The 72089-nt window shown below is 40.9% G+C and overlaps 3 protein-coding genes across 3 annotated transcripts; 2 read left to right on the top strand and 1 right to left on the bottom strand.

Annotated features, from left to right (window-relative positions):
* Positions 1-22794: 22794 nt before the first annotated feature.
* On the bottom strand, positions 22795-23715 carry LOC128733994 (uncharacterized). The gene is made up of 3 exons (XM_053827986.1): positions 23677-23715; positions 23307-23615; positions 22795-23253 (listed from the first exon to the last, which is right to left on the bottom strand). Exons 1-3 carry the CDS (start codon positions 23713-23715, stop codon positions 22795-22797), a joined length of 807 nt encoding a protein of 268 aa, XP_053683961.1.
* Positions 23716-27173: 3458 nt separating this feature from the next.
* LOC128746189 (protein obstructor-E-like) lies at positions 27174-29411 on the top strand. Its single transcript, XM_053843233.1, has 3 exons — positions 27174-27180; positions 27249-27416; positions 29005-29411. Exons 1-3 carry the CDS (start codon positions 27174-27176, stop codon positions 29409-29411), a joined length of 582 nt encoding a protein of 193 aa, XP_053699208.1.
* Positions 29412-30416: 1005 nt separating this feature from the next.
* Positions 30417-30886, top strand: LOC128746188 (peritrophin-1-like). The gene is made up of 2 exons (XM_053843231.1): positions 30417-30423; positions 30480-30886. The coding sequence occupies exons 1-2, from the start codon at positions 30417-30419 to the stop codon at positions 30884-30886; spliced, it is 414 nt and encodes a 137-aa protein (XP_053699206.1).
* Positions 30887-72089: the final 41203 nt, after the last annotated feature.

The following is a 72089-nucleotide window of genomic DNA, read 5'->3' as shown; positions in this document are numbered from 1 at the left end:
GTAGGATGTTGAATCTATTGGACCTAAATTTTTGAAGTAATTTGAACTTTGTAGACATGACAGAATTTAAAATTTTTATTTGAAATTGGACGGGAAATTTTACATTAAATTGGAATTGAATTTGAAACTGAAGTTGCAATATGACATGAAATTGGATTTAAATTGGACTATAGATTAGACTTGGAATTACATTAGATATTAGACTTGACAGTGGAATTTAAATTGAACTTGAAATCAGACTTTGATTTGGACACGGACACGAAATTAGATACGCAGTTTTACTAGAAATTAAGACTGACCTATTTCGTCTTACTCTCCCACATGTTTTACCTCTTATCTATTCCCTTTTATCGCTTTTCCAGTCCCGTTTTTCCACTTTTTGTTCCTTTTTTTTGCATTTTGCTTATCATCTTTCGTTTTTCCTCTTTTCCTCTTTTTTCTTTTTTTTGATCCGTGTTTTCTGCTTTATTTTTCCGTTTTTCTTCGTTTCTTATCACATCTAACCGGGACATCACAGTCGGAACGAATACTAACTTGGCAACGACAGTCGTCACTATTCCGGTAGCGGAAAAGAAATTTTGGATTTACTTATCCAGAATCCATCCGGACGTATCAGTTCAGAACGTCCACGATATGGTTAAAGAATGCCTACAGTGTGACGAACCGCTCGAAGTTGTTAAGCTGGTTAAAAGAGATGTTGATACGAAATTGCTGCGCTTTGTTTCCTTTAAAGTGGGTATCGATCCAAAGCTCAAAACTGCCGCACTAGCTGCAAGCACTTGGCCTGCTGGGATCTACTTCAGAGAATTCGAAGAATATGGAACAAAAAACGGACAGGGGTTGACGCCAGCCGTGGTAACTACACCGATTGTTCCCTAGTCGAAGATCCTCTTTCTTTGGAGGATGCGGGGGGCCAACGGGCCCCCCATCCAGTTAAGTATATGTATTTCAATTGTTTACCAAAAAGTCAGAGATTGTGTGTATTTTCTAGTCTGCCTGCACGAGCCGAAAGCGGGAACGAATTGGTGGAGGATGCATCTCGCATTAATTTCTCGCAAGGCACCGAATGCGACACTCCTGGCATTGACAGTGATATCAATCACCGAGCAAATTTCATTATCGAAGGCAATACCGATACCTTTCAATCTCATCTGACGATGCCAATGACTCCTGCTCTGGTTCCCGAAACGGCTACGGACGATCAAACTAAACTTCGAGTTTTCTACCAGAACACAAGAGGACTCCGGACCAAAATCGACGATGTCTATCTGGCTGTTTTGGAAAACGACTACGACGTATACGTATTAACGGAGACTTGGCTAGATAGTCGCTTCAATTCGTTACAATTATTCGGCGATGACTACACCGTCTTCCGGAATGATCGCAACTCAAACAACAGCATACATTTGCGTGGAGGTGGCGTGCTAATTGCTGTCTCGACTTCTCTCGTTAGTTGTCAAATCGTCGAATTAGTTCCAGTAAGACTCGAAACGATTTTGGTTAAAATAGTTACAGGAACCAAAAATTTGTTTATTGCGGCTGTCTATGTCCCACCCGAAAAACGGGCCGATTGCAGTATTATACAGGATCAGCTGAGTGTGTTTGAGTCCGCTTTCGCCAGAATGCGAACGTGTGATACTTTGTTGGTATTGGGTGACTTCAACCAGTCTGGTCTAGCATGGAAAAGCTGTGTGCAAGGCTATGCTACTGCTGACCAAATTGAATCGTCATTTACTTCTGCTAGTCGTATGTTGCTTGACGGTATTGCGTTTTTGGGACTCCGGCAATTAAACGCTATTTGTAACCACCAGTCACGCTGTTTGGATCTTGTTTTCGTGAATGAGGATTGCTGCCCTAGTTGCTGCGTTTCCGAAGCACCGGAAACTATTGTTGCTCCTGACCCATTTCACCCTGCCCTCTGCGTGGAATTAACTACTCGTCGGCCAACACAATTCATCGACATACATGATCCAAATCAACTTGACTATCGTAAAGCAAACGTTGAATTGTTACGGGATCTTTTATCGCAAATTGACTGGGGTTCTCTTGAGCACTTTGCTGAAGTCGATGACGCCGTGAATTTTTACGACCAGATGATGAGCGAATGCATAAACATTGCTGTACCCCCTCGGCTGCCCCCGCGGAATCCCCCTTGGTCTAACGCAAAACACCGTAGAATGAAAAGAGCTAGAGCGAAGGCTCTCCGTGCCTACACCTCACGTCGTTGCCCGATTCTGAAGCGCAGTTTTACCAGTGCCAGCAATAAATATCGGTCTTACAATAGGTTTCTTTATAATCGCCATGTTCGCCGGGCTCAGCAAAACTTGCGTCGGAATCCGAATCAGTTTTGGAGCTTTGTTAACACCAAGAGGAAAGAAAGTGGTCTTCCTTCGACTTTGTCGCTCAACGATGATAATGCTTCCTCGGTTGCTGAGAAGTGCAACTTATTTGCGCAACACTTTTCAAGCGTTTTTAACTGGAACTTGACCACTGCTTCGCAAGTAGAGCAGGCTCTGTCAAACGTACCATCTGCTGTGCTGGAAATGGACATTTTCAGCATATGCGAGCAGACAGTCATTTCTGCTGCTAGTAACCTGAAGTCATCCTTTTCGCCCGGACCTGGTATGCTTCCACCAGCGTTAATGAAAAAATGTTTAGATGTCTTGGCAGTTCCGTTAACATCCTTATTCAACTTGTCGCTTCAACAACAAAAGTTCCCTACTTCTTGGAAGAAATCTTGCATGTTTCCGGTTTTTAAAAAAGGTGACAAATGTAATGTAACAAATTACAGAGGAATAACTTCTTTGTGTGCGGAGTCTAAGGTTTTCGAGACTATCGTGAACAACACATTATTTGCTGCCTGCCGAAACTATATCAGTATAATGCAACACGGATTTTTTCGCGGACGTTCTGTGGAAACAAACTTTGTTGATTTCGTGTCGTTTTGCATCAAAAATATCAGTTCCAAAGCACAGATTGATACAATATACACTGATCTAAAAGCTGCGTTTGACACAGTGAACCACAAACTACTTCTGTGCAAGCTGAAGAGGCTTGGCTGTACCGAGAGGATTTGCAATTGGCTGGAATCATATCTCGTTGATAGGCAACTCTACGTACGGATTGGAAATTGCCAGTCTGCTACATTTACGAATCATTCAGGTGTACCGCAGGGTAGAAATCTTGGTCCCTTACTATTCTCAATATTTGTAAACGATGCAGCACTGATCCTTGACCAAGGCGGACGACAATTCTTTGCTGATGATTTGAAAATATACCTTGCATTTCGGCAAATCGGAGACTGTATGGAACTGCAGACTTTGTTAAAATGATTTACTGATTGGTGTAATAGAAACCAATTGTTATTGAGCGTGGAAAAATGTTGCGTGATCAGTTATCATCGTACGAACAATGTAATCCGATTTGATTACAATATTGCCGGAACTAAACTTAGCAGAGTCGAGCAGGTAAAGGATTTGGGAGTAATACTAGACGAAAAACTGTCCTTCGGACCTCACATCGCAACGATTATTGAGAAAGCTAGCCGTCAACTTGGGTTCATTTTCAAAATAGCTCGTGAGTTTGATGATCCATTATGCTTTAAAGCTCTATATTGTTCGCTAGTCCGTTCAAGACTAGAGTTTGCCAGTGTTGTTTGGTGCCCGTATCAGGCAATATGGATTAATAGACTAGAGAGCATTCAACGCAAATTCGTCCGTTACGCCCTGAGGAATCTACCTTGGAATGATCCGCATAACTTGCCTTCCTACGAAGATCGCTGTCGTCTGTTGGGCATCAAAACACTAGATCAGCGTCGAAGAGCATCGCAAGCTGTTTTCATCGTAAAACTGATTACTGCAGAGTACGATGCTCCGGATCTGTTATCGCAAATCGGTTTTTACGCACCTTCTAGAGTCCTGCGACCAAGAACTATGCTTCAGGTGGAATTCCAGACCACCCAATATGCTGCCTTCTCACCAATCTCAGCAATGGCCCGTCAGTTTAACCAATATGCTGATTTGTACAGTTTCAATGAAACTTCATCCGTGTATCGTCGTAGATTATTAGAGAGTGGTTTACTATAGTTTGTCTTTTCATGTTAATTTTTTTTAAAAATGACAATGTAATGCTATAATAATGTAATATGTATCAAATGTATTGTGACGCACATTAAAAGACGGTGGGGTTTTTATGCACATTTGAGGAAGATCTTTTGGGACCACCTCAAGTGAGCTTTTCCCCACCCTACACTTCATGTAGACCATTAAAGGTCAGATGAATAGCAAAATAAAAAATAAAATAAAATAAAATAAAATAAAATTTTGCCTTATTTTCAGTCCCGTTTTTCTCTTATGACTCTTCTGTTGTTTTTTCACTCGTTTTTATTTTATTTTCATTCCCGTTTTTCATCAATGCTCTTCGCTTCCTTTGTCGTTTCCTCTATTGGTTTTCCTTTTCTATTACTGTTCTTCTTTTCCCTCTTGGTTTGTCTTATTTTCTGTTCCATTTTTTCTTTCCAGTCCCGTTTTGACTCTTTTCTTTTCCACAATTTCTTTCTCGATTTTTTCTTTCTCCATCCCGTCTTCCTTCTATTTGTCTGGTTTTCCATTTTTTTTCTCCCGTTTTTCCTTTTCTTCTTCCCACAGGCCAGTTTTTCCTCTTTTCCAACCTGGTTTTATTGTCCCGTTATTTTTTGTTTTCGTCTGTTACTCATACCTCATATCATTATGTCCTACTTTTTTCCGGTCACTTTCTGTTCCATATTTTTATTCCGTTTGACTTTCGTTAATTTTTTCTTCTTCTATTGTTTAATTTTTCAGTTTTCCTACACCGAAAAGATATCTTAAAGGTCCTACATCGTCAGTTTTTCCTCTTTTTCTATTCCGTTTGTCCAGTTTTTGTCACGTTTTCATACGTGATTTTTGCTGTTTTTTTCTCCAGGGGTAGCAATAGACAGACTACCTCTAAATCCATCGGTAATCAATTAGCGAATTTGTGATTTGGCAAAAATATACTTACTTTATTTTGGGTGTCGGGAGCGAACAATGTGCAATCCGTCAGGTAATGCTAAAAGTATGGGCTGAGGACGAACTATCTATGGACTGGTTTAAATGTCTCAGGCCCTATTTACAAAAAGGGCCATCTACTCAAATACAGCAAATATCTGCATACAAAATTCCCTCCCTCCGGTTTTTTCAGATTGAAGCTGCTGCAGGAAACCTTTGTTGGGGAATACCTGTGCGGTTGGCGCTCCACGACGAACCAAATGTTCCCCTTTTGACAAATCCAAAACTTGCACACTCACCATTTGTTTATAGATTTTAAGGCGGCGTACGATTCAGTTAAACGCAATGAGCTGCGACAGATTATACTTGCACATGGTTTTCGGACAAAACTGATAGATCCAGTTAGCTTCGAGGTGCGTTGCTGGTCTAACAAGTCAGTAGTCGTATGTTCGAATCTCGGTTGGGTGGTGCTGCTAGAGTTAGTAGGATCGTTACACTAGCACCGTAATTGTACTCTAATAACCGGCTGCGAAGTTTGTCGATAAAAAAGGGTCAAACCTTAAAGACGTTTATACACAATGCTTTGCTTTTTTGGTGAATTTATCCTGGGAACTGGAAATGTTTTCATACAATTAATTTATCTATTGTGCCCCAATGTAGCCGAGCCTCGATACGCCAATGATCCCAGTCCCAGTCTCAGTCCCAGTCCCAGTCCCAGTCCCAGTCCCAGTCCCAGTCCCAGTCCCAGTCCCAGTCCCAGTCCCAGTCCCAGTCCCAGTCCCAGTCCCAGTCCCAGTCCCAGTCCCAGTCCCAGTCCCAGTCCCAGTCCCAGTCCCAGTCCCAGTCCCAGTCCCAGTCCCAGTCCCAGTCCCAGTCCCAGTCCCAGTCCCAGTCCCAGTCCCAGTCCCAGTCCCAGTCCCAGTCCCAGTCCCAGTCCCAGTCCCAGTCCCAGTCCCAGTCCCAGTCCCAGTCCCAGTCCCAGTCCCAGTCCCAGTCCCAGTCCCAGTCCCAGTCCCAGTCCCAGTCCCAGTCCCAGTCCCAGTCCCAGTCCCAGTCCCAGTCCCAGTCCCAGTCCCAGTCCCAGTCCCAGTCCCAGTCCCAGTCCCAGTCCCAGTCCCAGTCCCAGTCCCAGTCCCAGTCCCAGTCCCAGTCCCAGTCCCAGTCCCAGTCCCAGTCCCAGTCCCAGTCCCAGTTCCAGTCCCAGTCCCAGTCCCAGTCCCAGTCCCAGTACCAGTCCCAGTACCAGTCCCAGTCTCAGTCGCAAGGATTATAAAGTGACAGTGAACAAACGTCAGCTCTTGCCATTTTTCAAAGTGTGATATCGCATATATACTTGCAGATAGTTTAGCGTTTTCTTAGATGATATGAAGACTACCGGTCTTGAGGATGAAACCGAAACGGGCGGGCGGGCGGAGGGATTGGACTTCGGATGAAAACGCGGACGATGAACGACGAGCGGAAGGAGACTAAAGCCGGTATTGAGCGAGCGCAAACCAGAGCGGTTAATACAGCAAACACATCTGGGGGGCAATTACGCCTAGATGAATTCCAGTCTTTCCAGATAAGCTAGTCCATCTTATCGAGTCTCAATATGAGGCGTTCTCGTGGTAGGTGTTGCACAATGGCAACTCTATATGGGTTACTGCTGGTGCGGGACGGGGCTGCTTATTATCACCGCTTTTCTTTCTCATCGTTATGTTGGTTGGAGTGTCCGACAGTAGATGTCCGACAGTTGGGGCTGCTGAATGACCTTGACCTAGTCATCGATATGCAGAGCAAGTTAGATGACCTCTCCGAGAGCTCCCAAGAAGCAGGTCTCACAGTCAATGTAGCAAAGACCAAGTCTATGCTAGTGTACACCGACAATCTCAACAACTTCACGGTAGTGGGACAACAGGTTGAGCAGCCTTTCAATTTCTTGGTAGCCAGACAACATACCAAGAATGATATAGCCACCCGGATCAGGAATTGGCAGGTTTGCGAAACATTTTGTGTACAAACCAGGTCACTCTCGATACGAAACTTCGAATTTTCAATTCTGACGTTAAGTCCGTATTGCTGTACACCTGCGAAACTTGGTGCGTCCCAGCGGAGACAACGCAAACACTGCAGGTATTTATTAATCGGTGCCTGCGATATATCATTCGTGCTTGGTAGTCTGACAGCTGGATTTCCAATGAGGAATTCGATCGTCGATGACATCAACGGCCGATAGCAACAGAAATTCGTGAACGTAGGTGGAAGGTATAACCATGAGGTAAGGAACGAGCGAGGTCTACAGAGAAGCACTCGACTGCAATCCGCATGGATAGCGTAGAAGAGGCAGATTCAGAGGCTCATGGCGACAGAGCTTAGCCAACGACATCCGGGCTATTGACGAGAGAATGGCAAAAACGTACATCGGACTGAAAGCTGAAGCCAAACGGATTGGACTTTTCAATAATGTTTCGAAAATAAAGGAAGAGAATGAAAGGAAGAGGTTCTAGAAAAGTGAATGCTGACCCGGATTCATTTAGACGGTGATGAAATCGAGGAGGTAGAAGAGTTCGTGTATCTGAGCTCACTGGTTGCCGCAGACAACGACCCCAGCAGAGAAATACAAAGACGCATTATGGCAAGAAATCGTGCCTACTTTGGACTCCGTAGGACGCTGCGGTCGAACGAAATTCGCCACCATACGAAGTTAACAGTCTACAAGACGCTGATTAGACCGGTAGTCCTTTACGGTCAAGAGGCATGGACTATGCTCGTGGAGAACCAACGCGCCCTTAGTGTTTTCGAACGGAAGGTGTTGCGCACCATCTACGGCGGAGTGCAGATGGAAGCCGGAACGTGGAGGAGGCGAACGAACCATGAATTGCATCAGCTCCCATCGCTCACACCGTAAAAATCGGTCGCCTGCGATGGGCTGGGCACGTCGTGAGGATTTTGGATGACAGCCCGGTTAAAAAAGTTCTCAATGACGATCCGACTGGAACGAGACGGCGGGGCGCGCAGCGAGCAAGATGGATCGATCAAGTGGAAGGCGACCTGCGGATCCTACGCAGACAACGTGGCTGGCGAATTGCGGCCATGGACCGAATGGAATGGAGACGACACTTCTTCGTACAGCAGAGGAAACCACGGCCTGGAGCTGATTAGGTAAGTAAGTAAGAGTTACCAAAGAACTGCGTTAAAAATCCAGTGAAGGTGCCTGAACGCTGTTGGGAACATCCGATGGGACCATTTAGAGGATTCCCGTCAATTACTCTGGAGCACTGCTTGGTCACTTAGTCATCATCGATGCTTTTACAAACTGACCAGAAATGAAAGTTACTCAAGATATGACAATAGACACAACATATAGTACAGTTTTTATCGTTTCATTTCCTAGTATTCCTGAAACCGAACACAAAATGGGAGCTCCGTATCATTCCGCCACAAACGGACAGGCTGAAAGATTTGAACAAATGTTCAAAGTTTGGGCGTAGCGACGGGGGGGATTTTGGGAATTCAACCCCCAAAATTTGGGGAAAATTTGTTCTACATTTTGAAGCTTGAAATTTCTGCTACCCTCTGCTTAGAGCACAGGAAAATTTACAGGACTAGTTGTACGGTCCTCGTTGTAGTCGTCAGTAGCATAGACCTGGGGTGGCTAGTGCTGTTTCAACTAGTCGGCTGCATTCAACTCAATCTTGGATTACTCGTCACCTATTTGCCAGGCGTCTCAGAAGGTGCAAATCGCAAGACCAAGTTGAGACATCCCGCACGTTGGCCCCTCTGATTTAAGTGTACGTGTGGTTGTTAAATAGAACCGTTTTCCTTATGACTATCTGGTCTACCGTTGCTTACCGACTTTCACCAGATGTCCGATGGAAATTTCCCCAAGTAGTGTCTGCTGCTCGTGATTCATATACACTCAAGTCTCGTTTTCCGTCCACTATTGGGGGACGTAAAAAAACCAATCGTGAAAAGAGAAGACGTTATTTCAAATTTTAGACGTAAAACGAGACGACGTTAATTCAAATTTCGGACGTAAAAATGTTGTCGGAAAAGCAAATCACGTAAAATGAACCTCCGCCGCTCTCCGCTTCCAGCTTTTGCTCCATCAAATATCGTCCGTAATTCATCAAAACTACCGGTCTAATAAGGGATGCGATGCGTCAGCATCGTACGGTGGCTTTCATTTGCTAGCGCATGGTAGCGTTTTGAAAAGGGCAAAGTAGACTCGATTTCCTGCTTAAATGCACCGCAAGATCTCCTTATTTGTGTTATCCACGGCCACCAGCGATTCCAAAAACACAAACTCATCTTCCACTTCTGGTTCGTCACCGTCAACGATTATCGTCCGCGAAAAGTGCATGTTCGTCTCTTTGAGCCTCTACCAATACTGTTTTTTGTCTGCGACTTATTTACTTTTAGCCCAATCCTACTAGCCTACGTGTTCAGTCTAACGCAGATGGCCTCTGCCGTTGCGAACTAACAATATCAATTTTTCGGCTAACAATATCAAAGTCATCTGCGTGGCCATGAAGTTTGCTACCTTCACTGAAAATTGACCTCGAAGGAACTCGCCCCTGTTGACTCTAATAGTCTCTCCCAATCAATCAATCAATCTAATGTATATCCAGCCAGATTGATCATGGTGTTTGTTAGAGCTTATCTTAAACGTGAGAATAATTCTCCTTTCCCGTTGTATGAGTCACCGTGCGATTATAATTGAGGATTCGGTAAACTCACCGAAAAATATCAAGAAAATCCTCAATTATAATTCTCCATTTCCTGAATAAACTCCTTAAGGTCTTTTTTTTTGTAAACCCCCCTCCCTAAGAAAAATTTCTGGCTACGCCCCTGGTCCAAAGATATACTTAAAACTTTAAAATGTGAACGAAAGATGTACTTTTTATCAGCGAAAAAGTGGCTGCGAGAGTACTTCGGAATGACGTTTTGGCACCATCACCGAAAAGCTTGGAAATCTGCATTATGCAGTGGAACTGGCAGCTTCTCTGTACTGCAGGAGAATCAACAAAACAAAATGTAATTGAAATTTGCATTGTCAGCAGCATTCTTATTTGACGACCAACATTTCAATAGGGCTCAAGTTCAATTTGTAAACAAATCGAGTGAGGCCTCTTTTTGTAAGTTGGTTCAGCAAAAAAAAACACTCACTCGGATTGTTTACAAGTTACATTCGGGCCCTAATGAAATGTTGGTCGTCATTTCATACCGTTGCACACAATGCAGGATTGCGAGATTTAAATAACTTGAAAATATCTTGCACCTACTGAAAACTGGTGTACTTTTGAAATTGAATTTTGTGTTTAAAGATTTACTTCCTGTTAGGATGGATAACACTCGTGTCTTTTCAGTTGGAGATCACATAACTAATTAACCAGTATCCATAATATATCTAAAGACAGCATCACATCCTTCGACGGTATGTTTATAGTTGTAAAGTGCACGGCATGATGCAGCGGACCAAAAATCATACGGACACTTTCCTCAAGTACCATTACTGCTAGCTAAGTACGTGTTCTCCCAGTTTCGTTTTGAATGAAGTTAATTGTTTCGGTCTTATGGATAGGAAACAAAAAAACTTACGGTTGCTGTTGACAGTATGGCGTCAATCAAGTTGATCAGTTGAACGCAGCAAATGTAGGCCTAGGTATCTCTTGAAAGAGTGCACCGCCGCGCCGCTAGCATTGTGCGCGATTGTGTCTAGTTCAGGTAGGTTAACAGGTTTCCGCTGAGGATGATTGATACGACTGAGTGGTTTGGTAACAATTATTACTTTTGAATGGGATTGGAATGGAACTAGATTCATTTGTTGAAGAGAAGTTGTTTCGAATAATAGATGCATGCAATGTCCGCTGCTTAATTGTACAAAAAATGTTTACGACTCATGGCGAATTGGTAACGAATTAACCAACGTGTCATTTAATGAGGGAAATTACTCTTCACATGGTGCAACTTGCAATACGTAAAAATCGAACCAAAGGTAATAAATTCATTTCCAATGCTAGTCCGTTAGAAAATCATCTCTTACGCGGCCTGTGTTCGAACGTGGCTTCAATCAGCAGACGGGCATTTACGAACCACGTGCCGCGTAACAGGGCACGTCATTTGCGTTCATCAGTTTTGATCAATAGACATTATTTACTTATGATGGTTCTAAAATGCCGGAAGATACGTGACTCTAGCATCGAGTGAGCTTTCTAAATAGTAAACCACATTGCTTTAGACTGGATGTTGTCGCTTTTTAATTTTGAAGAATGGTTTATAATAATAGCAATTATTCCTTTAGCATCATATTACAACTGAGGCATTAAAACCAAAAGTTGTAATTCTAGATCACGAACAATTTCACTCTGATATATATGCAGGAAAATCTTTAAAACACTACATATCTGAATATTTGATCCAGCATCGTTAGGACAAGCAGTTCCAATTTCTGCCACGCGGTTTGCATGCCGCCCGATAAAGGTGAATTATTTCGTGAAATATTTCTACTCAATGTTTTCATCGCTACTTTGGGTTGCAGTCTTGGGAACATGAATTCAGCTAAGTATAGGTTGTAGAACTGACTTAAGGCTATCAAAGCTGAAAGTAAATACCAAAAACAACCCACTGAGAAGACTGGTGCCTCTTTTTTAGCACGTAGAAATAATTCAGTTTTGTCAAGAGAATATGTTGAAACGAAATTAATAAACCCAAAAATACTTATTTTTGGTACTACAATTGTTTTTATAGAAGCCGGCTGTTTTTAGAAATAACAAACCTTATTGTTAAATAACAAGGTCAATGATGGCTCATACACAAACAAACAGTTGCCACCGTCGTCCGTCGAGGGCGTTCTAACCCCGTCCGTGGAGATTTGACAGAATGGCCGGTCTTGAGTTCTGTATTCTTCGGCTTTAGCGAAATTGACAAAAAGATCAGCTGCAACCTGGGGTGGCATCAGGGATACCAGACTTGCAGATTTGTCTGCAAATTCCAGATTTTTGGAGCGGTCTTGCAGATCATTATAAATTTGCAGATCTTTGCAGTTTTTCTGACTTTTATTGTTTTGGTGCAGATTTTTGTTCGAAGCTCTTTAAACTTTCACGGACTTCCTAAAAAAGTGTGCAGATTTTCGCAGATTATTTTTAAACCAGAAAATTCGAGCCGGAAAACTGCTCGATTTTTGCGGTTTTCGAGCAGTTGCAGACATTTTTTTTAGAAAATATGGCATCACTGGGTGGCATTGCGATTCTCGTTTCGAGCGATTTTGGTTCGAAACGCCCATTTGTTTAACGTGGTCGAAACGAACCAAAATCACTCGAAACGAGATGCGCAATGTCACACCTGGAACACTGGATCAAAAGTACGGCTTCACTCAAATTGTACGCAGATGACAGTCTTGCCATCCAGTCTTGTTCGGTACCCGTATAGACTACAGACGGTAGATAATCTACAGACGCGCAAAGAAAAAAATTACCAAACCGGCAACACTTTGTTTTGTTTAGGCGACATGCGACATCCATTTAGTACGACAAGCAAATTTTGACCAAAATCGACCCCCTCCCCCCTATGATCACGTGATTCTCTGCGCCTTGCATTCGACCGCACTGATTATGGACAAAACGAACCTCTTAGGGCGATATGTGACGTCTTCAATAACGCTTTCGAATTATTTGACTTTGATTTACCAAGTGTTACTTTTAAGAATAGACTAAGGCAAATACTGTAAGACGCTAAGTTAAGAATGTGTTAATGTTTTAAATTTGTACTATAATAATACTATAATAGTATGTAGTGTGTATATCTGATAACGATTTTAAATAGTGTCAAAGTATTGTAAGATAGTGGGGTTTTTACGCGCACTTGAGGGTTGACCTGAAGTGGGCTTTTCCCCACTCCTAAGTTTCATTGACCAATTTATAACGTAGGGTAACCAACTCGATTTGGACCCCTACATGAATTGGACCCTTTCAACTTATTTAGCCACATTACTACACTCAAAAAAATCCGCACGTCAAGTTTACGTGAAAACATTGGTAATTCTCATCCATCAAACTTTTCATGCAACATTCACGTGAATTGTTGGTAACGCGCACTCATACTAACGTAGACTGGTCTGGTGCGATCCCGGTAAATTTTATCAATTTTCCCATTAACTAGTACATGAAGTTCACGTAAGTTGCTGTGCAGAAGTTTATATGAATTTTCACGTGGATGCGATGTGTCGATTTTTTGAGTGTACGTAGCAGCTCCAAATTCGGTTGGTTTGATACCGTAATAATATTCTTTGGATTCTTTTTTAAGCCTGAATATTTTCGGATCACTTTAAATTACTTTTATTTGGCTAAAATTTACAATCATAAAGTGTATTGCCATCAACCGCTCACAATCCGACGTAGGTGAAGAGGAAACGATGTTTGCAACACATTTTCAATTTGGTTTTAATAGCTGAATTCAATGAATTCGTTTGATGAAATCAGTTAGTTTTATTCTGTAAGACGTATTTTACGTGGTTTTGAAGGTTTCTTGTCAAGATTTTAATTGAAAACCACAAAAACATAGTGTCCAAATTGTATCGTGAAAATGTTCTTACCATCAGATTTTGGACACTCCTGAATTTGAATTTTTGACAGCAGTTTTTTTACCTAATAAGTTTCAGTGGAAATGAAAAATTGAATATACCCGTAAATCGTCTATGCTATTTAATCGATTTCTGGTTGAATTGGTAAGTATTTTAAGCAAATTATAACATTTTATTATTCAAATTTTTGTGTTTATCATGGAATACATCATGCAAAATACAACAGAACCGTGTAGAGTGGCCCGCTCGTAGGAGGCAATTGATGAGTGCTTGCCGGAAATCAGAAATGGTGTGGTAATTAAAACAGCATGTCGCCAGATCGGTATTCCAGGACCGACGAACGAGTTTCGGCAAAGCAATCAATACAAAAACCAGTCAAGACCTGGAGCTGCATTAGCACTTGATCATGCCGACGAACTCGAATTTGATAAATAAGTGAAGAAAATGGCTTGGAAGGGATACCATGTTACTAAATAGCGTATCATGAACGGAATGATTCGCAAATCGAGACTGCAAATTACAGCTCAAACCTCAAACTCCCCTGATAGCGTTTCCAGTAATTCAATCGGACACAGAAGAAATACTGCACTTGATGCGATTTTCTCGACGAACCCGATACCGAGAATATAACAATTTGGACTTTACTTACATTAAATATTTGATCCCTCTGCCTGAGGATATTTTCTAACGTTTCAGCTATATTAAATCGTATATTTTAATTTTACGTCAGATCAATAAACATGACGACTGATTACTGTTATGTTATGTGGTATACGAAGGGTTTTTTTTTATTTACAGTAACCCAATTGTGCTGAAAACATAAAACAAGCGTAATTAAAAAACGGATTTAAACCATATAAAGTCGTGATTGACTTTATATTCAAATTTACTTGATCCCATCCCATCATAAATTTTTGATTTAAATTGAATTTAAATACTAAAAATAAACTGCACTACTATTCTGGTTGAATGCATCTTAGAGTGTCCAAAATATATTCGTTGATATTTGCCGTGTCCAAAATGCATTTTGGATCCCGGGTCTAAATTAAAGTGAGAGGGTCCAAAATATGAAAACTACATACTAAATAAAAATGTCTATAGCACATTTTTATCGACAAATAGATGACCCTATAACACTTTGGCTTTTAGGCAAGTTGTTCTAAAAGAGAGTCTTGTATGATTTGCATAGCAAAACAAGGTTAATATACATTTTATTCCAATAAATGTAAGATTACTTCCTCTAGGGTCCAAATTCGGTTGGTTACCCTATACACCAATCGAATTGAGCGGGTACAGAAAAAATTTGTGCAGCCAGGTGACGAACTACGAAGGTAGAACCAACCTAAGAAGTGTTAGGCCGGTCGCAGAATTACGCCCGGAACGAGCCCATGTATCGGATAATGACTGTTTACAATAATCTTCATCCCGCCATTTCTGTTAATATGTCTAGTGATCGATTAAAATCTAGTCTTAGGAAATATTTTAACAATTCTATGTAATGTTGATAAGTCATTTTTTGTATGTATTTATATTTTTTAAAGTCTGATAACGGACAAAGCCTACACATCAATAAAGACAAATCAAATCAAATTGAGACCCAAACAAGTCAGATGAACTAATGTACAATAAACAATAAACAATAAACTCATTTTTTTAAATTTTGCGACTTGGTCTGGTCTGTTTTAACACTGACCACATGATATCGCGACAAGCAAACGAGTTGAGCTGGCGAGTCGAGCAGTTGAATCAAACAATCGAGTCAAGCCGTTGGGCCGAGCAGTCGAGTCGAACAATCAAGTCGAGCAGTCAAATCGAGCAGTCTAGTCGAGAAGTTGAATCGAGTGGTCGAGTCGAGCACTCAAGTCGGGCAGTGACATCGAGCAGTTTAATTGAGCAGTTAAGTCGAGTAGTCCAGTCGAGCAGTTGAATCGAGTAGTCTAGTCGCGCACTTGAGTCGAGAAGTCAAATCGAATGATTTAGTCAAGCAGGCGGTTAAGTCGAGCAGTTCGTTCGAGCAGTCGAGTCGAGCATTTGAGTCGAGTAGTCCAGTAACCGTTTATTCGAGCAGTTGAGTCAAGTAGTCCAATTGAGCAGCTGAATCAAGCAGCTCATTCGAGCAGTCGAGTCGAACAATTGAGTTGAGAAGTCAAGTCGAGCAGTGAAATCAAACAGTTGAATCGAGCAGTTGAGTCGAGCGTCGAATCGAACAGTTGAGTCGAGCAGTCTAGTCGAGCAGATGAATCATGCTGTCCAGTCTAGCAGTCCAATCGAGCAGTCGAATCGAACAGTCCAGTCGATCAGTTCAATCCTGCGGTTAGGTCGAGCAGTCGGGTCGAGTAGTAAGTCAAGCAAATGTGTCAAGCAGTCGAATCGAGTAGTTAAGTCGAGTAGTCCACTACAGCAGGTAAATCGAACTGTTCAGTCAAGCAGTCAAGTCGATCTGTCCAATCAAGCAGTTAAATTGAGCAGTCGAATCGAACAGTTCAGTCAAGCAGTTCAGTTAAGCAGTCCAATCGAGCAATTAAATCGACCAGTCTAATCGACCTGTCCAGTTGAGCAGTCCAGCAGTCGACCAGTGAGGTGAGTGAGACTACAATCGATTGCTACGAAAGCATGACGTCCTGTCAGGGACCTGTTTTGACGTAGGACTACGTCTTACGGCAAGATTTGAGATAGGGTGTCATTCCAAAAAATCGAAAAATGCGAGCGTCACGAAAAATGAAAGGTTTTGAGCGCTAATAGCTCAGCGGTTTTCCTATCGATTTTCAATATTCTTACACCAATCAATCGGAAAACCTTCTAAGAATTGACCCAAATGAAGAAAAGTATGGATTATTGATGTTAAACTATTGAAAAATTGAAAATAATGAACCTGTGTTTTACCAGAATTCTCGTTTCGTGATTGGTTGGAAGATTCTTTACGATGATCTAAACCTATACCAATTTGATATCTGTGCTTGGGAAGTAAGCCAAAACAAGTGACCAAGTTTCCTCATTTCAACAAGATTTCTTAAACCGCGATTAAACCTAGACTATTTTGATGTCCTTGCTTGGGAAGTACGCCAGAAAGAGTGACAAAGCCCCCTCGTGCCAACAGATTTCTTACGAACGCGATTAATGCTAGTAAAATTTGATGTCTGTGTTAGGGAAGTGTGCCAGAAAAAATGACACAAGTTCGTTGTCTCAACAGATCGCAAATTCTTTACTGCGAGACGATTAAACCTAGGCGAATTTGATATCTGTGTTGGAAAAATGTGCTACAGCTATAGTTTTCGGTTATAATATGACTCTGTATGAATACGCATGCTTGCCGTTTCATTAGAAGTGTAGAGAAAAGATGTGCTGTTGATAAAATAGGAATTTAATCCTATTTAGTAAAAGCCCTTCAACGTGGGGAACTATGGGTAATAAAAAAATCTTTAATTTCTGTAAGGTAGCAGGAAAGCAATAGTTTATGTTCTTGATTATGTTAAATTGTTTCCAAATGCCCAGAGAAATAACTCTGAAATCTTCTGAGGATTGAACGTATGCAATGTTACTACTTTGATAAATGTTGCATACAACGCATGTAGCATGTATATATGTTGCATATAGCATGTATACATGAAGAATCGAATGATCACAAATATGGATACATGCTACTATCACTACAAAGAGACTTACGTAGTCCTGCGTCACCTATATATGCGGTCGTGTCTTGTACACAACCCCTCTGATTTGTCTTTAGTTACCGCTAAGCCTCTTATGACGACCTGTCAGAGACCTGGTTTTCTGTACAGACATAAGCCTCTTATATAAATAGATAACAAGCAACAAGGTAACGTCCCAAGTAACAATTTCTGTGCTATAAAGCCGTAGGCATATTTTATAAGAGTTTTATAGTGGTAGTATTGAAGCTAATTTGTTTTTATAAAGCAACATACTGCATTAAATAAATTTATCTTCAAGATATCCTGAAATGGTTTGGGACGACCTTTTAAAACTCTTTCAATAGGCTATAATGGCGAATAAAGTACAATTAAGTTTGATAGGGATATATGAGTGTCAAATAAAACTCATTCATTAAAACCAAATGAAGCCCCCCAACAAAGGATTCAACTATGTCCTAAATACGTATTAAAAGACTCTTAGCCTTTTGGTTATCAGTTTGAGTCAATGTTAAAGCAATTATTGGTTTATCCCAAGCAGCAATATTAGCTTTTTGAAAATCTCAATGCTGTTTTTACGACCATACTCTTAAATCTTCTTTTAAAGCTCGTAAACATGAAAAGTAATAACAAATCAATGAATAGCCTTACTTAGAACCAGAGAGGGCAACGATAGAGGAGAGAGTTGGAACCAAGCTTTAAAATCATCTACAGATATCTAAGTTTTACTGCACAATATCCTATCGTAGTTTTATAGCGGTTGTTTCGACTTGAATGAGAACTATATATTTCAAAGCAGCAATTTGATTTTTATTGTATTCTTTGAACGGTTTTTATGGCCAAATAAAAAGCATCTGCCTAATAACATCTGTAAAACCATTTTAATGACTAGTGCTTTTCAGAAAAATTTTAAAACAATTTTCAGGCAAACTATAATGCTGTTTTAAACCGATTTGGATGTAGCCTCTATATTCTACAGGATTTTTTTCGAACTCTATAAGAGTAATGTTAAGTGCAAGTAGCTTTATTACACTGACTGAAAGCAGCAATAAAGTCAACTGGATTTTTCGATACTTGACAGCAGCCACCATAAACTGATATAGCTTTTCGTTCCGCTCTCCAAAACTATAAGGCATGAAACTATGCTAAATATGTTTAACTAGCCTGTTGTTGTTTAAACAACGCAAATAAATTTGATTAGGTAAGGGTAAACGGGGTAACAACGCCCGCCGGGGTAATACCGCCCACCATGTTTTTACAGGGCCTTGCTCAAATTGGTGTTAAATGTTGATGACAGTCATATTACTGAATGCGTTCGCAATATTTTACAATACCTTGTACAGCAATATCGTATAAACTATCGGAGAAATAAATAAAAACAGATTTTTCGTTATAATTGTTTCGTTTTTTATAACTTTGTTCCCGCAGAACCTAGGGTCTATTTTATTCAAAACGTTAAAACTTTTAGTAAATCCAACCCATATCGCATCTCTGATCCTGTCTTCATCCGACAGTACCTAAATTAGGTAACTGTTCATGCAGTTTTGTTGAAATAAATAGTGAAATGTGTAACTCGGTCATTTGGGGGTAAAACCGCCCACAACGAACGGCGCATGACCGTTGTACAGAATGCTAGTGCGCTAAGGAGATTTTTAAAATAATTGCATAGTTTGGACCAAAGAATCTCAGATTTACATAAAGCAATATAAATGTGCTTAGTTTGTAGCTGGTAGACTGTTTGGAAAAATCTAAATCGCCAATTTTCCCGCGGGCTCTATGGACATTTTCTTGTTTTCTCAGTTATAGCTTTTTTTCAATAATTCCTCCCTCTTGGAACAAATATCATGGAATAAACATATTTTTTATGAAAATATAGCAAATTATCTTAGCAATGGAAAAATAATATGCATCTGCTTTATCAATCAGAACAATTTGAAATGTCAAAAAATGACCCACCCGATAAATTGTAGGAACTTTAATACCCATATTGTTATATTTTATCTTAGATCCTCTCTAGTCCTTAAAGATTGACTCCAGGATGCCTAACCCGATCCATCTTGTTGTCTAAAGAAACTATACGGTATCAATTTCAAGACTGTTGGTACCTATATTACTGATATTCTTCCAATACGAGTGGTTGCCGGACACTCTTTCGAATTTGCGAATCTCGGGGAACTATGTATTGTTTGATAGCAAACTGGTTCAATTTGTTTAAATTAGATAAATTCACGAATCCAATGCCACCAGTTTCATTCAAATCGGTTGAATATTGTTAAAGTTATACGCTATGGCGGTTTTACCCCGTTAGTGGGCATGTTTCACCCCGCATGGAAAAAATACTCTATTTTTTGGAAGTGTTTCCAAATCGCAATAAAAAATAGAAAATCATTACAAATATTTATGTTTTTATTTTTTACATGTAGGTAATAGATCAATTGTTCATTTAAAGCAGATAGATTAGAAATTGAGCTACAACTTTTTTTTATACAGGTGGTTTTGCTTAGGCGGGCGGTCTTGCCCCGTCTACCCTTAATCGTAATATCCTGTAACCAAACTGCATCGGCTGCATTCTGCAACATGAAAACACATCGATATCAACTTCATTTTTGCTGCTCTCTCTCTGCATTGATGCAATAGCTAGCATTTTTGTTTCAAATCTAACAAAAATGACAGAATGTCAATATAGCCTAGCCTAAAAAAATAGGTTTTCGGTGATAATCTCTATACACTCTTCTTAACAACTGCAAAAAACATGCTTGGTAAGGGTATTACCTTTTCAAGAGCACTTTAAAACTGATAGATTTGTTGCGGCTTGACAAGTAACCACAATGAGATTAAGCTTGTATTGAGACGTTTATTGCTATGCCTTCTCATGGGAGTACTAAGGGAAGTTTGACGAGAGACGTTGCATAGTTAACTGGTTTAACAGTATTTTTTAAGCAACATCAATAAATGTTTTATTTGGCTTCGTCAAACCATTTTTGCCGAAAATTCATCTTATATTTATTATAAAACTGTTTATAAAACCGAACTATGCAAATACTTTTATGAAGCGAAAAATTGCTTTGAGGGATTGCATAAAGCTATTTTGAACCGTGTGAACCAACTGCAGTCTGGAAGATTCAGAAAAAAGAACAAAAGTTTTATTGCGGTTGTTTCTACAACCACTATAAAAGCTGCTGGCTATATACAACATCTTTCATTAAACCGCTCGAATCTTATTGTGGTTGCTGTCAAACCGCAACAAATCTGTTAGTTTTGTAATGTTTTTGAAGTGGTAATTCTCTGACCAAATAGATTTTTTCCTGCTGTTATGAAGAGTAAATAGAGTTTATCAAGGAAACCCTGTATTTTTGCTGGGCCATGTTGACATTTTGGAATTTTTCTTGACTCTAAAACAACAATTCAAGCTATTTCATGAGGATAAAGCAAAAATTGCCGAGATAAAAACATTAGCAATGCGTTTCTATGTTACACAATGGAACTAGAATGGTTTTGCTAGTAATTGGAAAAGACTAATCGGATTCATCTTTTTTGTTTTTAAAAACTGGCTTCCTTAAAGTGTACTATTTTGAAGGCGCGTTCATTTTATCATCCTATCATCCCAATATTTACGATAAAATTTAATGCGTTTATGATGTGTAATTACGGAAGATGTTGAAAATTTTCAGTTTACTCAAACAGATCTTTTTTATTTGACAGCAAGTCTAGAACTTTCCTTTGTACGGCCACATACTTTCAAGTTAACAAAGCAGGCTGGCTGATTTAGGCTGGTTGGTACTTTATGTTTCATAGCTTTGTTAAATAAATCGAAGAGCTGCATCAGTTTCTGGCAGCTGCTGTTAAGCAACAACAAATCCAATTCACATTATAACTGCTTCCAGCGGAGCGTAATAAAACTACTCACGCTTAATACTACTCTTAAAAAGTTTGTAAAAACCTCCTGTAAAATACAGAGGCTACATATAACTTGGTCTACAGAAGCATTATTGTTATTCCAAAAATTGCTTTAAAAACCATCTGAAGAGAGGGCACTAGGCATTAACATGGTTTTATAGCAGTTATCATGAAGAAGTTTTCATCAATTTTATAAATTTGGTCATTAAAACCGCTAAAAGAACACAGTAAAACTCAAATTCTTGCTTTTGAATACGGCTCTCATTAAAATCGCAATGACCGCCTTAAAACTACGATAGGATATTGTGCTGTAAAACTTAGAAGTATGTAGATGATTTTAAAGTTTGGTTCTAACTCCATCCTGTAGCATGGTCCTCTTTGGTTTTAAGTAAGGCTTTTCATTGATTTGTTATAGCCTTTCATGTTTACGAGACTTAAAAGAAGATTTAAGAATATGGTCGTAACAATAGTATAAAGATTATCAAAAAACTAATATTGTTACTTGGGGTGCTGAAACTGATATTGCGCTTTCCCGTGGTGGTTCTTTAACAATCTGCAGATGACCCTATGGGAAAGCAATATCAATATCAGCAATGTTGTGAATTCGTAAAATGGTCTGTTTATTTGGTTCGGGACATGTCTTGAAAAGACCAGTACTGCCGGGGTGCCCGATACCTACAACTTAGTGCCCAAAGTTTTCAGTATCACTGATTCATAAAATCGTAAAGTTTCCCGATCAGGAGGCCTGAACAAGGTTATATCAATTTGAAAACACATTATGATATTAATAACATAATCTATTACACATTGGTAACAAATTGATCAAGAAGCAACAACAAAAAAATAAATAAATTTGTAACAGATTTTGATAGTTGTAACTTATTTAGATATAGGTAAATGAGTAAGGCTATTGCAAATAAATTTTAAAGTCTTTAAAAATAATGAAGCGACCCTCATTTCCCTCTGTAACATCCGTCTGGTCGGTAGTGCGAATTAATTACTCTTTTATTAATTATACCCTTCAATAATTTAAAAACTTTAAAAATAATTTGCATTGGCGCCAAAAAATATTGAAAAAAAAAACAAATATGAACAAAATTTTAGCTAAAACAACCAACAAACTTGGCATTCTGGAATAAACAATTTGCTACCGTAATATTTATTTACAACAAAACCTCTAGTCTTTTATTTATCACAAAAATTACTTGTTATTTGTAAGAACCATCGCTTCTGGTAAAAATGACGTTTTCTGATTTTTTTGCGTGATAGCAAGGTTGTGGTGTAATGGGTTCGACGAGTCATACGGCGAGTCAGCGATGTTCCTAAAATATCTGTTTCAAACTTAGATTATATTTATTTCATGACTCATACCACCATGGTACATATTGTAACATGTTAATTCACTCAAAATAAATTCTGCGTGGTCCGCAGCAAGCGCGATAAAGCATTCACGATGCTGACTTAGCGTGGCAAAAGTGTTTGAAATGGAAAATAATTGACCTGTTGTTACATTCGCTTCAAAGCAAAACTTGTTTTCGGCAAAAGGTACATAGGCATACAGCGCGTGGTAGGTTAAAATCAATTAAATGATTATCCAGATTTCTTCGATTCTCGAAGTCTTGGGAATGTTGTGATACAGGTTCAGAGGGAGCATGGTTGAATGCGTGATTTTGTTTTATTATTATTATTGTACCTTGATGGGAATCTTTTGAGTTTTCCGTAGTTGTAGTTTGCCCAATCCGGCGAAGGCTAGTTGCGTTAGGCTATTTGAACAAAGCTCGAACAAACTACGCCGTGCGCTGACTTGCACGATCCGCTTTTCCGATTTAATTCCCGCTAGGATCCGTTGTGCAAGCTCACGTTCGGTAAGATTAAGGTTGAATGTAAGATTCGTGCTGGTCATGGATGGCTTCTGCGGTGCTTTAGTGAACTCATTCTGTTCGCAGTAAACGGTCGATAGAAGAATGCTGTCTGGATCTGACCCGGCCGATGATTCTTGGGATGAGTGAGAAATGCTTTTGACGAGATCGTAATATTCAGACTGAGTATCAACGAGAGCTTTGGCAGCGCTTATGGTATTTTTTATAGAAACGATTCGTCCTCCTCCGTGCCGGAGCATCGCCGGGACAAAACTGGTGAGAATCTAAAAATGTGGTAAATTGATTAAACATCTAAATTTTGAAACGTATGACTTACGTGTACAAATCCCAAAATATCATCGGACAATTGACTTACGAACTGTTCCTGTCTGCCAGTGGAACCTTCTAAGGCGACATCTTGATGGATTATTAAATTTATGGGATCACATTGTTCGTACAAGTCGGTTGCTAGTTCCGCAACTCGTTGCCTGTTGGTAAGATTGCAGTCAAACACCTTCACCGCTCTGTTCAATTGCTGCAACTTAGCCAGTTGCTCACTGGTCGAGACGTAGACAACCTGACAGCGGTGCGTTTCGATCAGTTCCTCGCAAAGTGCTTCCGATAGGAGGGCGTTGCCGTGGGTGACCTACAATGGAATATTCTCTTGATTCGCGCTAGTCTATAGTGCATGATGTAGGTTTTCCCACAAGAACCGTTCGCTTATATAGTGTTTGCCGGTTGGACATTTTCACCAATAGCAGTGTTGTTAGTATTTATGTCCGGTCAAGAGCGAAGCAATTGTGAGCGGATTAAGCTATCTACTGCCGAATGGAATAGATTTTTACGTCGAATCATTATTTGATGTTCTATTGTTTCTGTAAAAGAAGAGAAATAAAAATGTTCCATTAACAAAGGTTTACCAAAGGAATGTCAATAATTGAAACATTGTTTTTTATATTCAAGTTTAACTGCCTGGATTATAATGATTAAAACAGTGCTCGAAAAAATTGACAGCTTTGCCTGAAGGCGAATATAAAACGCATTCTGCGCATACCACCGGACAGTTTTACCACCGGTAGTATCTTTTTATCTGTCAGCCCATCGACAAGACTACTGAACTACTGATAGTGTTTGTCTTTTCAGTATTCAGTTTTCTATCCTACAAAACAATTCATTCATGAATTCCAGCGCTGTTCGATTAACCTGTCAGTCAATTTTCTTGCTCTTAACTGATATTTTCAATCTCAACGTTTAGTTTTTTCAACTACGAAGGTTATCGTGGCAAATAAACAAACAACATACAAATTACAAACTACCTGCTTTTTGAAATAGCATAAGCATAAGCATAAGCATAGGATACCGGCCGTGTACTGCTACTCCGTTTTTGACCAGGACCGATGAAAATTGCAAAATGATGGCACAAACTACCTGCTTTTTGAAATCAATCAAAACCTGGCTGAAGGAAATTAATTAAAACTTCGGAGCAATATTGAGCAAAATGAATGAGTTATTCTCATTTGATTCCATTCACTATTGTCGAGAATGAATGAATGTAGAGAACAACATGAACATGAAAACAAGTGACTCGCTCGAATTGCTGGTTGGCAATGCTGAGTTCATTTCATCCGTACTAGAAACACCAAAGAATGAGCAGTAAATTGCATTAATTCTGGCGTATTGCATAAATTGAATATCATATACTGCATTAAAATGTTTAATATCCATTAGACTAGCAGTTAGTTGAGCATTTCAATTTTCTGAATACAAACAGAAAACAGAAAACAGAAAACAGAAAACAGAAAACAGAAAACAGAAAACAGAAAACAGAAAACAGAAAACAGAAAACAGAAAACAGACAGACAGACAGACAGACAGACAGACAGACAGACAGACAGACAGACAGACAGACAGACAGACAGACAGACAGACAGACAGACAGACAGACAGACAGACAGACAGACAGACAGACAGACAGACAGACAGACAGACAGACAGGCAGACAGACAGACAGACAGACAGACAGACAGACAGACAGACAGACAGACAGACAGACAGACAGACAGACAGACAGACAGACAGACAGACAGACAGACAGACAGACAGACAGACAGACAGACAGACAGACAGACAGACAGACAGACAGACAGACAGACAGACAGACAGACAGACAGACAGACAGACAGACAGACAGACAGACAGACAGACAGACAGACAGACAGACAGACAGACAGACAGACAGACAGACAGACAGACAGACAGACAGACAGACAGACAGACAGACAGACAGACAGACAGACAGACAGACAGACAGACAGACAGACAGACAGACAGACAGACAGACAGACAGACAGACAGACAGACAGACAGACAGACAGACAGACAGACAGACAGACAGACAGACAGACAGACAGACAGACAGACAGACAGACAGACAGACAGACAGACAGACAGACAGACAGACAGACAGACAGACAGACAGACAGACAGACAGACAGACAGACAGACAGACAGACAGACAGACAGACAGACAGACAGACAGACAGACAGACAGACAGACAGACAGACAGACAGACAGACAGACAGACAGACAGACAGACAGACAGACAGACAGACAGACAGACAGACAGACAGACAGACAGACAGACAGACAGACAGACAGACAGACAGACAGACAGACAGACAGACAGACAGACAGACAGACAGACAGACAGACAGACAGACAGACAGACAGACAGACAGACAGACAGACAGACAGACAGACAGACAGACAGACAGACAGACAGACAGACAGACAGACAGACAGACAGACAGACAGACAGACAGACAGACAGACAGACAGACAGACAGACAGACAGACAGACAGACAGACAGACAGACAGACAGACAGACAGACAGACAGACAGACAGACAGACAGACAGACAGACAGACAGACAGACAGTCGGACGGAAGATCGGAGCAGAAAGCTAGAAGATGGAAGATGAAAGATGAAAGATGAAAGATGAAAGATGAAAGATGAAAGATGAAAGATGAAAGATGAAAGATGAAAGATGAAAGATGAAAGATGAAAGATGAAAGATGAAAGATGAAAGATGAAAGATGAAAGATGAAAGATGAAAGATGAAAGATGAAAGATGAAAGATGAAAGATGAAAGATGATAGATGAAAAATGAAAGATGAAAAGTGGAAAATGGATGGTTGGAGTAGAAAGTTGGAAGGAGGATGAAAAATGAAAGATGGAAAACAGAAGGCCGGAGCGGAAAGCTGGAAAATGGAAGACGGCCGAAGGAAGATGGAAAATAAAAGAGGAAAGACGGAAGATGGAAAACGGAAGGTCGGAGCAGAAAGCTGTAAGATGGAAAAAGAAAGATGGAATATGGAAGATGGAAAACGGAAGGTCGGAGCAGAAAGCTGTAAAGTGGAAGATAGAAAGTACAAAATAAACAGAGGGAAATAGAAAAAGCAATTAGATTATTAGATATTAGAACTTCGAAATGCAAAATGGAAATTGAACATAGAAATAAGAAAAATCCTATAAATAACTACTACTATTTATAGTGTTGGTGAGTTGCAAATTCTATTTCGAAATACTCAAACGGAAATGTACAGTAAATTATTGCGTATAGTTATTTAATCGATTATTAAAAAAGTTTAAGTTATTGTCTTAATTTGATAATAGCATTTTCCGTTTTTATCCAAGAGCAATCATATAATAAGTTTTTAAAAGTTCGCAGTTGTTTATGTTACTATATAAAGTTTCAAAAACTGCATTTTGCCCTTTAGATATAATAATGACGTAATCAAACGAGATCCAAACATTTTTGCATAATTTCTAAATAAAATTTTTATTAAAATAAAGTCGCATGAAAAGCGATTTGAGGGTAGTTCGCACAGTGTTTAAGATTCTTATCCAAAATATCTGATAACCATCGAGCAGGGGTTGAGAATTTCCCAATTGAGTTCTTCGATAGCGCGTACATATTGTACGTCAAGCTTGTTCAATTGCAGATAGCATGCTAATCCAATTTCCATTATTTATGTGACGTATTATCTGCCGATGCACCACTTTATCGATATCGATAAGAAATTGGTATGAGCAGATTTGCAAATCGTTAAACATATATAAATGACCTGCTTAGGACCGTTCATTCCATATTATAAACAAAGACTTTGCTCAGGGATCTCTCAATTGGAATCGGCTTGAACATGATAAGTAAGTATTCGTATTCCCATTTATATACATTCAAGTTCAATTATACCCAACATTTACGACTTTTTCAGAGTATTTACTGCTTTTGGCATTGGTCGGTATGGCTGCGGCCGCAGTAGAAATTGAATGCCCGGAGGATTCAGACCCCGATAATCCGACACTGATTCGGCATCCGACGCAGTGTAATATTTACTTCATCTGCATAAATGGAGAGGCTGTGGAGCAGATCTGTCCGGAAGGTACCTACTTTAATCAGGCAACGGGGCTGTGCGATGAAGCGGAAAATGTTTTCTGTCCATTCGGTCATTAGTGAATTAAGGTGAATCGACAGTTGCTGATAACGTGGCAGTTTCTCTAGGACATACATATCATGATGACTTACCAGCTTGTGTTTTTTTTTCGATTGCAGTTCCAGAATTGAAAAGTAAAAACCGGATGATTTTTTCCGAATATTATTGTGACCTGATTGTGATCAAAGTCGCATTGTATTGTATTTGTATATGAACAGAAAATTTAACAATTTTCTTCCTAACAAAATATTTTGACAGTTTTAAATTAACTTTGTTTTGTCAGTTGTTAAATAAAATCTTCAAAAATTCCAAGTGTATGTGATATTCGTTATAAAATTCTGTTTATTAATTTAGTAATTAATCTAAACAAAATGACGATTTTTTTAACTTAAGCTTACACTAGACTTACAAGTATGGTGGCATGGTCTCCATATTCTCGGTGAAACAGACTATCACTCTTTCTTACCAGTAAATATTATTTTCGCATATTCATTTTCGCGGTAATAAATGAGTACTTTAACATCGGCCATCCCATGCCCTGTATCCTAATCCAGCACTCTCTTTTTATTTTGAGTTTTATTAGAAATCTTAGTTTAGGAACAAAATATAACTTTTCCTCCATGAGAAAAGCAAAACACGCACACAAACACAAACACAAAAGCACAAGTCCTGTGTTACCAACACTTTTGTTTTCACAGCATTAGTCAACGTGTTCTAAACGTGATATCGATTAAACTTACACGTTGAAAATCAACAACGCGATGCAAGATGAAAGATGAAAGATGAAAGATGAAAGACGAAAGATGAAAGATGAAAGATGAAAGATGAAAGATGAAAGATGAAAGATGAAAGATGAAAGATGAAAGATGAAAGATGAAAGATGAAAGATGAAAGATGAAAGATGAAAGATGAAAGATGAAAGATGAAAGTTGGAAAACGAAGGTCGGAGCAGAAAGCTGGAAGATGGAAGATGGAAGATAGAAGGTACAAAATAATTAAAGAGAAACAGAATAAGCAATTAGATTATTAGATATTAGATCTTCAAAATGCAAAATGGGAAATATAACATAGGAATAAGAAAAATCCTAAAAAAAATTATTAAAATAAAATCGAGTGAAAAGCAACTTGAATGTAGTTGACACAGTCTTTAAGATTCTTATCGAAAATGTCCGATATCAATCGAGCAGGATTTGAGAATTTCCCAATTGAGTTCTTCGATTGCGCGTACATATTGTACGTCAACCTTGTTCAATTGCAGATAGCATGCTAAATCCACTTTCCATTATTTATGTGACGTATTATCTACCGATGCACCGCTTTATCGACATCGATAAGAAATTCGCATGAGCGAATGAGTAAATCGTTAAACATATATAAATGATTTGCTCAGGACCATTCAATCCATATTATAAACACAGACTTTGCTCAGGGATCTCCTGTTCGGAATCGGTTTGAACATGATAAGTAAGTAATCGTATTCCCATTTATTTACATTCAAGTTCAATTATACCCAACATTTACGACCTATTTTTTCCAGAGTATTTACTAGCATTGGCATTAGTCGGGATGGCTGCGGCCAGTGTTACCGGGATCTGTCCATCCGAGGGATCGTACAAAATAGCTTTGCCGCGAATGGCGACCCGTTTCATACAGTGCACCGAGGGCGTTGCCAGCCTGGCGGAATGCCAGCGTGGAACGAAATTCGATGCCGTCTCGGCAAGGTGTATCGCGGCCGCAGCAGCCAAGGATATCGAAATTGAATGCCCGGAGGATTCGGACCCGGATAATCCGACACGGATTCGGCATCCGACACAGTGTAATATTTACTTTATTTGCATCAACGGGGAGGCTGTGGAGCAGATCTGTCCGGAAGGTACCTACTTTAATCAGGAAACAGGCTTGTGTGATGAAGCGGAAAATGTTTTCTGTCCATTCAGTCATTAGCGATTTAAGTTGAATCGACAGTTGCTGATAACGTGGCAGTTACCATAGGACATACATATCATGATGACTTACTAGCTTGTGTTTTTTCAATTCCAGTTCCAAAATTGAAAAGTTAAAAACAGTTGAAGTTTTTCTTAATATTATTGTGACCCAATTGTGATCTTTTTTAAATTTTATTCATCGACATATGAACAGAAAATTTAACTATTCTTTTTCCAACAAATTTGTTTTAGAATTTTAAATTAGTTTTGCCAGCTGTGGAATAAAATCTTGGAACATTCTACACGTATGTGACATACGGAATAAAATTGTATTTGTTTATTTAGTAATTAATCTAAACATCCGATTCGAAGTGACTGTTTCTAAACAGAGTGTTATATTTGAAATTATAAACCTTCAAACATCTTGGAAGTAGCCTTTTCACCTACTCTCTGTTCTCCATATTCTCGAAAAAACAGAACTCTTTCTTGCCAGTAAATATTATTCTCGCATATTTGTTATCGTAGTGATAAATTAGTTCTTCCACATCGGCTTAGAGTATCAAGTAGCTAAAAGCCTGCCGACCATCCCATGCCCTGTATTTTAATAACGCTCAGTTTAGGGACAAAATCATAACTTTTCTTCCATGATAAAAGCAAAACACTCAAAGAAAAAAAAACAACAGCACAAGTCCTGTGTTACCAACAGGATAAAAAAATCCACTTTTGTTTTCACAGCATTAGTCAGCGTGTTCTGAACGTGATATCGATTAAACTCACACGTTGAAAATCAACGTGTGACCAGTTTTCTATTTTGGTTCTCTTCCAAAAGACCCGATGTGATATGTTATCTTTCAGTGCAACCAAAAAAGATATCCGCCTGTCGATAACAATAATCTCTGTCTGACGCGAAAGTTCGACTCATATGGCGTGTATAAATAATTGAAAGATCGAAACTAATCTGGTATTTCGACGGCAACACTCGAACCGGGACTTTCCATCATACCCACCCAAGTGGCACCTGAAAATGATAAGTAAGTGATAACATCCTGGACAATCCAGTCCAGATTTACTTTGAATTTGTTTTTAGGATACTTCCTACTTTTGGCACTGTTTGGATTGGCTGCGGCTAGCGTTAGCAGCATCTGCCCTTCGGAAGGAATTCGGAACGTTCCTCTACCTCTGTGGTCCACTCGCTATGTGACATGCGTTGATGGAATCCCTACTCTGAGTAAATGTGAACCAGGAACACAGTTTGATGCCAACTACGGACAGTGTGTTATGATCGCGTCGGTGCAGAATGAAAGTGCAGAATTTGTATGTCCCGAAACGGATGACCCCTCGGAGCCAATGTATGTGCCTCATCCAGGAAGATGTTATGTATATTTTATCTGCGTCAATGGTGTGGCGTATGAACAGATATGTCCTGATGGAACGTACTTTAACCCTATCCTGAGAGTGTGTGATCTTCAAGAGAATGTTGATTGCCCCCATTAAAAGATTAGTGACATAGAACTGTTAACTTATAAGCACAATGCTGCAGGTAATACGACTGTCTGAACTAAATATAATTAATGGGTTTATATTTTTTATTGCACTGAGTTCTATCTGAAGTACTAGTAGTCTGAAAAACTGTAGATTCTCAGAAGGGCGTAATATATTGACCACGAGTGAACGGATCATGAATGAGGCCTTGTACCTACTTGAAATAAAACAAAAACCATTTCAGAGTCATTTGAGCAAGTAAAGGAGCAATAAAACTGCCAATTATCCACAAACGCAGTAAAACCCCCGAAGGATCATGATACATTAATGAAATAAAAAAAAGTGCAATTTAATTAGCTAATTATTACCATAAAATGAATTTAAAGTCAGGTGCTGCTTGAATCAACAAAATTTATTATAATAATGTTACTTATCCATATGACAAAGATATGATTAACTGATAAAAATAATTCTGCTTTTTTCTTTACCTTTTCTATTGTTAAATGCGATACGCAATAAATTGAAAACTTTTGTAGATAACTGCCAAATCCAATTATTTTAAGGAACAGGACACGAAAATCTTTTTACTTTTGTTATGATATAACAAAGGTTTAGAAATTGGTCGAAAAATATGGAATTGATCCAACGCCCGGACTCTCCTGGAACTAACGGTAAGTATTACTTCAGGAGGGGGTTTGCCTTCGCACTTCATCGTTGCCTATCGAGTCGTGAACCGATCCAGAGATGGTGATCAACCTAACATTCATCCTTTCACGGCTACCCTCGCAGGGTTTCTGTCCAAGCCTGGTGCTGCTCCGTTGTGCTTGTCGGTCCGCCTCCGATGCGTCTGTTGAGACGGCCTAACCGGTGTTGATAGTGTTGATAGACCTTGGAACCTTGCGGAACTTCCGTAATGTTCATCGCCTTACACCCCCTGGCGGTCTCGTAAACAAGAACCCAATTCCGGAAGTAACTCTTCAGAATTCTGCATAGATATCCCGAGACCTGTATTCTATGCAGCGACTCAGCAATGGCTTCTCAGCTAGCACTGTTGAAGGCGTTTTTCACGTTGATTGTTATAACGGTGCAAAAACGATGTATCCAGCAGACATATCGGCCTATATGACGCCAGATCCCCTGTAGACTTGCCTGGCTTTGGCACTAGCACTAGCTTTTGGAGCTTTCATTTGTCTGAAAAGTGGCCATCTTCTAGGCATTTTTGCAGCACTGTCCTGAACATGTGGCCGTGTTAGGGATTCCATCCGAACCGGATGCCTTCTTGTCTTTTAGCCGTCTAGTCACTGCTGATAGACCGTCAGGTATGCCCCTCTCTTCTACATTGTACGGTGTCGGCGGCCGCATTGTAGGCTCGTGCGCCGGGAAAGGACCTTTCACGATAGCCTTCAGCTTATCCGGGCACATCTCCCTGGCCTGGCAGTCCCAGGACCTTTGGCTTTCGCCATCACAATGCGATACGCGTCATCCCTCGGGCTCTGAGACAACTAGCACGATGGTTGCTAAGTGTCTCATTCCATCAGTAGGTTGGGTGTCGGGCATTTCTTGGCCCCAGTTTTCTCGGCATGGTAGCATCACATGCCCTTATCAGCGTGTCCGTCAACTCGCCCGCATTCAGGATCATTCAGGACCTTCCGCTTTCCACCCGGAGCGCTACAACGAACAGGTGCTTGTCAAAGGCCTCCACCTCTTTCACTTTCACTCGTAGGTCTGAGCTTTTTGCATTGTCACTATATATAATCACCTGGTGATCACTATGAGTTCACCCTTCACAAACCCTCCAGTTCATGTTCGGAATCAGTGTTGGACTGCCAAAGGTGACGTCAATGATAAATTCGCGGCCGTCCTTACAACATGTGCTGACGGTGCCTTCATTGAACAGGGCGATTAACAAACTGTTCTCTCTGGCGTAAGTATGTCTGCTGCCCCACTCCATAACCCAAGCATTGAAGTTTCCTCCAATGATGGTAGGCCTTCGGCCGATGAGTTTCTCTATCAACTTCTAATCCGTGTAATAGCTGCACACGAAGATCCTGTTGATTCTGCCAATCACGAAAATTTCGTGCGAATTCGAAACCACCTCTTCAATGGGGAACTTGTCCATTACCTGTATTGAAGCCATTACTGTTCGATCAGCTGCCCAGTTACTTAGTATGACTCTGATTATTGCAATATCACACAACGATTCCGCTGTCGACCGCCACAACAATTGTTGTGCTGTATCGTCGTGATTGAGAATGATCTGAGTCGCCTCCATCACTTCTGGCTCGCCGACGACTTTTGATATGCTGGGCATTGGAAGCCTTCCGTCGTGTGATTATTTCCATATTATTTTTTGCACAGCATACACCTTGGTGGCTTTGGGCAGTCGCTTGCAAAGTGGCCGTTCTCGTCGCATTTCTGGCATGATTTGGATCTATCCGGATGCTCACAGTTTCGCGCTTGGTGCGCGCGGCCAGACCACTTGAAGCATCTCTCATTTGTTTAGCCTCGCAACAGATGGCGTTTAGCGCGCACACTGACCACCCGACTTTGACCGGAGATGCGAGTCGCCGTCGTCTACGTTCTACCGTAGGCCTTCCTCAACCGGATTGCCAATGGAACGTCGCTCAATTTACGCTGTGCTATGCATGCACTTGTAAGCACCTGCTCTGTGGTGATCTCCTCCAGATCCCTGCATTTCATTATGGTTTCTTGTGTTTTTGTAATGATTTTCTGTGGACTTTCGAGACTGTTTCGTCATAGACTGAGTACCTTTTTTTTTTTTTTTTTTTTACGAGTTGGGAAATCTGCTGAGCGCCTTAGAAGATACGGTACTATCAGACACCTGAGAAGATACCTCAGGGAGTGGGGTTTAGGTATCCCGACCCCCCTAATGGGGCGTGAGGATCCCGACCCACTAAAACCCTACTCGAGTCTCCAGCCTCAATCCCCCCTGGCACCACCTTATCGGTATTACTTCAGGGAGGGGCTATTGTGCTTAATGCACTCGCTTAGATAACTACTGGACTATGGTAGTTAGGCTGTTTATTCGCCGTTGATCGGCTCTCCAGTGGTTTTGTAGCTCGAGTACAATCTGGGTAGCAGCCGCATTGACCGCTCCCCAGACGTCCGAGCTGGAACACATCTTTTGGATTAAGTTATCCGGGGTAGTGTCCTGTCCGCTCACTGCCATCATGCTGCTTCTCGCGCCCGCGAAACGAGGGCATATGAAGAAAGCATGTTCTGCCGTTTCCTCAACATCCACGCATTCGGGACACGCGGGGGACTCCGCATGCCCAAACTTATGCAGATATTGTCTGAAGCAACCATGCCCTGACAGAATCTGTGTCAGGTGGAAGTTGACTTCGCCGTGGCGCCTGTTGACCCACCCAGATAGTTCCGGGATAAGTCGGTGTGTCCACCGACCTTTTGTGGAGTTAGACCATGCCCGCTGCCATGTGGTCATCGAGGCCGATCTTGTGGTACTCCGTATGCCTCTAGTTCCTCGTTGGTTGAAGCACTCTACGTCTTCGCTGATGATAATGCCAATAGGCATCATACCTGCTAGGACGCAGATTGCGTCATGTGAAACTGTGCGATACGCACTCGCCACTCTCAAGCACATGAGACGATAGGTGCTTTCCAGCTTGGCTAGATAGCTTTTGGTACCTAACGCCGATGACCACACCGGTCCGCCATACCTAAGTATAGACTGGACCACGTTGGCTAATAGCCTTCGTTTGCTGCCATATACCGCAGAGCTATTAGACATCATACGAGACAATGCCGAAATAGCTGTGGAAGCCTTCTTGCAGGCATAGTCGACGTGGCTCCCGAACTTGAGCTTGTCGTCGACCATGACTCCCAGAAGTTTTAAGGACCGCGTTGACGAAATAGTGCTGTCCCCGACGCTGATCTTTGCTTGCTGTACCGACTTGCGGTTGTTCACCACGATAACCTCCGTTTTATGATGCGCTAGCTCCAGTTTCCTGGATCGCATCTAATCTTCAACAATGCTTATAGAGTGGGCAGCCGTCAACTCAACCTCTCTGATAGATTCACCATAGACTTCCAGGGTGATGTCATCCGCAAAGCCGACAATCACCACCCCTACCGGGAACTTTAGCTTCAGCACCTCGTCATACATGACGTTCCACAACACCGGGCCCAGTATGGAACCTTGCGGAACCCCTGCGGTGATTGGAACGCACTTCTGACCCTCCTCCGTGTTGTAGCATAGCACACGATTCTGGAAATAATTTTCCAGGATCCTGTACAGCGACACCGGCACTTGGACGTTCCGAAGCGAGTTGGCTATGGAGTCCCAGCTAGCGCTATTAAACGGATTTCTCACGTCGAGCGTGACAACTGCGCAATAACGAATACCTGTCCTCTTGGGCTGGATTGCCACCTCGGCTGTCTTAGTGACAGACAAGATGGCATCCACCGTAGATTTGCCTTTTCGGAAGCCGAATTGGTTCCTTGACAGACCGTTTGTACCCTCAGTGTACTGTACGAGTCTGTTAAGGATAACCCTTTCCAGCACCTTGCCGGCAGTATCGAGCAGACAGATCGGCCTATATGACGAGGGGATACCCGGAGGTTTTCCCGGCTTCGGCAATAGGACCAGATTCTGTCGTTTCCATCTGTCCGGGAAGTTGCCAGCTTCCAGGCATCTACTCATTACTGCCCCGAATAATTCGGGAGCCTCCAGAATAGCCGCTTTAAGGGCCATATTCGGGATTCCGTCTGGTCCCGGTGCCTTGCTCACCTTTAGGGATTTAGCGATCTCAATGAGTTCCTCGTTCGTAACCGTTACTTCCTCCCCGACCTCTAAACCACCGTCGCCCACGTTACTTTGGATGTTCGGCCCGGAGACCGACCATCCTACGCTATGGTCTGAGATACTGGAACGTCGGCCGTGGGACGACTCAGCGGCCTGGGGCCAGGGCCTTGGCTCGTGGCGCGGAAAGAGGCCCTCAATGATCCGCTCCAGCATCTCTGGCGATCTCTCTGCGGGTGCCATCACGCCCTTGGCCTTTGCCATTACGATCCTGTAGGCATCACCCCACGGGTTCGCATTGGCACTGGCACATAACCTTTCAAAGCAGGCTCGCTTGCTAGCTATTATCCCACTCTTAAGCGCTGCGCGTGCAGCAACTAGTGCTACTCGACATTCTGCTCTGCCCTCGTCCGAACGAGCTCTTTGCATAATTCTCCTTGCACGAAAGCAGGCTCCGCGGAGTTCCGCAATTTCTTCTGTCCACCAGTAAACCGGTGACCTACCATACCTAGGTCGGCTTTTCCTAGGCATGGTGGCGTCACACGCTCGCGACAGCACCTCAACCAAATAATCAGCGTTCGGATCGGGCATATCGCGTTCACCGCACTCTCTTCGGATCGCTTCCACAAATACTTCAGGATCGAAGTATGATGTCTTCCACCCACGGGTGGTTGGAGTGTTGGCTCTACCCGCCGCCTGCCGCCTCGTTATCTGACCAACACCATAGCAGACCGCCTGATGGTCACTGTGAGTGTAACCATTGTCTACCCTCCAGTCTCCTATCAGACCAGGGCTGCCGAATGTCACGTCGATAATAGACTCTGCACCATTCCTGCTGAAGGTACTTGTGGTGCCGACGTTGGCCAGGTCTACGTTGAGCTTTGCCAGAGCCTCAAGCAGAATCCGACCCCTATGGTTCGTGCGACGACTTCCCCACTCAACCGCCCAAGCGTTGAAGTCGCCCGCCACAACCACCGGCCTTAGACCAGTCAGCGCAACTGATACTTGGTCTACCATCCGCGTAAACTGCTCGATCGACCAACTCGGCGGAGCATAACAGCTGCAGTAGAACACTCCACCCACTTTGGCAACCGCAAATCCCTCGTCTGCAGTTGACACAACCTCTTGAACCGGGAACCTGCTTGTCGTCCATATAGCCGCCAACCCGGACCTATCCGAGACCCAGTTACCGTTTCCGGCAGGGATGCGGTATGGGTCCGAGATGATGGCAATGTCCGTCAACGACTCAGTAACTGCTTGGTATAACAGCTGCTGGGCCGCATGGCAGTGGTTCAAGTTTAGTTGCTTTACCTGCACTACGCCCGTGTTTTAGTCGCAGGTGCGCCTGCCGGGCACTTTGAGCCTCCTGTTGTGTGCTTAGCGTCCCGTTGGCCTGTACATATCAGGCACTTGGGCGGCGCCGAACAGTCCCTCGCTATATGGCCCGCACCGCCACATCTTCTACACAGGTGGCTTCTGTCAGGCCCCTTACAGCTCCAGGACTTGTGCCCTCGCTCAAAGCACCGGAAGCAAGCCTCCGGCTGCTGGAACACGCTCAGTGGGCATACGGACCATCCCACCTTCAGCTTGGCCGCCTTCAGGGCTGTATTCCCGTCTACCAGTGGAAGTCTTATTGTAGCTACCTGGGTTCCCGCCGGTCCCTTGCGCAGACGAACTGCTTCGGTAGTCACCACCACGTTACATTGCTCCTTGAGAGCTCGTGTCAGTTCGACCGCTTCAGTGATCTCGTCCAGGTTTTTAAGCTGGAGAGTCAGCTCAGGCGTCAGTGCGCGGATCTGTATGCCATTACCAAGGACCTTTTCTGCCAGCACTTTGTAGGCAGAACCCTTCTCAGTGGCATCCTTTTTGAGCTCAAGGATCATGTCGCCGGTGCGGGAGCGGCGGATACTCCGCACATCCGCGCCAAGACCCTTCAGCTGCTCGTCCCCTCTCATGGCCTTCAAAACTTCTGCATAGCTCAGCCCCTCAGTTTTGAGGATAAGGGCATCGCCTTTGCTCCTCTTTTTTCTGGCCACTTTCGGTGGAGTTCGATCCTCCTCTTTCTTCCTGGCCTTCTTCTTTCTCACTGTTTCCCACTGATTGTCGGGAGCTAACTGCGTCTTATTACCCTCGGAGGGTTTCACAGTTTGCTTACGATCCTCAGCGATCAAGCGCTTCTTCGGGCCCGTGGGGGTTTGTTCCCCTGGGGACTGCCTTGCACGTTTAGTCGATATCTTATCACTGGACTGCTCCGTAGTCACAAGGGCTACGGTGTGGGCAGTCGTTGACAGGCAGGCATCCGTTTGTACAGACCTCGATACAAACGCCTTTTCTATCACTTTTACTCGCGCTTCGAGTTCGCCATGTTCCTTCGTCGCAGCACGGATGGTGCCCCGAAACATGAGCAGGCTTTGTTTCAGGTCCTTCGCTAGGGTGCTGCGGCCTGCCACAAACTCGATAATGGCATCGAGCTGATGAGACGCCGCTACCACTCTCGGTAGCATGTCTCTCTTTCCTTCCACTGCTTTTATTAGCGACGGGCCATTCATCGCTGCGTCCGGCGTAGATGCAGTTGGAGCGACAGGTATGCCGCTTCCCTTTCCGCTTACGCTGGCGCTTCTGCTCGTATCCATCGGCGGAGATCGCTGGATACCACCTCTTGCGAACGGATTATCTAGTCCGTCCGCGCTCACTGAAGTAAAGTTTTTTTGATTTTGATTATTCATATAGAATCCCACGAGTTGAGGGGAAAGAAGAGTCCGCCGCATCAGAGCCCCTCATGATGCGGTAAGGGCTGATTACTGTGGAGGGCGCTCTGGTACTCCACAGGCTCCGTTTGAGGCTGGGTATTTATAGAACCCCCCCCACCATTCATCCCTCGGCACGGGTCGCATGACACCTTGGATTAGGGGTTTATCCATTCTTGTTTTTACTTTTAGCCATGGATAACAGCTATTCAACCATCCTCCTTTTAGGGGCTTTGGACCCTCTGCTCAGGTTCTCAGTATTTTCAGGTTCATCGAACATGCTTCTACCGAGATCCGTCATTTGCAGGCGGAGACTGAGTACCTTTGGCAGATTGCGTCTGCTGTTTTGTTTTCCCCCTTCGCGTTTATTAAACTGACCTGCCCCGAGGCAAAGTTTCTGGCCAGGCAAGCCTGAACGTGGCAAGTGACCCTCTCACGAGGTGGCGCTTAAGTCACTTGCTTCAGAGATTTGGGAAAGCGGATAGAATACTGACTAGGAGGGCGTATTTCGACAGGCTACACCTGCCGATCGCCTACGACGGTAGTTAAAGTAGATTTAATACTCACTACTAATTGCTTAATCTCAACGTCATTAGCATGTCCTACTTTCTGTTCTGTTGGAGGTACACTACTGCTTCTATTCGCCATTGTAATCTAGTTTGACATTGATCATCGTTGTAGTCTTTCACTTCTAGCGAAGCAGTGCTTAGTTTATTAATCACCATTTAACATTTCGACATTTCGTTGCACAGATTGGTCACTAAGCGCAGGACGTGACCCGTGGCCCGTGGCGAACAGCTATCGTACGTTGCCTCTAGCTGCGTATAGAATACTTCCTTCTCATCGTTGGGTCTATGTCGTATCCACAGTTGATGTTTATGATGGTATTAGTGAATGGTGTAGTTGAAGGAACGGCATTTAATCCTCAACATTCTCTATTTGATCGCCTTCCAGTCCATCACGCGACCTCCCCATCTTGTTGGTTGCGCTACCGCTCTTGTAAAATTATGTCTTTCCGGCACGAAGCTTCCACACCTTGTTGCCTTTGCGACGGATCTCCTGTAGTGCCGCGGTGCCGAGCTTTCGGAGTTCTAGCTGTTCCAGCATCATCCTTTCGCCTTCGACCCGCGAAATCCAACGATCTACAGTTCCAGGTACCAAGCATCCATTCCATGTCCTAATTTCATCGACTTTGTCCATGTTGAATGTTCCGAGTCGAATCTCCTTGATTGTTCGCAGTTAGTTTGATTTTGGTAGGTTACCTTATTGGAGTCATGTCATCGAGTTTCTGGCTGAGACCGACATCTTAGATGTAGTGCCGAGAATACATATTTCTCAATTCAGCTGCCCACTCCGGATCAAATGCTGAGCCCCTTTTAACCTAGAGTACAATAGTGCACTTGGTTGAGGAATCGTCAAACACCCAAAAGGCGCCCTCATATGAGAATAGACGCTCAAGGCTGATAAAATTTCTCGTTGCTAGATTTAGCATTCGCACGGGTGCCTCCTTCTCTATCGGTATACGACCTTAGATTCCACCAAGGTTGGTTACCCAATCTTCACTACTTATTTTCGTACTACTATTAACCAAGAGCCGGGGTGACTCTTGCCGTATCCAGAATTCCTCTCCACTGTACTCGGTTCTGGGCTACTCGTCGCCAATTCATTGTGCGTCTCGACACACGCAAATCGGCTTCAACCCGATCGAGCCATCTAGCACATTGGGCCCCTCTATTCCTGGCGCTGGTAGGACTCTTGAAAAGAACGTATTTCACTAGCATCTTGGCGACGTGGCCGGTCCACCATGGTCTCTCAACAACTCGTGGCTCATATGTCTACGCCACTGTCCTCTGACTATTTGTACTCCCCCATAAATAGTCCGCAACATCTTTCCACACCGCTAGTGCACGTATGTCTTCCGTAAGCAAAGTTACAGTCTCAAATCCGTAGAGGACTTCCGGTCTGATTAGCGTTTTGTACATCGTCACCTTTGTGCGGTGGCGTAAGCTACTTGATCGAAGCGTCTTGCGGGGGGAAATGTAGGCTCGACTTCCAGCTTGAATGCGTCGTTGAATTTCCTTACTCGTATTGTTGTCGGTGGTGACCAGAGATCCCAGATACAAGAGCTCATCAACCACTTCCAGTTCATCGCAGTAAATAGTCACTGTCCGGGGGAGGCGAACGTTGCTTTCTCTGGAACTTCTTCCTACCATATAGTTGGTTTTCGACGCATTGATTTGTAACCCTATCCTCTTTGGCTCCGTTTTTAGTCTGGCGTAGATTGCTTTAGTCATCCCAAGGTTTGACAAATGCTCAAATAAGCGTAGAAGGGTTTGGAATAAGCGATACTGTGTATGTATTGTAGTCTCATCCATCGCTACCGAACCATATTGTGTTTGTAGGCATACCAGACCAAGTGATAAAATTATCTTTTCTGAATTGGAAATAACTAAAGTATTATTATTATCAAGTTAAACTCCGAATTCATAGATCCCAAGATTGTCAAATAAATCCGAAGTCCCACAAGGTAGCAATCTCGGACCGCTACTGTTTGTTTTATTTTGTAACGATATTGCTCTGGCTCGCTTATGCAGATGTTTTGAAGCTGTACGTAACAGTGCGCAACGTAACGTAACACTAGAGGATTATTGTCTTGCAGACGACCTCGGTAGTAACATTTGCGGAGCGGTGCCAAAGAAATACATTGATTTATGAGTGTGGAAAATGCCAGGTGATCACGTTCCACCGTATCATTCAGACAATTTTTTTCGATTACCACATTAATTGCTTCATGGTTCCGAGAGTTACTAAAGTGTCTGACTTGGGAATTTACCATGATACAAAAATGACATTCGATTCATCACTGTTCAACAATCATTTCAAAAGCAACACGACATTTGGGATTTGTTGCCAAGGTAGCGAAGGATTTTTCGGATCCGTATTGTTGGAAGTCGTTGTATTGTGCACTCGTCCGTCCAATTTTGAAAAATGCGTCTGTTCAATAGTATCCTCATCAAGTTCATGGTGCCTTACGATTGAACGCGTTCGAAAACGGTTTGTTTGTTTGGCGTTGAGAAGCTTGCCTTGGCGTGATCCCAACAATCTGCAACCGTATTACTATTGGGGTTGGATACTCTGGAATGATGACGGAAAATTCAGCAAGCACTGTTTATAGCAAAGTTCCTAAATGGTGAAATCGATGCCCCCGAACTACTTTCAATGTTTAATTTTCGTGTGCCAGGCAGGGATGGTTCGATCACTTTGACTCAATTTTGATTCATTTAACAGTACCGTCTCAGCCGAGCCAAATATAACAATGTTATGTATGAGACATATGTAAAACTAGTTATAAACTACAATTTTGCTGAACAAAGTTTTGCTGTATCGTTTGTCTTTATGGTGATACAACGCTAGTAACGCATCAGTGACTAAATGAACGTTCATTTAGTCACTAATAAGATACTAGCATTGTAGCGCCGTAACTACAAAAGATACAGAAAAACTTTATTCAGAAAAATTATAGATAATAACCTTTTCTACAAATGTCCCATATATAACTTTGTCATATTGGCCCTGTTAAGATGGTACTGTCAAATGAATCAAAATTTAGTCTAAGTGATCGAACCATCCCTGATGCCAGGCAAACCTCTTCAGAATGCGACGCTGCTGCAGCCAACATTTCATCGAACGGTGTTTGGGTAAAATGAACCGATCTCAGCGTGGATTCGGGCATTTACGGCCGTTGAAGAGTATTCTAAATTTGACAATAATCGGGATTTCAGACCGTCGAACAGTATTCCAGCATCGAACGGACAAGCACGAAGTATAAATTCTTCAAGAATGTATATCAGTGAAGTTTTTCCCGGTTCTCATAATTAAGCCAAGACTGCCGGATGCTTTAGCAACGACGTAGTTGATGTGCTGCTGGTAGGTGAGCTGAGAGTCAAGAAGCCGTACTAGAATGGTTGTCACAAAGTAGTTGTGGTAACCGAATTATGATTAATTTTAGTTTAATCCGGATGCTTCAACTAATTGGATCTAAACTGTGCTACTTGAGAGGACTTCTAGGTCCTTGATGCAATTCTCTTTTAATCAATTCACCGCCGAGATGATAGCCAACTCAACTGAACACACTAATGCAGAGCACTATTCTTTTTTCGTTACACCATCTTCAAACGCTCTCCATTTGTTGTTAAAGGAACATATCGCCTTTTACTTTTTTGTCCTCGAGATAGATCTTAGGATCATCAGCAAAGGAAAGCCTGGCTCTTCGTAGCGACAAGTTTGCATCGTTGAAATATTACTTCCACGTATCTAGCAGTGTCCACGTTTCGTGCCCGTAGAGGACAACCGGTCTAATTAGCGTTTTGTACAGTGTGCACTTTGTACGGGGGGTCAAATTGTTCGACCGCAAGTGTTTGTGGAGTCCGTAGTAGGCCCAACTTCCGCTGCTAATACGTCTTTTAATCTCACGACTGGTATTGTTGTCCTCTGTTGCCAGTGAGCCAAGGTATACGAACTCGTCGACTACCTCGAACTCATCCCCGTCGATTACCACGGTACTGCCCAAGCGGGCCTTGTAGCGCTCGGTCCCTCCCACTAGCATATACTTCGTTTTAGACGTATTTATCTTCAATCCAATCTTTTCTGCTTCGCGTTTTAGTCTGGTGTACTGATCTTCCACCGCCTCAATTGTTCTGCCGACAGCATCCACGTCGTCAGCAAAGCAGATAAATTGACTGGATTTATTGAAAATCGTGCCCCGCATTTCGATCGCCGCTCGTCTTATAACATCGTCAAGCGCAATGTTGAATATCAGGCAGGAAAGACCATCTCCTTGTCGAAGTCCCCTGCGAGATTCGCATGGGTCCGACAATCCACCCGAGATTCTCACACAGCACTGGATCCTATCCATTGTAGCTATGATAAGTCTAGTAAGCTTACCCGGAAAGCCGTTTTCGTCCAAAATTGCCCTTAGCTCTTGTCGATTTACGCTATCATATGCGGCTTTGAAATCGATGAGCAGGTGGTGCGTGGGGACTCGGAATTCGCGACACTTCTGGAGGATCTGCCGCAGGGTGAAGATTTGGTCCGTTGTAGACCGACCCTCCATGAAACCGACCTGGTAGCTTCCCACAAATTTATTAGCTATTGGCGATAGTCGATGAAAGATGACATGGGACAGCTCTTTGTAGGCGGCATTCAGGATAGTGATTGCTCGATAGTTCTCACAATCCAGCTTATCACCTTTCTTGTAGATAGGGCAGATAACCCCGTCTTTCCACTCCTCCGGTAGTCGTTCCGTATCCCAAATCTTAACAATCAGCTGATGCAGACAGCCGTCCAACTTGTCCAGGCCCATTGTAATAAGTTCCGCTTCAATGCCATCCTTTTCCGCTGCGTTGTTGTTGTTCAGCCGCCGGATAGCTTCTTTAACTTCCCTTATCGATGCGATGGGGTGTCACATCTTCATTGCTTGCTACACCAATGTCGTCACTTCCTCCACTATCATGGTCTGCACGCCGTAGTGCTGCTTCCACCTTTCGATCCCCGCAAGGTTGATAATCAAGATACCTCCATCTTAATCTCTGCACATTTCGGCCCGCGACGCAAAGCCTTTGCGAGATTCGTTGAGTCTCTGATAGATCTTCCGTGTGTCGTAAAAGCGGTACAGCTGTTCAAGTTCTTCGCACTCCTTCTTCTCTTGGTGGCGCTTCTTTTCCTTGAAGAGTCGGGTTTACTGCCTCCCCAGCTAGCATTTTCATATGTATGAAAAAGATAAAGATCAGCATTACGTACAGATATGCATGCTAATAAATCGTATTTGATGTGCAAAATTGGCATATCCGTACTATTTTGGAGGCGATATACGCGATTACGAATAATTTTGAGCGTTACGACTATAGAAGTATTAATATGCGATAATATCCGATTAAGCGCGAGTCGCTCTGTATTACTATACGATTATGTGCTGAAAATCGTATGTATGTCAGTTACTATCATTATATACGATAGAAAATAAACTTGGTCCCACTTTATCCAGCTTTAGTTACGATTTCGAATTTCTCTGGAGATAGTTACGATAATTTTCGTACATTGATATACGAGTTGGTGCTAGCTGGGTCCGCTTCTGTTTGTATCGCTCCACATTCTGACGGGTGGCTCTAAGCAGCATTTATACCCGCGCTGCATTCCTCAAGAGCTGCAAGTCCTTAAGAGGGGCTTCATCCAGCTCACCCTCTTCCGGCAGCGCGGTTTCGAGAGATACCGCGTAGTTTTCGGCGACCTCCGGTTGCTTCAGTCGCGCTAGATTATACCGTGGCGGGCGGCGGTATCGTATGTTGTTCACAACAGATAGTTTTTGACGTATCCTTACCATCACTAGGTAGTGATCCGAATCAATGTTAGCGCCCGGATAGGTTCTGACGTCGATAATGTCTGAAAAATGCCGACCATCTATCAGAACGTGGTCGATTTGTGATTATGTCTGGTTGGATGATCTACAGGTGTACCGATGGTAGAGGTAATGCTGGAAGAAGGTACTACGTATGGCCATGTCCTTGGAGGCGGCGAAGTCGACAAGTCTTAGGCCGTTTTCGTTCGTTTGCGGGTGAGCGCTGAACCGTCCAATCACCGGTTTGAATTCCTCCTCCTGACCAACCTGAGCATTACGGTCCCCGATGATAATTTTGACATCATGTCTTGGGCAGCGGTCGTATTCACGCTCCAACCGCGCGTAGGATTCGTCTTTGTCATCATCGGTACTTCCGAGATGAGAGCTGTGCACATTAATTATGCTAATATTAAAGAATCAGCCCTTGATTCTTAATCTGCACATTCGATGGTTGATCGACCACCACCCGATCACCCGCTTCTGGTAGATGGTATGACCATCTCTATACGTCCGTACCATCGTTCTTTCCTGCATACCTCCTGCAGCGCTATGATGTCGAACTTGCGGCTCTTCACTTCTTTAGAAAGCACGTGGGTACTTCCGAGGAAATTTAGAGACCGACAGTTCCACGTTCCTAATTTCACAACGTTAGTCCGTTTTCATCGCCTGGGTCTTTGCCGATTGTTCCGATTAGAGTTATTATTATTACTTACGAAGTCCATTACTTTGATTTGTTTAGTGGTTCAGGCTTGCAAAGCCTGCAACCAATCCCACAGTATCGCCGGAGGGCCAACGAAGCTCGAAGGAGCCCTCCTCCCCTGTCAGCATACGACCTTGGTTTCCACCGGGGATGGTTACCCGATCTCCATCGAGGTTGCTCGTATCCCGGCTGGTACCACGAGGAGGTTGCTGGGTAAGAGGCTGTGAACCACTGTGGAGTCTATTTTATGCCCGGTGCACAAAGCACCGATGGTACGCATTACCCAGCCGTTAACACCGTTGAAATATAGCACGAAGATAAGTGGGCCTAGTTGACTGCCATGTGGAATACCGAACGTATGTGGACCAGTAAACTTGGTCGTATGAAACGAGTTCGCATTGGATTTTCAATCCCAAAATATCTGTCCAAAATATATATCCAAAATAAATTGTCTTTCTGCGGCTTCCATTCGTTACAACCTTGTTAAATCCAATGAATTATAATCACTGAAAAAGAAAACCTTTTACTTTTACCTTTTAGAAAGGATACCGTTCTAAATAAACTGCTGTCAAAAGATTTCAAATCCAACTAGGAGAACTAGGGCGCTGTAGGAGAATGAGATATTAAATGAATCAAGGTTCTTTAGTTCTCGCCAAATTTTACGAATAAAAGGTCACCGCAACTTGGGAGTTAATCGAATTTCCAGGTACGAAATAAGCGAAGCGATTCAATTGGGCATCTGCACATAAATTGCACTAATTTGATTTGCGTTGCAATTTTCATTGCGCCTGTTGTGCATCCTTGAGCAGCAAGTGGCTATTTGCATCAAGCCATCAATACATGCCGGGCTTCAGCTTTCCAAACGTACCGGGAAATTTTGGTACGATGATCGCATCACAAATGTTACTGCAAGTGCAATGAAGAGAGAGAAAAAGTAATTGGCTGTGCCGTTTGAATGCACAGTCAGAATGCACAGCTTGTTACAAAAAGCATTTATTTTAATTCGATTTACAGCTTAGGCTTCGAGAAAGTGCCTTAAAGGCTCGATCATCAGAGATGATCACCAACAACGGTTTCTGGGGACAAAATACTAGAGAAAAAGATTCACAATGATGACATGTAATTAAAGGTGTGGCAATCTCTGGCGTTGAGCTTTAATTGAACTCTGTTTATGCAACAATTTCTTAGCACCATACAGTGCGATCATTAGCTTTATGACAGGTACTTTTCACATTAGCCATGTACACAGTTGTGATCACGTAACTAACGATGCACATATTTTTGACTTGGACTTCGTTGCTTCCTTGGAGGGTTAGCGACCTTTTAATGCACTTTTAGGTTCGTACTGAGAACGCATTTAATGTACGCTACTGTGCATCGCTGCAAATTGATGTGTTAATTTACTGCCTAAGGTATCTGGTTCTTTGTTGATCAACTGGTTTTCATTTTGAGTTTGCTAATTTTGAATGAAAAAATCAGAAATTGTTGATTTTTGAATCAACGTTGAATCTTGAGCTCTACTGTTCGCACTTCCGAATTTCGTAATAATCAAGCAGTATAGTTAATCATTACGCCAACTACCGTAGATTGCAAACAACCTGTCCGGTCGATTGGAACGTCCATTACGGCACAAGAAGTCGGCATTCGCGAACGCAAACGCACGGGGCAATTAAAAGTTATCAAGGGCTTTCTAGGTGCATACGGTAGAACGCATCCATGGTCAATGCAATGCAATGCAATGCAGTGCAAACTGAGGCGCTCAACAAAACAAACAATTTTGGGGTGAGCTCCGCCACGAATGGTCCATCAATTCTGGTGATGTCTGTGCTTTTCGTTAATGGCATCATGGTTGGCCAAATTTGCTTACAGTGCATTTTTGATCGTTACTTCAGTCAATAAGCGCTTCCTCGTGAGGTCGAATATTCGCACAAAAATTACCCGAAACAGGCGTTTCTGTTAACTAATTCAATATGATTGATCGATTGATTGATTGAGTTGAAAGCAAAAATATAAGATTAGTTAACCTATGTTAACTGCATTCTCTATTTCCAATTTTAAATTAAATTTTCAATTAATTTCTATTGATTCAAAAAATTATAGTAAACACCTATTACATTTTAACAAAATAAAGTTTTATTTATGCACTTTGTTGGTTGCCATGAAATACGTTCAACGATTTATGTTCGTAGCAAATGATGTAGAACAAGCACAATTTCCAATCAGTGAAATCTCTGAAAACCCTGCGTAAATATAATGCACGGGTAAACTGCATTATACACAACCAGTTGTACCTGCATTGAACTAATTACCTGCGTGTACGCTGGTGGTCGAATGCATTAATTTTGAAATATTGATAAAAATCGCCCGACGAAGCGATTTTGCAAAATAAAAATTTTCAGCTCAGTTTCTCCTGCCACAAAAAGAATCAGGTAAGTCAAATCTCCACCTTCTAACTTACACGATCAGCGCAAACGCCTTCTTTCGCTTTATGATGTGAGCGAAACTTGTACCGCTAATAGACCGCGATGTTGTAATTACTGAGCATAGATATTACCGCATAATTTATCTCCTTTGCACGGTGTGCACATGTGAGGAATTTGTACAGGAGCTTTAGCTATTTAGCTATCGGTGTAACAAACTGATACACATGCTGCCATTCGAGAAAGCAATAATGCAACGTAATCACAGTCCGGTACCTACCTACTGACACTAACAGGCTGATTAACAAATATAGTACTAGTCGTCTAGTTATGGCTTTCACAAGGAAAACTAAAACATGAGGTTTATGATCCGAGAATAAAGTACCGAAGGCCAGCGGACCAATCATTTATTGGTTAAGTACCAAGTTCTAAGTACTTTGCTCTACCGAAATTTGCAAATTACTGAATTTGCAAGAATTATGCTTAAAAACCCATAACCATGTTGTGAACATTAACTCAATTTTTTGTGTTTAATGCATAAATACCCTTAATGATAAAAGTTTCATAATTTAGCATGTTTTGTTGTTCTGGATTGTGCTCGAAAAATTTTCATAAACATTGGTAAATTTACTCTGCGATGCTCGGTTCATGATATATGAATTTTCAAAGCTAACAATGCTTACCTACTGCTTAAATTTGCTTGGAATTTTTTGGAAAAATAGGAGACCTTGAATTGATTAAATATTGGTTTCGTGTTTATAAGGCTACTAGATCAGATCAAACGTGAGAAAAGCAAATTTGTTAATAAAGATAAAATCGATAAAAACACGATTATTATCAAACAAACCTACGCAGCGCACCGAAAACCATATGTATTTCAAGTTCTTCAAGTTCGGTGCTGCTCCATCGCGTCGTCCGCGCGAAATAGAGTTCGAGGCGAGCTTGTGGCAGCTTTTCCGTACACCCATCCCGAGCTGACAACTTTTACTTCATACCTACCTACAATTGTGAATCGTTTCCTACCACGAGCAGGATGATCCATCTGTTCTCGTAAGCATTCTGGCATTTCATTGACGTTCCTTCCAGGCAAACCACCTGGTAATTTGGCTCGGCCCTGAAAGAGGCACACGTCCGTCCGTCGTGACGTTGGTCGTGAAAAAAAGTGAACGGGATAGGCTAGGTACGTTTTCAAGGAACAATGTCATGACTTTCACGGACCCGAATGTTAAGAATAAGGTCACCGCCCCTTAAGTGGATGTAATTCATCAACTTTTCTGGGACACAAATAAATTTATGCGGTTTTCATTATTTTACGACCCATAATTAACTGAAAATAAAAATGATTTATCGCAGTGCTGAGTAGATTCAATTGTACAGGAATTATCTGGCTGATAATTTTATAATATCGATACAGCGTTAGTTGTACACTAGAATTCAATAATATTTTTTCCTAACTTTATGAAGACTCAAGATTTTAGGAATTATAAAGTAACAGCTTAAACTGAATCTAAAGGTAATAGGTATATACGCACACACAAAGTGGGCTGAACTTTTTTATGGTTGTATAACGAAGTTCAGAAGTGGGTTTGCCCATTTTTGCATGCATATTCCAACATTCATGCCGATAAATGAAACGTCCTTTGGAATAATGAGTATTTTAAGTGTTGTTTCTTGAGAAGACTGACCATTCACTTCAATTTAACTGAACGGTTTACTGCCGATTTCAAGATTTTAAGAGTCAGGGCGTGCAGTAAACAGCTGTAAAACAACTTACTGTAAAACAATTTGAGTTTTCTACACATGTTTTTCAAAATTTAAACATTAAAATTTAATTATCAACCTTTCGATTATAAGGGCCTGGTGGTTTGGAACGTTTTTGAAAATAAAAATGTCTTCTAATTATATTTGCAAGAAGGTAATTGCAAAAAAAGCGAAACTTTTTGACTTCATAGTGGACTGAACTGACATGAACAAAAGGGGCACCCGACCATTCAGAAAATCATTTGGCCTGAAAAAACTGAGTAATTGTAGGATGGCGACTCTATTATTTTATATACTTAAAATTATAATTTAAAATCATAATTTAAAATACTTGGATGGATGGACCCAAATGGATTTTAAACCAAAGTTAATATTGGACTAGACATTAAAGATGTAATTCGACTTAATTGGAATTAGCCTTGAATTTGGACTAATTTGGGCGTGAAGCTTTAGTTCAAGTTGAACTAGAAATTAGACTTAAAATTTGATTTGGAGTCAGACTTAAATTTGGAATAATTTGGACAGAAATCTTTACTTGGCATTAGAAGCGAAATAGGACTTAAGACGGGATTTAAAGGTTTGTAGAAGACTTCAATTGAATTGAATTAGACTAAGAATTAAATTTGACAATCGTCTTAAAATTAGACTTAGGAAATTACATTTGCCATTAGATTTGGAATTTGAATTCAAATTGCAATTGAGATTGGACATGAAAGAAGAATTTAAATTTGACTAAAAGCTTAACCTAAACTTGGAATTAAACTACACTTGAAATTGCTTTTAAAATCGCACATGCAATTGAACTTTACAACATTAAATAAGATTCGAATTTGGACTGAATTGAACTAGAAATTTTAACTACTTCCAGTCGAACATGGGCACTAAATTAGTCATAAAGTTTCACTTGAAATTATGCTGTACTCTAACAGTCGGTTGTGAAGTCTATCGATAAAGAAGGGGCAAGGCTTAAAAATAGGTTTAGGCGTTTTTCTGTCCCATTTTTCCACTTTTTGTTTCATCTTTTCTCCTTTTCTGTATCGCTTTCTTGGTTTTTGCCCTCCACTTTCCATCCCTTTTTTTCTTATTCTCTCGTGTTATTTTTTTGTGCCGTGTTTCCTGTTTAATTGTTTAGTTTTTCTTTGTTTCCTTCTTTTAATTTTTTTTCCTTTTCTCCAGTTCTATTTTTCCTCATACTTCTCACCCGTTTTTGGCTATTTTCTTTCCGGCTTTCAGTCTTCTCTCTTCTCTTTTCCTTCTGTTTTCGTTTCTAGTCTTTTTTTTTTGTTTTTTTCCTTCTCGTTTCTGACCTTCGTCTGTGCCGTTTTGCTCTTTTTGATATTGATTCCGTTTTTCCTTTTAGTTTCTCTTATATGCATATGTTTCGTATTCCTTTCATGTCCAATTTCTTCTTTTTTCTCTTTGACTTTCATTTTTTTTGCCTGCTACTTCCTCTTTCTCGGTTCCTTTTCCTGAGTCTTAATTTCCTTTATGTTAGTTTTCGTCTTTCTTTTTTCGTTTTACCTATTTTCAGGCCAGTTTTTGCTCATATCCTGCCTCATTCTTTATCATTTTTTATCTCTTTTCGACTCATTTTTCCTTTTTCTTGTCTTTTTTCACTTTCCACTCCGTTTTTGTTCGTTGGTCGTACGTTTTTTCGTCGATCTGTTCCGTTCTTCCTTCGATTATGGTCTAGTTTTCCTCACTTTCGGTCAAGTTCTGTTTATTATTTCCGTATTATGCTTTTTTTTTCTCTTGTTTTTTTTCATGTGTGGACTTATAACTGCGACCAGTATAGTTGATGGGTGTTTGCTGTATGACCTGCACTGCATTTCTTTTTGCTATAATCGCTATTGAATGAGCAATATGCTTATTAAATATAATGCGTGCTTTTGTGTATTGGAGTTTACCCTTGCTTCAAAGCTTGATCTACTTTATCGACCTTTTCCTCACTGCCAGTACTATCCCATATTATAGCCGTCCCTGGCGAGGACTCATTCATTCCTCTGACCAGTACACTTAACTATAGGAGGGACATTTGTACTTTCAGGAGGCTTTAGTGGGTAAATTTAGAGTTCAGCATGAAGAAAGCGCAAATGAGGGGGGCCTGAGAATAACCCCATGCTAAAGTCATTTAACATCGAATGGCTTGATTCTACTAAGATTCGAAACCACGACCACCCGCTTGTCAAAGCAGATTTGGTAACCTTGCGGATACGGAGCCCCACTTCTTTTGTTTTTATTTTTTGTTTCATTTTATTTCCTTTTCTATTCCGTTTATCCTGCTTTTCTCCTGCTTCCGTAACTTCTCCTATTCCTCCTTTTTCTATTCCGATTTTTTATCGCCTTTGATGTCCGGTTTTGTTCCTTTTTCTAACTAGTTTATCCTCATTTTCTTTCTCGTTTTCTTTGTTTTCGTTAGAGTTCCTTTCTCTAATTTTTCTTAATTCTTTGTCCCTTTCAGTCATCATTCTTCCAGTCAAGTCTCCTCGTTTTTGCTGTTTTTCTCTCTGCCGTTTTCTTCTTTTCCGCTTTTTGCTTTTTTTTCCTTTACATATCTCGTTTTTCCTCTTATTCCATCACCTTTGTTTTTCTTTTTTTCAGGCCTGTTTCTATTCTTTTCGCGCTGACGACTTTCCTCTTATTTGTCTCTTTTTTCTAGTTTTTGTTACGTTTTTCTTCGTGCTTTTTTAATTTTTTCTCATTCTATCTCATTTTTTAGTTTATTTTTGTTTCTTTTTCTGGAAAGCCCTCGAAAATAGACTGCCAGTAGATCCAGATCTGAGATCAGTAATTTGCCTATTAAATTAGCTGATTCTTATTCTTATTCTTATTCAGTAAGAGCTAGTTTTTCTACAGAACAGCAAAGAATGCTTTCCTAAAAATTTTATTATTAAAACTAATTTGTAACTCTTTTTATTAGGTTTCTCTCTCGGGTTTCGTTTTGCTTGTTTGCTTCTTTTTTTCGTTGCCATTTTCCTTGTTTTGATGGCCCGTTATTGCTTTCCTGTCTTTATTCTGCTTTTGGATCACTTTTTTTCTTTCCTCTCAGGTTTTCGTTTTTATCTCCCATTTTTCGTCTATTTCTCTTTCGGTTTACTTCGTCCTTTAGTCCATTTTTCTGCATTTTTTTCTGTCCCATTTTCCCATTTTTGTCCCATATTTCCCCTTTCGTCGACTTTTTTTGCCATCTTTATGTTCCATATTCCGGTTGTTCTCTACGGGCATGAAACATAGACAATGCTCGAGGACCTGCGAGTGCTCGGAGTTTTCGAACGACGAGTGCTAAGAACGATCTTCGGCGGCGTACAGGAGAACGGAGTATGGAGGCGGAGGATGAACCATGAACTCGCACAGCTCTATGACGAACCCATTGTCTAGAAGGTGGCTAAAGCTGGACGGATACGATGGGCTGGGCATGTTGCAAGAATGCCGGACAATTACCAGTATTCCTGGTGTTCGCCTCAAATCCGGTAGGAACAAGACGACCAGGAGCGCAGCGAGCAAGATGTTTAAACCAGGTGGAGCGATCTGGCGGAGAGTACTCGGTGTCCAAGGAATTGGAGAGCGGTAGCCCCCAACCGAGTTACACGGAGAAACTTTGTTCAACAGGCTTTGTCTTAGGATGGCAAGCCACCTAAGTAAGTAAGTATGTTCCATACTCCCTTTCATGTCTCGTTTTCCCTCTTTTTATCTCTCGGTTTTTCAGTCTTCTGTCTGCTGTTTCCTCTTTCTTTGGTTCATTTCTTTTTTTTCCTCTTCCGTTTATCGCCCTTTTCCTGAGTTCTGAATTTCCACTGTTATGTTTTACGTCTTTCTTCTTCTGTCTTCGTTTTGAGGCCCGTTTCTATCGATCGTCGTTTGTTTTCTATTTCGTTCGTTTTTATTTGTTCATATGTTCTGTACTGCCTCTCATCAAGCTTTTCTTTCGCTTTTTAACGTTCAGTTTTTCTTTCCTGTATTATCCCTTTTGTCTTCCATTTCATTTTTTTCTCCCCATTTGATTGTCTTTTCTGTCCCGTTTTTATTCTTTGTCTGTTCTGTTCTGTTCGGCAGTGAAGATTTCTGATTTCATACCTTTGTTCTGCCGTACCAATAAGTAAGTTTCTCTTTTCTTCCCGTTCTATCCCATTTTTCTCCTTTTCTGTCCCATTTTTCTCTGCATTAGGCAAGTTCTTCCTTATTTTCTGTCGCGTTTTCTTCCTTTTCTTTAAAGTTATTCTTTCGTTCATCTCATCGTTTTTCTTTTCTTATTTGTGCCTCATCTTATTTTGTTTAGTCCCTTCGCTTTTTGTGTCGTTTTGCCTGTTTTTTTTCATTTTCTTATTTTCTTCTATGTTTCTCCCGTTGGTTCATGAGATATGGTTTTTTAAATTAAGTTAATATTCAGGGAAACCGAGTTTTTCAAATATAATTCAGCCATAATAAGTTAACCCAGGAGTGCCTACAGACGATAACAGCGTGCCGACATCCGAGCTCGAAGAGATCTGCCAAGAAATCCGTCAGCTGAAGAATAATAGAGTCGCCGGAAAGGATCGACTTCTGTTAGTACCGTTAGTAACGGTACTTCACTGGTTAATTTCAAGGATTTTGGAGGCTGAGAAACTACCGAAAGAAGGTTGAAGTGTATGATTTGTCCGCTCTACAAAAAGGAGCATCACCTAGATTGCTGTAATTATAGCGGTATTACTTTGTCTACGGAAGACATACGTGCACGCCGTATTTGAACGAAAGGTGTTGCGGACTATTTTTGATGGAGCACAAACGGAAAGTGGAGAGTGGCGTTGGCGCAGGAACCACGAGTTTCAGGCACTATTTGGAGATATTATCATCGTACACCTGGCGAAAGTTGGAAGATTATGGTGGTCCGGCCACGTCGCAAGGATGCCGGACGACTGGGTATCCAATCGTTTCTCTTCAAGAACCCCACCGGCGCGGCCCCAGGAATAGAGGGGCTCAACGTGCTAGATGGCTCACCATGTTGAAGCCGACTTGCGTGTTGCGAAACGCTCAACGAATTGATGACTGAGTACAGTGGAGAGGAATTTTTGCTACGGTAAGAGCCTCACCGGCTCTCTACTGGGAGAAGTAAGAAGTAAGCTTTTCACACAAAATATTGTAGAAGCCATTGTGTTAGACTGGTAGTATGTATTTACCTAACTGTATTTACCTCATTGCCATACTTTACATTGATTCATATGTTCTTAATGATTGTGAGCAGTTTTTTCACCGAATATTTAGAAGCCGCATTCCAAATGTACGTAATTTGTCCCAATGAAAAAAATCTGAGTTTGTGTACTTTGAAGTGATTTTGAACAGAAATAACTAAGTTTTATCTGTAAATTCAACCAATTTATAAGTAAACACATGTAAGAGGGTACGTCGAATGACAGTTATATGTGATTCGATCTAACGATTGGCAGGCTGCCATGTTTTTGCCGCCATTATGGCAGCGCGTGCGGAGATAAAATAGAATTTTATCACTACGTTTCCCGTGTTTTCACCAGGGTTGGCACACAGTTTGATTCTATTTATAGTTCTTCTGTCTGCTAATTTGAAATTTCCATATTGCTAAAGTAAGTGTTGTTCTTAAACTTAATCAATTGCTGTTTTCTAAGGCTGCTACCATGGAATTCCGGTTGCCATCAACAGTATTACAGCCTTATCTAATCTAATCTAATCTAATCTCACACTAACGCAGCCAATTCTTGAAGGCATCCTGGAAAATGACGATTACTTGAATCAATCATTTTTCTGGTCAACGGCCAGGCCAACTGCGCAGCATGTACCGCAGAGAGAATTCCAAGGAATCAAGTGGAACCAGAAAAAATATCTAATTCCATTTAACTCCTTGAAATCAAGGGGAAGGAAGAAAGCGTGGACCTCCCGTACCAAACGCTTCCCGTACACATAGATAATGATTTATTTACAATCGTTGGGAGTATCTTTGCTAATAAAGGTTAAGTGATACTCCGGACCCTCAGGGATGAACTAATGGTATTTAGACCAGAAGCCAGGCTGCAATTGGCCAAGGATATAGCGCCTTATTTCGCTCTCTGAAAATAGATTAGTTTGCCAAAAATATTAGTTTAAATCATATAATACTTGAAAATAAAGTCGTGTGGTTTAATGGTTGCCTAAAACTACATTTGTAAGGTTAGGAACTGAAAACCGCACGAACCCGCACCTCCTAGCTTGGCTACTCAATTATACAAATTGAAGTATTTCCAGGTATGGCCACGTGGAGGCGCTAGGTAGGGGCTTGGGATGGCTAGAGCTATGTTGGGCGCTTCTTCCTAGTTGCCTTCCCCATTTCATACCCCAACAGTATTACAGCCTTATAGCACCATAAACTAGAAGAGGGAAAAGCAATGCTTATTTTTGATTTATTGTAGATTTTAACAGTCCCATGCAGAATTTATGAATATTATGCATGGATAAGGCGGTACAATCAAAAGAGCAAAATCGCATCAAACTGCGCATGCTAACTCTAGTTTATATTGGACCGCTCAAAACAGTCCAGGTTCAGAATATACACCCGCTGTAACTCGACATAAAGGGATGTCAATGAAGCAGAACTAATTTATTCCCACGAAACTTAATGTTCAAGCAAAGTAAGATCTAATTAGGGGAATTGTGTATAACGTGCCTTCGCTGGCCAATGTGCCCCCCCCCTTCGTTTTTCCCTAATCAAGCGAAATTAAAATGCAAAACCACCCAGAATCCATTAGTATTTGATGTAACTAGCTTACTATGCAAGTATGACAGTTGTCACATGCTGTAAAAACAAAACAAAAATAAATTTGTTTTTGAACAGTTTCCGATGTAACTTTTGGTGTCTTTTATATGAGCTATTTTCTTGTCAAAATCTCTAAATAACCGGTTTTTGCGATTCGATTGCGTGGAGTGAACTTCAAAAAGACATCTCTGCCAAAAATGACGGTATGAAACGCTTGACTTGCTTTAGCATTAATATTTTTTCAAATCAGTAAAAGCAGGCCAATATGCCCCATTTGCGGTAGTGCAATTTGCCCCCCTTGCAAATGTGGCTATAGTATAAACATAGGTAAACAGATCTAAGTTGAAGTCAATTGCCATTATTTAATTCAACCAGTATTGTAGAGTAACCGCGGTGGGAATAATTTATTACCAACGTCCAAATTCCAGGTAATTTAACTACGCGGTGCAAGATGCCTCAGCTGCAGTATAATGTGCCCCATGCAGAAAAGAAAAAGTGCACCAGAAGGCCAAAACTAGGTTTATCTATACCTATAAAAAAGGATTTCTGTCTGTCTGTCTGTCTGTCCGTATGTTCCTTATAGAATCAAAAACTACTGAACCAATCGGCGTGAAAATTTGCATGTAGAGGTTTTTGGGGCCAGGAAAGGTTTTAGTGATAGTTAGAGACCCCTCCCCCCACTAAAACGGGGGGCTCCCATATAAATGGAACACAAAATTTCTGCATAACTCGACAACTAATCAAGCAAATAGAACAAAATTTGGCATGTGGGTGTTTTCGGTGACAATAATTTATTCTATGGTAAATTGAGACCCCTCCCCTCTTTATAAGGGGAATTATAACTCCTCTCCCGTTTAAGAGGGGGGGCTTCCATACAAATTTCCTCATAACTCGAGAACTAATCAAGCAAATGGAACCAACTTTGGCATGTGAAGGTTTTCGAGGGCAAGAAAATTTTCTATGGTGAATTAGGACCCCTCCCCACTTTAAGAGGGGGGGCTCCGATACAAATGAAATACAAATTTCCTTATAATTTGAGTACTAATCAAGCCAATGGAACCAAATTTAGCATGTAGGAGATTTTTGAGTCTTGAATTTATTTTATGATATTTAGATACCTCTCACCCCTGTGGTAGGGGGATATGGACTCTCATACAAATAAAACAGAAATTTTTGCGAAACTCAAAAACTAATCGAACTCGAGAAATTCGAGACTCTTCTATACAACATTAATCAATAACAAGACCACAAAAACTGTCTATACACTCGAGTCTTTTTTTACACGGTTTGTTTTTTTCGATTACTCAAGAACGGTGCAATTTAGGGACCATTTACAAAATACGTGACGAATGTCGGGCCTCTCCCAAACGTATTGAGAAATAAATGAATGGTCCCTAAATAGCCCCGTTTTCAATATTCGAAAAAACAAACCGTGTAAAAAAGTAATTGAGTGTAGTAACCAGGGCTTGAAAAGGGATCGCAAGTTGAATGTGACTGCCGTGAATGCGAACTTTCGGCATTCAAACTCCGCTTTTTGAACGATCATTTGACTGTTTTTTGAATTCAGTCAATCTGCCGCTTGCGCTGCTGCCGTCTTACAATTCATGCGGCATCTCAGCAAAAGCAAACAGTCAATCTCCCGTTTTACTTTGCGCTTTGAGAATATAAACTGCAAACTGACTGGAAGCATACGGTGACGTATTTTTTCGTTTCTCTTTTTGTCTCCAAATCGGCTGCTCACAGTAATAGTTTGTCACCCGGACGTCGGTCCGACGCAAGCAAAATATTCGTTTATATTGGACGGAGTCCGACCGACTTCTTCCACGCACATGTAGTGGTTGTTTTTTTTGTAGTATTGAATCATACGATTGTGCGGTTGCTTTTCGTAACCGTGGTGACTGCCAGTCATTTGACTGTTTTGCAGTCATTCGCTGCTCCAAACGGTAAAGGCAACTTGATCGAAACGAAAATGTTAAAAAGCTTTAGAATGCGTTCATTCTACTGCGTGCCATCGGCGTTTGACTGAGCAAACTGCCAGTTGTGTTACGCATAGCATTCGTATTCCATCACTAAACGGACGGTGTGAACTTGGATGCGCGTTGGTGTGACTGCAGTAGAAAAAAGGATCGGACGAAGCCCTGGTAGTGACACTAGATCATTCAGGACGAGACGGCCGCGAGTGTTGCCGGCGACCCGCCGTCGGAAGCGGAGGCAACTCCCCGCAGAAATCACTACTGTCTAGGTTTATTTATTTTCCTAGGTCTACCTGGGTTTCCTGGAACGAGCGACAGCGAGTAAGGAGAGGATCGCGAAATGGTACTTACCACAAAAAAGTTTTTCGCAAAATGATATTCGGCGTAATGTTGTACAATCATGGCGAATATTACTATCCGCTTTCTGGCTATACAATGAGGGGACAGGGGAGTTGTTTTCTACTTTACTGTGAGGAAAAATTGCAAATTTGTATATTAAACTACCCATTCCAGGTAACTAATAAGCCTTAACGTAAGCAGCAAATCAGCGTATCTGGCATTTTATACTGCACGTTATTGTATGTTAGCTTTTTGACTGCATAGGTGTTGTAAATTGGTATCCAAAATTGTATTCCAATTCTTCGTGTCGGTAATTAGCTGTAAATTAGCATTGTCAGTACTATAAAAAGGTTATCAGTAAAGTAGCTGTATATTTTGCCAAAATAGCATTTAAGTAGCATTTAACGCGACTTAAATGCTTATTGGCCTATATTTGAATAGCATTGGTGATGCTTATTGGTTACCTGGGATGCTTTCATAGTTACGTAACTGCCAAAATGAACAATCTAAGGTTGAACTCCTCAGAAACTTGCAAAACTCGAGATTGTGATAAAGATCATCCGAGATTCATGATTTATGTACAACACAGGTTAATTTGTGGCAATACGGAGTTTGTCGGGTCAGCTAGTTTTATATAAAGATACGATATTTTGAAAACAAAAGAAATAGTTTTACTTTCTACAAAATAGAGTTGGTCTGTCAGTGGTAGAAATACTGGGTGGGGCATTTTACCCCGCGCAGACGAGAAACACAACATTTAGGTGCTTTTAATAAATAATTCCTAGCATATTTATATCACAATACTAAATGAAATAAACAATTGCAATTGGTTGTCAGCTTAAATACCAACATATGCTCGTAGTTGTAACGTTAATTTGGGGAAGCATAACAGAGATATATCCATTTATTCTTAGGGGGGGCACATTATACACTATTCCCCTATCAGGAATAATGATAGTTTTTTCTCGAAATAACCTTGTAATAGTGCAACGAATAAAACGTGATCAATCGATTGAAAATCGATTGCTATTTACTTCTTAAGGGCAAATAGTGTAATCTCTAAAAGTGTTTCCATTAAAATAGTTTACACTGCAAAACGATTTTGCCACGACGCAGTTCATAGGGTCCGTTAACCCCATCGCCACGCCGGCCACTGCGCTGCTGGTGCTGTCGGTGTTGTTAAGCTAACCAGTCATGTCAAGATGACCCACGCTCACCTTTTGCAACTATCTTGCCACCAATCCTATAGGTAATAATTATAGAGACCTGTTTCGTTGTATTTCCAGTACAGTGAATAGAATAAAAGACGCCAGTCATTTGCCTCAAGCCGTTTTGTTTGGTAGACGTATATGTAAAAGCGAACTCCTGTCTTGGCCAGGCAAGATGGGTCCGATGGGTCTCGGCTATGATGGGGTCTTCTGCTCGAAATGTTTCAACACCTACCTATAGTGGACGACGGGGGATCGTGTTGTGATCAGTTAAAAGAGAACAATCGAGCTGTAGCTGTTCATGCAGCGAGAATAATCGATTTGTTAATGTTATTTTGCTCACTTTTACATAGTTTACCAATCCATTTTATTACGTTTTTTTTTTCATTATTTAAATTTTCAGCTGAAAAATGGTAGGAAATGCATTTCAACTGCATTTCTAGTTAAGTCTAACCCATTTATCTAAAAGCAGAACTCATAGTGCAGCAATATTTTATTTCAGTAGTAAAACCGACATAGATAAGGATGTTGATTAAAGTGTCGTTGTTTGCAGGCTTTACAAATTACGAATTACGAATGTATCAATGTAAGAACGTGTGAGGAGTGTAACGTTCAAGCGAAATTAGCTTCTCATAGTGTGCGACTGACCAATAAGTTCAAATCACTAACGCACTTCAAAGTGATTTCTTGTTGAAACAGCTTCGACTTTGTTACTTACATTCGAGTTTGTAGTAATAAATTACATACGGTTGGTACAATTCCTTTCAGCGTGTTCAATGATTATAGACTTTCAAACATTCGATGAACGCTTTACTTTGATTTGCACTGGCGTTGCGGCGCTAGAGCTGATAACTCACGAATGGTTTATCATTATGCAAAACTCATTTTGCGTTGGGGTTTACTTTTGATTCCGGTACCGGTCGGAACTCAAGCTAGCCATCAAGTTACGCCGGTAACGATGGTCGCAAACTTGACATAGATCACATTCACCTGCGGGAAATGATTGCTTGTACACATAACCTGTGTGTGACAAGCAATTGTTGACCAAAATGGAACACCTCCGCTAACATGAATGTGCCCATTAAAATGACGTTATGAGAACCCTGAACAACCAACAACGTGTTGTGAGCACGTGTGCTATAAAAAGTTCGTATCTGCAGTGATTGCAGTAAATTACGCATGCAGCAAGAATTACAAAGTAAATATCTGCATATAAGAAACTGTCTCCGCATGGGTTTCGCTGTTTGGTGCGAATAAAGTTATGAGCTATCGGTAGACAACAATGAGGGATAGTATGTATACTTACAATGGCGAACAGCAAAGAATGGTTGTGCTTCAGTGGCGAAAGGGCATAACATTTCGACACGGATTGGGAAATCTGCCAGTGATTTACATCTCAATTGTAAACAGCCATTGAAACCATTTCCGTGTGTCTAGTGGATAGTAATTCGCTTCTATAATATACGTTTAAAGTACTCTTACAAGGAGTAAATAATGGTCACAACGAACCGGTGCGGTTGCACGGTGCAATGAACAAAACATATAGATACAAGCACTCTCAGCTCTTTAGTATCTTTAGTATATGCAAAAGAACGTGTCTTGCTAATCAAATATTTTTTATCCGATTGTGTAAAAAAGACACACGTAATCATAAATAAATTACACATCAAGTTACTGAACTGCTGTTTCCTCTTTGTGGGATGCAAATCATGGCAATTGTTGTCATGTTACTTCCCATCCGCTTGGTTTGAGTTTTTCCGCTTGAGCGAAACCGGACAAATTGAGGCAGCACTATTAGCGCTAAACTGGACACATAATGTCATTGACGAAAGGCGATAACACTAATGTGGGAGTTTTACTACAACAGTATAACAACAGTATTAAAGCAACAGTAATAAAGTTACTAATTATTGTAAACTCGAATAAAATTAGCCTCGATCCAATTGGTAGATATTTGATGCGTCGCAACCTCACTGCATACTCTGTCTATCTGCAGGGTGTCATTCCTTAATTTAGATTCTAGTTACCGTCACGGAAATGTGAAAGATTTTGATCGTTAATAGCTCAGCCAACTATGAATGGATTTTCATGATTTAGATGCGACTCATGCTAAATGTAGCAATGATGTGGTTTTCATTATAATTTTCTTTTGCTATCACTAATTAGAGAAACTAAACGAAAAGTTTCGAGGTCAAATAGCCCCATACATTTTCTTCGTGACTCACAGGCAGTGACGGACGACAGTGAAATACACCGTCTGTTTACTATGATTTCGATTACTTTCCTTTCAAACGTAACAGAATCTCCTCATCCTAAAAGGTCGAAGATTTTGTACGACGATTGAACCTAGACCAATTTGATGTCTCTGCTTGGGAAGTACGCCAGAAAAAATGACAGAGTCTCCTCGTCTTAACAAGATTTCTCACGACCGTTATTAAAACTAGACTAATTTGCATTGGCGTAGCTAGGAACTTTCCCTGGAGGGGGCCTAGGGGGTGCCTTCCAAACAAATTTGAAAAATTTGATTATGATCTTGTTACTCTGGCTGTCACCGATAGCACAAGGTATTGTAGAGAAATACCAGGCGGGCTTGATGAGGGTCCGCGCAATTACCAGATATGTCGGGAGTACAACCTGTCCGCGCAACACATCTTTATCGATTTCGAAGCAACATACGCTACAGTCGATCGAGACCAGCTTTGGCAGATAATGCACGAACACGGTTTTCCGAATAAACTGACGCAACTGAGCAGCTACATCTCGGGGATACCTTCGAGTTACTTTGAGACGCGGCGAAAGTTGGGACAAGGTGACGGCTTATTTTGCATGCTATTCAACATTGCACTTGAAGGGGTGATCCGACGAAATCGGAATCTAGGACAAGTGTTCTAAGCGTAAATGCGGTCAAGACCCAATACTCAAAGGAAACAAACGCGTGCCTCTCGCGGACGGTAACTGTTGATGGCGACGAAGTAGAAGTGGCAGATGGGTTCGTGTATTTAGGATTGCTGGTGCACACGGACAACAACACTAGTAAGAAGATCTAGTTGCGCATTTAAGCGGGAAATTGGGCTTCCTTAGCCCTTCGCAAAACGCTAGGCATACGCTATCTTCGAGCGGAAGGTACTGCGGACGATATTTGGCGGAGTACAAACTGAAAGCTGAGAGTAACGGAGACGTATGAAACAGTGCGACGAAAATAGTTCTCTTTAACAACTGCACCAGCATCAGGAACAGGGAGGCTCAACGTGATGGCTCGACCAGGTCGAAAGGGATTTGCGACTTCTGTGAGTGGGAAATTTACGACGAGTGGCCCAAGATGTAGTTGAATGGAGACGAACGCTTGAAACAGCATAAGCCGGGGTGGCTACTAAGCGAGTTTTCTCAAACTCCGATCCACGTGATTTGAATGAAGCACGTGGTTTGGTATGAATATGTCTACTGCAATCTAATGCATACTATAATTTTTCGAGCTATGATTCGAAAAATATCAACTGAAAGCTGTTTCCGTGCCACTACTGGGCTATAAACAGTGAGTTTGGGAACCGTAAATATCCAATGATTGATATCTTTTCTCATTCTACTCACAAATTTCTTCTACGTTATAGGATCACAATCATCAGTTGTGTACATTTTTTGTGTTAACTTCTTCAACCAGTAGTGCGAATCTTGTCCGATAATTAACATGTGTGTGTGCTCTGTGTTATTTGAATTTGAATGCTGACTGCGCAACCCAAGTAACAACGGTAGCTGAATTGCAAGAGCAATAGCTGTTTACGGGTTGGTTTAAGGCGATCAAAGCTGCATAAAGTAAGCACTCAAATGGTGTATAAATAAGCGATGTTTAAGCTACTTTAAGTTTTTCAAACCAGTTCTCTCTCAAAAGCTGATAAAAAAGCTTAATAACGGATTTTTTTTGCTAAACAATCTGCTTCTAAACAGCCATAAACACCAAACCGTTTTACGGCTGCTTAAAGGTGATAAAATGTAGAGTGGAAGCTTTCATTAGGCTCACAGCTTTCAAACTAGTTTAAGGCTGCTTAAGGGCGTTAAAGTGGCTTTAAAAACTTCTACCCAGTTTTCTTTCGGCTCACAGCACACATACTGTCAGATCATAGAATTTCGCAATTCGGCTGACAGCAAAAGTTTGTCAGTTATCGACATTATCGACTGCTTCACGCTAGACGGGCTAGGCTTCAGGTGTAAAGCTATTCTCACTGTCTCTTCTGCAGATGCAAATGGGGCGGATCATACGGTGAGTGCTTATGGATCAAAAGATGGCTGGTTCAATTCCCGGAAAAAAGACATGCATTTTTAATTAGCTTAGCTCTAGCTTACTTGTACGAATTAAAGTTATTCGAAACTAAAAATATCGCGTTCACGGCGAAATAAAAATGACGCGTTCATTTTTTTTAATTTAAAAATAGATTTTTTTGGCTGCATAAAGGTTGATGAAGCGTCGATTAAGCGACTGGAAAAGCAGATTGCAAAACTATTTCTCGTTCTAAAAATAGAATTGACAGCATTGCGCAAATTGGCTATTTAAAAGCGCAAAAAAGTTTCTATTAAGCTTCATTGCAGCTTCGAAAGCAGCTATTAATTAGCCCGAAGCTTGATAAAATCACCAGATTTAGATGTTTAAGAGCTGAAAAAAGGTTTTCATTTCTAAACCTAAACCATAGATCAGCCACAGGTTGGATAAAATCAGCTATAAAAGCGTTTGATCAGCCTGAAATTGTTACTTGGGAAAGCGCTGAAAGCTACACAGACCTATATCGCTATTGCAGATGGTAAATGGTTGAATAATGATATTTAACCTCGGAACACTTTCTCTGCAATCGTTGAGCACAAATAGTACGCAGACTGAAGTGTCTCAAAAAGGGAAGATCTGGCTGACGTCGCCGAACAGGGTACTAGGTTCATAAACCTTGTCATCCCTGATTGGCACATGTCTCGCTCCAGCTACCAGCCTGTCACTTCCTCAATAAGTGATAGGTAAGCTTGAAGCGTATAGTAAAATAATAAAACGGGGCATACCACAATAGTTCAAAATACTGGACGCAGTGGTAAGAGTACCCAACAGATGAGGGATCGCTATTGCAAGATTAGTAATTTAAAATGCATGGTGGCTACAGCTTGATTTAAAACGTGAAGGATCAAAACAGAACTTGTATTAAATTTATCAAAATTAGGTAATAATAAGCGCTAAACAAACGCGTTCTTGAAGCATGCTTGTTTGTTTTGTAGTAAATAGTTGAGTTACTTATTCCGTTTCTTGTTCGAAGTTATTCGTTAACTGCTTGCGAAACTCAGCCAAATAGCTAGGGGTTCGGCCTTTCGTGATTCGGCCTAGTATTATTTCGGCCTTCTATGGCAGTTGTTTCGGCCATTTGGGTTTCTGCCATTCAGTACCCGTCCTGTTGTGTTGTGTTGTGTTGTGTTGTGTTGTTGTGTTGTGTTGTGTTGTGTTGCGTTGTGTTGTGTTGTGTTGTGTTGTGTTGTGTTGTGTTGTGTTGTGTTGTTGTGTTGTGTTGTGTTGTGTTGCGTTGTGTTGTGGTGTGTTGTGTTGTGTTGTGTTGTGTTGTGTTGTGTTGTGTTGTGTTGTGTTGTGTTGTGTTGTGTTGTGTTGTGTTGTGTTGTGTTGTGTTGTGTTGTGTTGTGTTGTGTTGTGTTGTGTTGTGTTGTGTTGTGTTGTGTTGTGTTGTGTTGTGTTGTGTTGTGTTGTGTTGTGTTGTGTTGTGTTGTGTTGTGTTGTGTTGTGTTGTGTTGTGTTGTGTTGTGTTGTGTTGTGTTGTGTTGTGTTGTGTTGTGTTGTGTTGTGTTGTGTTGTGTTGTGTTGTGTTGTGTTGTGTTGTGTTGTGTTGTGTTGTGTTGTGTTGTGTTGTGTTGTGTTGTGTTGTGTTGTGTTGTGTTGTGTTGTGTTGTGTTGTGTTGTGTTGTGTTGTGTTGTGTTGTGTTGTGTTGTGTTGTGTTGTGTTGTGTTGTGTTGTGTTGTGTTGTGTTGTGTTGTGTTGTGTTGTGTTGTGTTGTGTTGTGTTGTGTTGTGTTGTGTTGTGTTGTGTTGTGTTGTGTTGTGTTGTGTTGTGTTGTGTTGTGTTGTGTTGTGTTGTGTTGTGTTGTGTTGTGTTGTGTTGTGTTGTGTTGTGTTGTGTTGTGTTGTGTTGTGTTGTGTTGTGTTGTGTTGTGTTGTGTTGTGTTGTGTTGTGTTGTGTTGTGTTGTGTTGTGTTGTGTTGTGTTGTGTTGTGTTGTGTTGTGTTGTGTTGTGTTGTGTTGTGTTGTGTTGTGTTGTGTTGTGTTGTGTTGTGTTGTGTTGTGTTGTGTTGTGTTGTGTTGTGTTGTGTTGTGTTGTGTTGTGTTGTGTTGTGTTGTGTTGTGTTGTGTTGTGTTGTGTTGTGTTGTGTTGTGTTGTGTTGTGTTGTGTTGTGTTGTGTTGTGTTGTGTTGTGTTGTGTTGTGTTGTGTTGTGTTGTGTTGTGTTGTGTTGTGTTGTGTTGTGTTGTGTTGTGTTGTGTTGTGTTGTGTTGTGTTGTGTTGTGTTGTGTTGTGTTGTGTTGTGTTACACAAATATTTACGAATGACATGGGGGAATTGGGTTCGAATCCGGTTATGATTGGATCCCTTTATAACTTGGTGCATTCCGCGGAACTTCCTGTTTGATAAAAATGACGAACTACGAACCTAGTAAGTGTTACTTCGATTACCCTCCCTTACTTAAGTTATCCTAAGGATTCATAAGAAGTAACGCTTTGATGAAGCGAAAAATTGATTGAATATTTTTGTTGACAATTTATCTTTGGCCGCAATTTGCTTTCATTAGTTAATAAAACCTGCTTTTCCATACCTCTTTCATCTGAACTAACTATACTCAGATAACACAAGATCGTAATAGAAAGTGCACATTAAGTCGTATGCATCTCAATTTTACATTGGAATTGCATAATGATTAGAGTGTGTCAAGCCAAAGTGTACAATAAGTTGTTTTGCGGTCGTGCGTATTGTCATATACAACTTATGGCTGTGAATTGTAAAGCAGTATAGATGATTGTAACATTTAGTTATATGTTAATTGTATATTGAGGATTATTAAGTTGCGTGTTCCAAAAATTGTTGTATAGAATGCAAAATAGAATTATCAAAATTTTTGCACGTATATTGCCTCCACTTTGGTGCTTATATGTTCTTATGTGGTGTGAAATATAACTTTTTCGTGCGGATATGATTTCGTATCTCTCAGTTGCAACCGAAATATACAAACCTAATTGTTTACTGGGTATGTGTGTATGATAAACGCAATGTATAGGTACAAACGTTATACTTTTTGTATTCGTTACCTATGGTTTAACATAAGCAAAATAGCAAAACCAATTGCAATAATGCTAATAGTACAGCAGAAAGGCAAAAACATGCAAAAAGAAACTCTTTTAAAACAATTTACCTTTCTATAAGCTGCTATTTCCATCTATTTAATCCCATAATAAACAGTGTGCTTTTACCGGCTTAGAGCAGTCCAATAGGCTGCTTCCTTAACGCCTTGCCGGCTTGTTGAGAAGATAATTATAAACTGATAGATGATTCTCGAAACTGCACGCGGTAACTGCTTCGTTTTCAACACGAAATTATAATTATTTGCACCAGTTTTCCATAAATGGTCATTGCGCCAGACAATGATGCTTCTTTCAAGGTTGTCGAAAACTTGAACTCACTATATTTCCACCATTCAGACAAGCAATTTCACATTTCTTTCACCACTCTCCCGACAGCCGTTGCACAGTTATTGCCGATCGAAAAAAAATCAACTGTCAATAAATCCATTAACAGAGCTACAATTTCAATATCCAAACAACACCACCGAGAATAGCGCTCTAGCTCGACGCACTTGCAAACTCCGAATGATGCTTGAAGTAAAACTAAGTCACCAGCAAAGCTTCACACCCGGTCGGTCCGGTGCGAGGAACTCATAGCGGGATTCAAATGAACGTTCTTTGGGTGGGTGGGTGTGTGCCAACTGAGTTACCGTGTACGCGTACACAACTTTGCATTCAGCAGCGGTTTGTTTTTGTTCATTCATTGGTCCGAACGAAGCCGAACGAACTTCTTTTTTCGAGTTTCACCGAGGCAAGCACGTGCTTCCGACTGAAGCTTTTAGCGATCGTGAACTTGATTTCGGTTGCCGGTTTATGTAAATATGACCTGTAGCGACCGGTAGTTACCATATGCACTGATGATTCGAGGCACGGCATTTGGGATTGGCTCATTAATCCATTTAGAGTTGGCAAAGGGTTGTGCTCGAACTGTTGATTTTACTGTTGGAAAATACAGGAATTTCCCCACTTGATGTCACATAACAGATATAACAGATAAATCTCAATTTTGATTTAGGTCATTACAAATATTTTATAAAGTTTTTGTCCTTCCGATGTTGGGTAACTGAAGGGGGGGTGCGAAAAAACAGTCCCCCTTCAGTTGGCCAACACCGGAAGGACAATTTTTTTAAATATTTGTAATGGCCTTATTGGAACAGCTTTAATATTTCAGTAATAGTGGCAACGCTCGATCAAAAATTCAAAAGTGCAGTAAGATTCACCGCTATTTTCTATAAAATAATTCCAAGTTATTGGCAAACTGATACGTCTTAATCATATGAATAAGAAAATGAACAGTTAACACATAGTTGAAATGATACAAAGATAGAAATTGAAATTCTATTACCATTACTGGAACTTTAACTCTGTTACTGTAGCAAGGTATCTTGCACCTTTAAAACCTTAATTTTCTTTTGGCAAACAAGAAAAAATGGATTAGTTATAATACATAATGAAAAAAATACCCACTAGGGCTTAGAGCCATTATTATTAGTACTTCTACTTTATATGTCCATCGTTCAATATGGGTTTTGTTACTACAAAATTTACGCCATGTTCAAACAGCTCGAGAGAAGGAGCCCAACTAGCTACGTTATAAAGAGACTTAAAAACTACCTTCGATCATACTTCATACTTCTAGCAGTCAGTGTTGAAAAATTCATAGCACCAAAAAACTCAATAAGATTTCAACCACCATGAAATTTTAACCTTGATCAGAAGCGCCGAACTCACATATGAATTTTTCTCGCTATTATACGCGATGTCTCTGTTGCTATGCGATGTAAACCAAATTCAGCTGTGAGCATTTTGCCTAATTCTTCCACAGCTGACATTTCATATACAACGAACCAGAGAGCGAAAGAGAATTAACCATCAGAGAAAACACCAGCAGCGATAAACGCTAGCACACATTCACGAATTAAGATGGCAAACATATTGGCGGAATTTACATTTTTCCTTCGCGGGAATCGACATTTTCTTAACTAAAAAGTAAGAATCCTAATAAGAATTAGATAAACATGTAGTTAAAATGTGTGTTTAGTTTAATTTTACGATTTATTTAGAGATTCATTCTCTCACGCTCACTCACAGTTACGTATCGCACAAGAGAATGCCTATGCTGTTCAACAACGAATTTGTATGTATATGTGTATAGCTCCAGGTAGCAGTTGAAGCAAAGCAGGATGTGTTCAAGCGGGAAGAACTATGTGTGAGTTTTGTGCTTCTTGCTATGAAAACAGAAAAAATCACGCGTTAGTTTTTTCTGCATAGGATCAAGTTGACATGATTCACAGTTGATTTTGATTTTTGATGAGTTTTGAGATTTTGAGTTTTTAACATCACTGCTAGCAGTAAAGAGCCGGGGTGTCTCTTGCTGTATCCAGAATTTCTCTCCACAGAACCCGGTCCAGGGCTACCTATCACCAATTCGTTACGCATTTCGACATACACAAGTCGGCTTCAACCTGGTCGATGCATCTAGCACGTTGAGCCCCTCTATTACTGGTGCCAGTAGGATTCTTGAAGAGAACGGATACGCCTATACGCCACACGTCGGCGCCACTCTCCGCTTTCCGTTTTTACACCGCCAAAAATAGTCCGCAACACCTCTCGTTCAAATACGACAAGTGCATGTATGCCTACAGTATAGCAAAGTTACAGTACCAAGTCCATAGAGGACTACCGAACAGATTAACAATTACTTTAGATCTGTCCCACTCGACTGTATCGTATGCTGCCCTGAAATCTAGGGAAATATTATGCGTGGTAACGTTGTACTCCCGACATTTCTGGAGAAACTATCGGAGAGTGAACATTTTATTTGATGGGGATAGATGACGTAATCGTAATGGAAAATCTGGGAGAGCACCTTATAGGCCACGTTGAACAGCGTAATACCGTGGTAATTACAGTTGCTAGTAGTTTTTGGTCATTTTTGTAGATTTCTGCCTGGAGTTGGCCCTTTCTGGATGGCTCTATTATTCGTTAGCTGACCGATTTCTCGCCGGGTTGTAACCGTTGGTTCCGATTAGCACTGTCTTGGGACTTCATCCCAACTTGAATTATTTTTAATGTACCAGAAAACATTAGTCACAATATCCTGATTACACCTCTGACCATGACTGTCAATGATGAGAGAGCGAAGAGTGTACCCAGCTAGCATATTAATAGGTATAAAAAAGTTAAAAATCAGCATTACGTACATATATACATGCTAAAAAATCGTATTTGATACGGCAAAACTGACATATTCGTACTATTTTGGAAGCGATATACGTGGTGAGGAATAAATATACGCGTTTCAGTTATATAAGTAATTATATACGATAATATCCGATTAAGCCCGGCTCGCTCCGTGCTGCTATACGATTTTATGCTGAATATCGTATGTGTGTCAGTTACTATCATTATTACGACAGAAAATCAACTTGGGCGCACTTTATTAAGCATTAGTTATGATTCCGAGTTTATTAAGAGATACAGTGGCTTACCGATTTTATCTACCCATCCGAAAATTTTTGGTAGATATATTTGGAAAGTAGACAAATTTGGGGAAAAATAAATTGCTCCAAAATAATTTAAATGAACAAAACTTATTGTTAATATTGATCATTTTCTTCAATTATGTATTAGTTTTCAACCATTAGCCATAATGCATGTCAACTCAGCAATATTATGAAAAAAGACATATCGAAATTCAAAATGGCTCCGATTTTATTCAAATTTTGTGTACTTATTCCTTCGCAGTAAATCTTAGATCCGTATTTTTAATAGGTACTTAGGGTTTTCTTTTCTGAGTCAGTGTGGTACCAAAAATTCCCATTTTTTCCACCTTGTTTTTTTCTTTGGAAATTCATAACTTTTGATCCATTGAACCAATTTCAATTATGTTAATACCAAATGGAAAGTATTTTAATGAGCTTTTCAGACAAAAATATTGGACCAAAGCCCAAACTTTTTTTATTATCGCAAAAACATTGAAAACATTCACTTTTTATGTTTCTATAAAAAGGTGTGTAGACCAAAGAAATTCTAAGTTTTCGTAAAGTAACGAGAATATAATGGAGACGCATGGTTTTTGTTTTTACTTGTAATAAAAGGGGTTTTTGACAAAGAAATGCGTCTCTACAATAAAACACCATGCGAGTCCATTGCATTTTCGTATCTTTATTTCTTAAAAAAGAATATCTCAAAAACTACAAATGTGAGATATCTGTTTTTTGATATTGTATATAAACAATTAGCTTGCCATTGAAAGTATAATGAAGAAATAAAACCTTCTTTCCATTTCCGGGTTTTCGAGTGGTTGCTATACCTTTATACCATATATTTATATAGTAGAAAGACAAAAACGAATATTTTAAATGTTTTAAGTGATTTTAAGAGTTTTAAGGCTCCTACAAAAAATGTTTTTGCAATCATAAAAAACCTTGACCGTCAGTTTATTGTTTTTTTTTCTGAAAAGCTCATAAAATTTCTTTTGTTTGGTAATAAAATTATTAAAATCGGTTCAATTGTTCAAAAGATTAGAATTTTTAAGGAAAGAAAGGTGATAGATAACCATAGTTTCTAGCGGAGACGGGGTGTGCCCGTAAGCGTTACGATATAGAAAAATATCGCAGAGGAACATTATGAAATGTTAAAAATATGCGTTTCAAAATAAATGGAAGTTATAAATGGAGAAATATTCCCTGTTATGCATAAATTCATAAAATCTTTCAAATTTTCATGCCGAAATGACAATTTAAAAAAAGGTAGATAAAACCGGGTCTAAATGGTAGACAAAATCGGGG

Source organism: Sabethes cyaneus, chromosome 1 (genome assembly GCF_943734655.1).
Source record: "Sabethes cyaneus chromosome 1, idSabCyanKW18_F2, whole genome shotgun sequence".
In the NCBI taxonomy this organism is placed as follows: Eukaryota; Metazoa; Arthropoda; class Insecta; order Diptera; family Culicidae; genus Sabethes; species Sabethes cyaneus.
Note: the sequence above shows the minus strand (reverse complement) of the source record. Positions and strands in the feature narration are given on the sequence as shown.

Excerpts from the sequence above, each read along its gene's own strand:
- LOC128746189 (XM_053843233.1), top strand. Across the intron at positions 27,417-29,004 it reads GGAGCAGATCTGTCCGGAAG|AGTATTTACTAGCATTGGCA; the intron begins GTACCTACTTTA and ends TATTTTTTCCAG.
- LOC128733994 (XM_053827986.1), bottom strand. The coding sequence starts at position 23,715 with ATGTCCAACCGGCAAACACTATATAAGCGAACGGTTCTT. Across the intron at positions 23,616-23,676 it reads TATATAAGCGAACGGTTCTT|GTCACCCACGGCAACGCCCT; the intron begins GTGGGAAAACCT and ends ATTCCATTGTAG. Across the intron at positions 23,254-23,306 it reads ATATTTTGGGATTTGTACAC|ATTCTCACCAGTTTTGTCCC; the intron begins GTAAGTCATACG and ends CCACATTTTTAG.